This window comes from Elephas maximus, chromosome 10 (assembly GCF_024166365.1).
Source record: "Elephas maximus indicus isolate mEleMax1 chromosome 10, mEleMax1 primary haplotype, whole genome shotgun sequence".
Taxonomy (NCBI): Eukaryota; Metazoa; Chordata; class Mammalia; order Proboscidea; family Elephantidae; genus Elephas; species Elephas maximus.
In genome coordinates this window covers 24,162,666-24,234,754 of record NC_064828.1, presented here as the reverse complement: position 1 = coordinate 24,234,754, position 72,089 = coordinate 24,162,666, and the positions used below count along the sequence as shown (strand labels likewise).

General features: G+C 38.1%; 3 protein-coding genes and 2 pseudogenes across 4 annotated transcripts; all 5 read right to left on the bottom strand.

Annotated features, from left to right (window-relative positions):
• Positions 1 to 8,625: 8,625 nt before the first annotated feature.
• LOC126084138 (olfactory receptor 4F15-like) lies at positions 8,626 to 9,962 on the bottom strand. 2 transcript variants are annotated; one of them, XM_049898403.1, is made up of 2 exons: positions 9,953 to 9,962; positions 8,626 to 9,554 (listed from the first exon to the last, which is right to left on the bottom strand). In XM_049898403.1, the coding sequence occupies exons 1-2, from the start codon at positions 9,960 to 9,962 to the stop codon at positions 8,626 to 8,628; spliced, it is 939 nt and encodes a 312-aa protein (XP_049754360.1). The 2 variants fall into 2 exon arrangements, with proteins under 2 accessions (XP_049754360.1, XP_049754359.1); XM_049898402.1 differs by lacking the exon at positions 9,953 to 9,962 and having other exon boundaries at positions 8,626 to 9,564.
• Positions 9,963 to 28,096: 18,134 nt separating this feature from the next.
• Positions 28,097 to 29,035, bottom strand: LOC126084291 (olfactory receptor 4F15-like). Its single transcript, XM_049898752.1, has one exon. It carries the CDS (start codon positions 29,033 to 29,035, stop codon positions 28,097 to 28,099), a length of 939 nt encoding a protein of 312 aa, XP_049754709.1.
• Positions 29,036 to 46,242: 17,207 nt separating this feature from the next.
• LOC126084420 (ubiquitin-conjugating enzyme E2 variant 2-like) lies at positions 46,243 to 48,505 on the bottom strand. Its single transcript, XM_049899004.1, is given in 3 exon segments — positions 46,243 to 46,290; positions 46,292 to 46,568; positions 48,435 to 48,505. Coding segments are annotated over 3 exon segments (396 nt in total).
• A 3,386-nt stretch (positions 48,506 to 51,891) lies between these two features.
• LOC126084419 (olfactory receptor 4F3/4F16/4F29-like) lies at positions 51,892 to 52,863 on the bottom strand (annotated as a pseudogene).
• Positions 52,864 to 66,265: 13,402 nt separating this feature from the next.
• On the bottom strand, positions 66,266 to 67,521 carry LOC126084418 (matrix metalloproteinase-21-like; annotated as a pseudogene).
• Positions 67,522 to 72,089: the final 4,568 nt, after the last annotated feature.

Below are 72,089 nucleotides of genomic sequence, written 5' to 3'. Positions count from 1 at the left end.
CATTGACAATGGGATGGAAATGAGAACTCAGATGTAAATCCATCCACTTACAGTCACCTGATCTTCAAATGGGCCCAAAGTCCATCCAATGGGAAAAAGGCAGTCTTTTTAACAAATGGTGCTGGCAAAACTGGATGTTCATCTGCAAAAAAATGAAACAAGACCTATACCTCCCACCATATAACAAAAATTAATTCAAAATGGATCAAAGACCTAAATATAAAACCAAAAACTATAAAGATCATAGAAGAAAAAATAGGACCAACTCTAGAGGCCCTAATACACAGCATTAACAGGATACAGGCCATAAGTAACAGCACACAAACTCCAGAAGATAAACTAGATAACTGGGATCTTCTAAAAATTAGACACTTATGCTCATCAAAAGACTTCAACAAAAGAGTAAAAGAGAATGTACAGACTGGGGAAAAAAAAAATTTTGGCTGTGACAAGTCCAACAAGGGTCTAATCTCTAAAATCTACATGAAAACCCAATACCTCTACAACAAAAAGACAAATAATCCAATTAAAAATGGGCAAAGGAAATGAACAGACATTTCATAAAAGAAGACATTCAAGCAGCTAACAGACACACAATGAAATGTTCGTGATCACTAACCATTAGAGAAATGCAAATCAAACCCGTAATGAGATACCATCTTACCCAGGCATTATTGGCACTAATCAAAAAAACAGAAAATAACAAATGTTGGAGAGGCTGTGGGGAGGTTGGAACTCTTGCGCACTCCTGACGGAAATACAAAATGATATGACTATTTTGTAAAACCATATGGCACTTCCTTAGAAAGCTAGAAATAGAAATATATAATCTAGCAATTCCACTCCTAGGACTATATCCTAGAGAAACAAGAGCCATCACACAAATAGACATATGCACACCATGTTCATTGCAGCATTGTTCACAATTGCAAAAAGATGGAAATGACCCAGATGCCCATCAACAGATGAACGGATAAATAAACTAGGGCACATGCACACAATGGAGTACTATGCAATGATGAATCTGCGAAGCATCTCACAACATGGATGAATCTGGAGGGCATCATACTGAATGAAATAAGTCAGTCACGAAAGGACAAATATTGTACGAAACCACTACTATAAAACCTCATGGAAAGGTTTACGCACAAAAAGAAACAATTTTTGATGGTTACCAGGGAGGGGAGGAGAGACACAGGAAAACACTAAATAGATAACAGATAAGTGGTAACTTTGGTGAAGGATAAGACAGTACACAATAGTGGGGAAGCCGGCAAAACTCATCCAAGGCTAGGTCATGGAAGTTCCATAGACACATCAAAACTCCCTGAAGAATCGAATTACTGGGCTGAGGGTTGTGGGGACCATGGTCCTGGGAAACATCTAGCTGAACTGGCATAACATAGTTTATAAAAAAGTGTTCTCCAGAGACCTACATCATCCTCAGACCAGAAGAACTAGTTGGTGCCTGGCCGCAATCAATGACTGCCCTGACAAGGAGCACAACAGAGAACCCCTGAGGGAGCAGGAGATCAGTGGGATGCAGACCCCAAATTCTCACAAAAAGACCATACTTAATGGTCTGACTGAGACTAGAGGAATCCTAGCGGTCATGGTCCCCAAACCTTCTGTTGGCCCAGGACAGGAACCATTCCTGAAGACAACTCATCAGACATGAAAGGGACTGGACAGTGGGTAGAAGAGAGATGCTGATGAAGAGTGAGCTAATGATATCAGGTGGACACTTGAGACTGTGTTGGCATCTCCTGTCTGGAGGGGGGATGGGAGGGTAGAGAGAGTTGGAAGCTGGCAAAATTGTCATGAAAGGAGAGACTGGAAGGGCTGACTCATTAGGGGGAGAGCAAGTGGGAGTACGGAGTAAGGTGTATATAAACTTATATGTGACAGTCTGACTTGATTTGTAAACATTCACTTGAAGCTCAATAAAAGTTAATTAAAAAAAAAAAAAGTGTTCTCAATCCTACTTTGGTGAGTAGTGTCTTGGATCTTAAAAGCTTGCGAGTAGCCACCTAAGATGTTCCACTGGCCTGATCCCATCTGGAACAAGGGAGAATGAAGAAAACCAAAGACACGAGGGAAAGATTAGTACAAAGGACTAATGGACCACAACTACCACAGCCTCCACCAGACTGAGTCCAGCACAACTAGTGCCCAGCTACTACCACCAACTGCTCTGACAGGGATCACAGCATAGGGTCCCAGACAGAGCTGGAGAAAAATACAGAATAAAATTCTAACTCTCACACACACAAAAAGACCAGACTTACTGGTCTTACGGAGACTGAAGAAACTCCAAGGATATGGCCCACAGGCACCCTTATAACTCAGTGATGAAGTCACTACTGAGGTTCAGCCTTCAGCCAAAGATTAGGCAGGCCCATAAAACAAAATGGGCACACCAGCCCAGGGACAAGGGCAAGAAGTTTGGAGGAGACAGGAAAGCTGGTAGTGGGGAATCTAAAGGGAGAGAAGGGGAGAGTGTTGACATGTCATGGGGTTGGCAACCAATGTCATAAAACAATATGTCTGTTAATTGTTTAATGAGAAACTTGTTTGCGCTGTAAACCATCATCTAAAGTACAATAAAAATAAACAAATAAAGTTGTTAAAAAAACATAAAGGACTAGCATAGGGACCAAAGTTTATTAGTGGTTATCAGTGGCAGGTAGGCAGGAGGGAGCGGAAAGGCCAACTCGTTGCTTGGAAAAATTTGGAAATGGATAATGATGATGGTTGCATATGCATAATTCATGTCACTGAATTGTGAAGAATGTGCAAATGACAAGTTTCTTATATACTTACCACAATAAAATAAATAATTTTTTAATTGATGATAATGCTCATCATCTCCAGAAAGAAGGAAGAGAAACTGAGAGGGAGGGAGAAAGAGAGGGTTTTATGTGGCATCTAGAGTGTGATCCATGACCCATTAGAAAGGACAACTAAATTAGAGGTAATAAACAGTTGGTCAGTCATCTCTTACTTCTTTATGTACGTGTCAAGTGAAGAAATGAATAAGGTATTACAAGAGTAGCATAGAGGATGAATGCCAGTGGAGCAGAGATGAGGCAAATCACCTAATGGTGTTAATCTCTCACGTTGTTGTTGTTCGGTGTCGTCGAGTTGGTTCTGACTCATAGCAACCTTATGCACAACAGAATGAAACACTGCCCGGTCCTGAGCCATCCTTACAATCGTTGTTATGCTTGAGCTCATTGCATCAATCCACCTCGTTGAGGGTCTTCCTCTTTTCTGCTGACCCTGTACTCTGCCAAGCATGATGTCCTTCTCCAGAGACTGATCACTCCTGACAGCATGTCCAAAGTACGGAAGACACAGTCTCACCATCCTTCCTTCTAAGGAGCATTCTGGCTGTACTTCTTCTAAGACAGATTTGTTCATTCTTTTGGCTGTCCATGGTATATTCAATATTCTTTGCCAACACCATAATTCAAAGGCGTCAATTCTTCGCTCTTCCTTATTCATCATCCAGCTTTCACATGCGTATGACACGATTGAAAATACCATGGCTTGGGTGAGGCGCACCTTAGTCTTCAAGGTGACATCTTTGCTCTTCAACACTTTAAAGAGGTACTTTGCAGCAGATTTACCCAATGCAATGCATCTTTTGATTAATCCCTCATAGGTCAGCTTTTTAAAAATAAACAAACACTAATAGAACAGGACATCTCCTCTACTTATGTGCAGAGTGCAAAGAACCAATGAAAGGGTAATTGATGAGCATTTATTCAGAGTGTAAGTACTATATTGGTTATCTATTGCTGTATAACAAAGTGGCTTAAAGTAATAACATTTTACTTTCCCAAACCCATTGCCATAAAGTTTATTCTGACTCATAGCTACCCTATAGGACAGAGAAGAACTGCCCAATAGAGTTTCCAAGGAGCACCTGGTGGATTTGAACAGCTGAACTTTTGGTTAGCAGCCTTAGCACTTAACCACTACGCACTAGGGTTTCCTTTACTTACCCATGAGTATGCATTTTAGGCTAAGTTCAGTGTCTTAGTTATCTAGTGTTGCTATAACAGAAATACCACAAATGAATGGCTTCAGCAAAGAGAAATTTATTCTCTCACAGACTGATAGGTACAAGTCCAAATTCAGGGTGCCTGCCCCAAGGGAAGGCTTTTCCTCTCTGTTAGCTCCTTGTCATCAATCTTTTGCAGTAGGAGTTTCTCCATGCAGGAACCCCAGGTCGAAAGGGCTCACTCTGCTCCTGGCACTGCTTTGTTGGTGGTATGAGGTCCCCCGTCTCTCTGATTGCTTCTCTCTTTTATATCGCTTGTAAGATAAAAGGTGATGCAGGCCACGCTCCAGGGAAACTCTCTTTACATTGGATCAGGGATATGACCTGAGTAAGGGTGTTACAACCCACCCTAATCTTCTTTAACATAATCTAATCTTGCCTCATTAACCACAGGCAACTATAAAGAACAATGATGAATCTGAGAAGCATCTCACATGGATGAATCTGGAGGGCATTATGCTGAGTGAAATAATTCAACCACGAAAGGACAAATATTATATGAGAACACTACCATAAAAACTCATGAAAAGGTTTACACAGAAAAAGAAACAATCTTTGACGGTTAGAAGCGGGGGCGGGGGATGAAGGCAGAGATTAGGATTTACAACACATAGGAAAATTACATCAATCACAAAATGGATGACAACCATACAATACTGGGAATCACAGCCTAACCAAGTTGACACATATTTTTGGTGGACACAATTCAATCCATGACACTCAGCTGGGCAGGTCTTCTGCTGGTCTCACCTGGGCTCACTCATGAGGCTTTAGTCATCTGGCAGCTCAACTGGAGTTGGAGGGTCTAAGATGGCTTCGCTCCTATGTCTGGGGCCTTAGTGCTAGCTGTGGACTAGGCCTCTCTCTCCAAGGGGTTTTTTATCATTCAGTAGTCTGTACTAAGCTGCCATATACATCGTGGGGAACATCCCAAGAGAGCAAAGACATAACCTGCAAAGCATCCTAGGCCTACACTCCAGAACTCATTAAAAATCACCTCTTCCTCATTCCATTTGTCCATGTATGACACAAGTCAAGGTCATAGTAAGGTTGGAGAAATAGACTCCACCTGTTAACAGTGGCCATGTTTTTCAATTCACTAGAGACTCCATAATTACCCATTCTGAATTGTAATGACTAGTAAGTCTCAGAATTAGAAATAACCAAAAAAAAAAAAAAATTTTTTTTTTAATGGAGGAAACAAAGGCATATCCCATGGGGCTCAAATTTGCTTTTTCTCAAACTTCCACTGGTTCAAAAACAGCATCATTTCTCTTCCATTCCTGCCTTTGTTATATATATACACACGCATAGTCAGGAGAAATTGGATCTCTGCCATTATTATTGAAATCATAGGCTCCATAACATACAATGCTGATACAATTGTACCGTGGTCACCCTGGCCAAAATATTCCTCTAAGGTTAGTCTGTCACAGTGGAATACTAAAAGCATCTTCTCTGAACCATTTTATTGTAATAGGCCTCTGTTATTTTAACACCTATGATGCTCTGTCCTATAGGGTCTCTATGAGTAGGAATTGACTCAATGACACTGGGGATATGATGCTAATATGATGCAGAAACCACCTCAGAATAAGTTCCTACTAGTTAAATATATTATCTAAGGAGGAAGGAGTTTGCATTTGCCAGATAGAGTTGTGCTTGAAGCTTAGTGTTCATTTTTTCTGTAAGCTTTTGCTGGAGTACTTTGGAGGAGCTTAATGGTATAGAAACAAGGCATCATTTGTTCAATCATTTTCAGCTATCAATAAAAGAGTATTATTAAAGAGGCTCAAGCTCTTCCTGGAATGAGAGAACCCCATAAGACGTCTGCTCAGGCTTCAATCTTCTGCAATAAGTAGCTTTACCTAGGACTAAAATCTCCAAGGAGTCAATGACATGCTGTTAACCATTAATGCAGACCTCTGCTGAACATGAGAAGGTTGTAAGATTATTTTTTACATACATTTCTTCTGAGTCTTTACCCCTTTGAATGGAAAATAAATGACTATTTTAATGATACACTACAATGACAGAACTGAAATCTTGAACAGCATTATATTTTATTTAATTGATGCATGTTTTGTGCTTATCATTCTATGCTGTTTAATGTAGAGAGAAAAAGATTTTCATACTTTAAAAATACAGGTTACAGGGATCCACTAGATTTCAGATGTCATGGTGTGTGGTGATTAAGAGCAGGGATGCTGGTGCACAGACTGCTTGTAGCCCTATCCCAGCTCATCCATTAACAAGCTTGTGTCACTAGGCTGGATACTTAATCTTTCTGTGCCTCAGTTACCTCATTTATAAAATGAGAGTATTACCTACTTGATTGCTATGAGAATTAAATACATATAAAGTTAATATATGTAAAGAACTTGCATAGTACCTATCAAACCATAATCAATACATCTTCATGGTGGTGGTGGTTGGACAAAAGAATTGAATAGGCTTTTAAAATGCAGTGAGAACCCTGATAGATGAGAAAGGAGCTATATATAGAAGTTGCAACTGGGCTTATAAAGAAAAAGTTTAAGAGTAAGCAGAACCCACTGCCGTCAAGTCAATTCCAATTCATAGTGACCCTACAGGCAGAGTAGAACTGCGCCATAGGGTTTCCAAGAAACAGTTGGTAGATTCAAACTGCCAACCTTTTGGTTACCAGCTGAGCTCTGAACCACTACACCACCAGGGCAACAGAGCAAGCGCAGTGATGATAAATCTGACCTGAACGTGCCAAATTTGATTTGGAATGATTGCGCTTCTAAATTTCCAGTTGTTGAATAGAAAGTCAGAAAAACACAGGATGTTTGTAAGGCTATCCAAAGAGATACTTTCTGGATTCATCAGGAGAAAGAGAGGCATAAATAAAGCTTACCAACAGGGAAAAGGAACAGTTTGATACGTAGGACAATCCTTAGAAAAGTCTGGTTTTGCCAAAAAGAAAATTTTCTGTCTGATTAAGATAATGTAAGGATAACGTATAATTTTTCTAAGAAATATTTACTTTACAAATGATTTAGCAATTTTTAAAGAAGTCTAAATAAAGTAGGGAGAAAAATTAATGTAAAGAAGTAAAATAACTTCATAAAATAAATCTGTCAGTAACTTAAGAATTGATTTCAAAGATCTGTCGAAACCATTAATCTACTAGGATATGAGTATATATATATATAAATGTGAAAATTTTCAATAATTTTTAAAATAAGTAATCATTAGTGTAATTTTATAATGTTTTTTTTTTTATTAGTTTATCAATAGTTTGTCAATAGCTTGTTTATAGAGCAGAATGATTTTTGTCTCTGGCTTATATTATCTTTGAGTTTCCAAAAGTTCTAAAGTGCTCCAGCTACTCAGTCATGGATACCATAAGCCACAAATAGAAGTAAGTAAAATAATATAGAAGTGTTCATGCCGAAACTCTTGAAGTTTACTTAAAATAACTGCCAACCTTGGTATCAATAAAAAAAGTGACCGTGAATGCCATTTACGGTGTTCCTTAAAGCAAAAAGCAATATAAACAGAGAAATATGGTTTAATTGTGGATATTGCAGGAAGTGACATCAATAAAATTCATGAATGAAAAGTTCAGGAAGTGTTTGTATAATCATCTGGTATTAAAATAACCAGGACCTGGTTCAAGAAATTTCTTGTTGGACTGAAACTTGGAAACAGTAAATAAGCATAAGAAATTAATGCCAATAAAATGACACCTCACTGGTGTCACTTCTGCTTTAATGAGTCAGGAATATAAAGGCAATCAAAGATGCAACCTTAGTACAAACTCCAAGAATGCAAATCAACAAGTGAGCCTAGCAATTTTTTTTTTTAATTTATTAATCTAAAAGCAAGGAGACCTGATTCTCATCCTGAATCTATCATTTAATATCTCTATGCCTGAGTATTATCATCTTTAAAATTCCTGGATTGGAACAAGTTGTCTCTCCAATTCCAGTTCTAAAAATTCACACTCCTATTATATTCCGATTGTTCCTCAGTAACCCAAGAATATATAGGGCAATAGGAAACAATGGACACTAAACTAAGAGGAAAAAAATGAGATATTACAGCAGTTTAAAAAATAGTTTGAGAGAAGTAACTTTAACCCATTCAAAGCAAGTTAAGTGTCAACACTGAATTGTTAAATACATTCTCTGTTTGGCACCATTTGAGGAATAAAACAATTAGAAGTGGTGACTAAGATGAAAATCAGCTTTGGTTTCAAGTTTTACGTATTAGCAATAAAGCAGAAAGATTTTCCTAATTTAAGAAAAATATTTATCAACATAAAATACTCATGATTTAAAGTTATTATGAATATTGAACAAAATAATATATGTAAAACCCCCAGAAAAGAGTCTGAAACATAGAAGTTTCCAATGTTAGCTCCCTCTATCCTTACTTATTATACTACTACACAACAACATGGTAGATATCTAAAAGTAAACTAGTACACAAAATTAATAGAACTCTAAAATTTTCATTATTTTTTTCCAACATCATCAAATAGAGTGTAGACCAATTTTTTTTTTTTTTTTTAATCTTTAAAGTATTTAGGACAACTTCCTGTAACTCACAAGCTGATGGCACAGTTTTTTCATTGCTGCCTTCATCTCCTTGTTCCTGAGTGTGTAGATGACTGGATTCAGAAAAGGAGTGAGAACTGCATCAAAGATAGCAAGAAACTTGTCCAAGTGTGATGAGGGGAAGGGCCATGTATAAAAGAAGATCAATGGCCCAAAGAATAAAACCACCACAGTGACATGAGCTGACAAAGTGGAGAGGGCCTTGGATAAACCACTTGAAGAGTGTTTCTGAACAGTGACCAAAATAAAGATGTAAGAAACGATCAGTATAAAGAAGGAACCCACAGAGATGAGTCCACTGTTGGCTGTGACTATGAATTCCAGCCTATTGGTGTCTGTGCAAGCAAGTTTAATGAGCTGAGGCAGGTCACAGTAAAAGCTGTCTAATACATTAGAGCCACAGAAGGGCAAGTCTACAACAAAAGCCAACTGGGCCACTGAGTGGATGAAGCCAAGGATCCAAGAAGTAATCAAAATCAAAATGCACATTCGTGGGCTCATGATGGTCAGGTAGTGGAGAGGCTTACATATAGCAACGTATCTGTCAAAGGCCATGGCTGTGAGCAGCACCATTTCTGTGCCTCCAATGGCATGAATGAAGAAGATTTGGGTTATACAGCCCTCAAAGGAGATCACTTTGGGAGTTCTGAAAAGATCGTAAATCATTTTGGGGGCTGCAATAGAGCAAATTCCCAGATCAAGAAACGAAAGATTGGCCAGCAGGAAGTACATGGGGGAGTGCAGGTGAGGGTCATAGGTCACAGAGAACACAATGAGGAGGTTTCCCATCAGGCTTGCAACGTAGAACATAGAGGAAAAGAAAAAGAGGAGAAGCTGGATCCCCCACGAATTGGAAAGTCCTAGGAACACAAACTCAGACACCACAGAGTGGTTGGCTCCATCCATTGCCTCTGACAGCAAAGCTGAATATAAAAATTACCTGGAAAAGAGAGAAAAGAGGAAAACAAATTTTTTCCAGAGTCACTGGTAGCATAAGTTTAAAGTTTTAAAGAAAAAATATTACCTTACCATACACAGCCAGAAAATCCCTGTATAACCCCTTAACCCATAGTTGTAGAAAACAGGCAATAACTCACTGCCACAAAGCACTGCTTCTGACTAACTCCCAGCCTCTCTAAAATTCTCCAGGTTTTGATAAGAGAAGACTATGCAAAAACAAATCCCGAATCAGAAAAAGGGTTATAGAGGCAGTCTAGAAAAACCCTGGAATAACATGAGAAAAGAAGGAGGAAATTGGAAAGAACTCATTGATTTCTCCTTCACAGCTTGTTACTCCTCCCCATGGAGTTCCACAAACCTCAGGCAATTTCTGGTGACTTTTTATTTTTCTGACTAGTTTATTGCCTCCTAAATGCAACACTATCAATTTCATTAATACTATCATATTTAGCCTCACGCTAGTGCAATTTTATCAAATTGTAGTCACCTTTATCCCAAAAAAAAAAAAAAAAAGAAGAAGATAATGCACAAACTCTAAATATATCCAGCTTTTGCAGCTCAGCCCAGGGAATGGAAGCAATCACAAAACTGGACCTGTGACAGAATTATGGTAGACGAAGGACAAGACCAGAAAAGAGATTTAGGCTGCAGAATCTAAACATGGGTAAGGCTAAAGTCATATAGCAAACAAAATTCTATTTCATTGGTATTTTTAGACCATTAACCATGCCATGTAAACTTTTCATGGTTCCTGGAAAGGTGGAAAGAAAACCGCACTTGGAATCAGAAGAGTTGTGATCAAGTCCTAGCCTTACACCAGTGTGAAATTAAGTCATTTCACCCAATCCTTCCACACACCACTCAGTACTTGAACTCAGTTTCATCATTTGTAAATAAACAGGCTGAGGTAAGAGATAGTAAGTAATCCCTCCAAGTCTAACATTTCTATGATTTTATAACACAGTGATAGCCCAAGATGTAATACAGCTCACCGTAATGATGGTATTCTCTACATTGGGTTCCTGTCATATTCACCTTCTTTTCCCCAATCTGTGGTTGGTTATAAGTTCCATATTCCCATGAAAGCCCTCTCTTTACATTAATCTCTCTCTTCACTAATTCCTTTTGTACTACTTAAGTCATTCAACTAGCATATAAATGTAAATTCATGGTTTCGTTACTTTCCCTTTGCCATAACCATCTTTAATCAATCAACAAACATGTATTCAGTGCCTACCATGCATAGTACATGGTTTCAGGACTTCTCGAAGTATCATTTAGGATCATAGGACTTGTTGAAGTATTCAAATATTTGTTATCTTAAAGCTTTAACATTTTAACACATAAAAAAGCTAATTAATTAAAAACTTGCTATATAAAGAATCTCAAATAAGTTGTATGAACATAGGACTTTTGAAGCAGAAAAAATACCTACGAGCCAGGGTATCAGGGCTGTCTTCAGAAAAAAAGTAGAACTTATGATATACTTTAAAAGATAGATATAATTTACTTGAGGAGACAGCTTCCTGTCTCAGATCAAAGAACTATGGAGACATAATCAGGGAATGTCTTCCAGTCTGGAGCAGCGATTAGTGAGCTATCTCTGGAAACAATTGATAACACCAAAGACAAAACAAAAAATGTGGCTACCATGTGCAGTATAGCATGATAACTCCTTTATGCGTACCATCTTGTCTGATATTTATAAACACACTGAGAAGTTGCTATTATTACCTTCTTTTTACAGTTGACTAAATTGAGACCAAGAGAGAGGAAGTCAATTATGCAAGGTCACAAGCTAGACCAGTAATTTGCTAAGCTATTGGTACTCAGGTCTGCCTCTTAACCAGTTATGTAGGGAAGATTGCTTTTTTCTCATGACTTTCTGATTGTATGATACACACAGACTTAGTTCTTTTATGGATTCCCATGTTCTACTCTCATCACCTTAGACAGATCTAAGTAAGAGAGAAGAAGACAGCTTTGTCCTCAGATGTTTACAAGCTTCTGGGAGTATAAACTACATCAAAAACATCCACAATTTATCCAGAATATTTAAATGACGGTGGTAGAAGAAGGCAAATTCATGTAATACCTGCAGCTCAGACCATCCTGGTTGAGTTCCTGGACTGCCGTTGTCTGGATTCACATGAAATCCTTTAGCTTCCAATAGAAGAGACTCAGCTCTTACCATTCTCTAATGGAGAAACCAAGGTGTTCTCTCTTCACGTCAAGAAGTGAAAGAAAGCCCACAACTAAACCAAGTCAGGTATTATTCCCACATATAAGTCTGATTTCTATCCATTCTAATTCCTTTATCTTAGATACAAACCTCGGATTGCAATGGTTTATTAAAATAAAGTAATTTCAGTTTCTGACTGCAGGCCCTTCTCATTTGTATTGATTCTTGTTCATTATGTTCAGGTAAAGCTGCTGCTATTGTACGGAGTAACATTAATTGATTTCTACCCAGAACAATTCTGTCACCCAAAGTACCTGTTCAATACTGGACCTTAGGAATCTCAGTATCGTATACCAATATCCCTAAACTATTTCTATATTTACCACCTACTCACTTATTCAAAGACCTACAATGTGACTGTTTCCGAAGAGTAAACCTCATTCAACATTTCCCTGGTTAGAACCAACATTACTTCACGCACAAACAGCTCTAAGAATACTAATGTTGTAGGAGATGCAGCTAATTAGGACACAGGAGAGTACTGACCAAACGATGCTGCAGAGGCGTGGGTCGCCAATGTGAGTTCATTTTTCAAGGGAATTGTCACCTGGAATCCTGGCAAACCAACGAATAAAGCTATTAATGAGTCACAAAAGGAGAAAAAAAGGGAACAAAATTTTTCCTAAGGAAGCACCATTTTCTTCCCTTAATTTGAAATATTTATTTATGAATAAGGTTAAAAAGGGGTCTTCAAGGAACTTTCTTATATTTATATTAAATCCACTCTATCAAAGCACCTTGGTAGTTAAAACAGATAACTACATAGAAATCCTCAGGATTTGTGTGGTTGTTTGTATGCTTGTTTTAATTTCTGTAAATCTATTTTTCTGCTCTATAATAAAAAAACTAGCATATTCATGATCCTCATGGAATTATTTAGCTATAGATTCTATAACACGACCCACAACTTAACTAAAAATATACTCAGAAACAAGGATACCCTTTGCTGTTGAGTCAATTCTGACTTGTAACGGCCCTATAGGACAGAGTAAAACTGCTCCGTAGGGTTTCCAAAGAGCACCTGGGGGATTCAAACTGTCAACCTTTTGGTTAGCAGCCGTAGCTCTTAACCACTAAGCAGCTAGGGTTTCCAGGAAACAAGGGTAGTGTGCTAGAGTTGGTAACATTAGGATTCATAAGAAACCTTCAACTCCAGTTCAATCGGTAACTTACTCTGTAGCTTTGGGTAACTCACTTTATATCTCTATGGACTTTTTTTAATCTGTAAAATAAGTAGGCTATTGAAATTATTCTCATAATGCCTTCCAGTTCCAAAATTTCCTATATCATATCAAGCACTAATATTCTTATTAATTTAAGAGAGACAGTGAGTACAAAAAAAACAAATAAACATTAAATAACAGCATTAGATATGACTTACTTTTGCATACATGGCCTAGTAAAAAGAAAAAGACAATTTAGAAAAGTAACCACAATTCAATCATATTATTTCTTACTACTTATCATAGAAGTAGTAATTTGTGTGATCATAGAAGTGGTAAGTATAATTAGATAACCAAGTAATTTGAATGAGAAGAAATAAGATTTTGCGTAAGGACTTTGCAGTCAGAATAAGTGGATCTGGAGATATTATAGAAAGAAATCTCAGGTGATAGCTTGGAAATGCTACTCCACTGCCTGAAATCCTTCACTGGAAAGGTAAAGTTCAACTTTACCATGACCAGCATGGCACAAAAAACAAAAATATGTCTTGACTCCTGGTATTAGCACTTGCTGTTCCTTCCTCCTGGAATGTTCTCTCCCTAATCCGTGTGTTTGTAGTGAAGCCTAAACAGATAGTTTTTGAAGAACATAGAAGACGATTATTAAAAATCAGATTGCACCATGACTTAACTACCTGAATAAAGTCATTCGATGCAACAGTTGTATAGAAAATATTTCCTTCAATTCTCTACTCTACAGATGATTTTTAGCTCAACAAAATGTATTGAAATTCTCCTGTGTGCTGGGTCCCTGCTAGGTTACAGGATATACAGAAATCTGTAAACAGTAGAAACAGAAAGAAATAAAAAAAATCTGTAAACAGTAGAAACAGAAAGAAATTGTAGGAAGAAAATCCATCGCAGATATTAAGGTAAAACTGGAAAGAGAATGGGGAAAACAGACACTGCTGAAAACACATTAAGAGAGATAAAGGTTAGTGATACACATGGGCCTAACCCATGAGGAACTTACAACCTAACTGGGGAGAAAGCCATATAAACAGATGCCTTTAAGGTTTTGAGTTTTTTTTTTTTTTAGGGTAATATAATTAAAAGCAATATGTCAGTAGGTACAGCATGCTATGGGAACACAGAAAAAGGAATCCTTAGCCCAATCTGGGGACTCGGGGAAGGATTATTCAAAGCCATGATACATGAGTTGAGTTTTGAAGGATAAGTAAAAGTTAGATAACTGCATATTATATTGCAGAGAAAGGGAGTAGCAACATCATAAACATGGAAGTGTTAGTGTGATGTATGGAGTGGAGCAGGGGGAAGGAGTGCAGGACACCAAAAAAGTTTGTGGGAAAGCAAGGATGAAGAAGGGGCCCTACAGACAGTCTAGTATTATTAGATTATAAGGGTCAAGAGGGAATCAAAAAGAAGGCAGAAAGGCAGAAAAAAAATGTTATTAATTATTTGTAAATTTATAACATTAAATGTATAAAAGTGGAAAAAGAGTAATGTCTAAATAAATTATTTCAACTTCCACCTTAGAAATCAGATGAAGAAGAACAAATTAAACCCGAGTAAGCAGTTTTTTTTAAGCAGTAGGCAGTGGACAAGTAATAGCATAGAGCAATACAGAATGAAATAGAAAAGAGAAAAACAACACATAAAATCAAAAGCTAGTTCCATGGAATGATCAACAAAACTGATAAACTTCTCAACAGACTAATCAGAAAAAAAAGAAAAGAGAAGAAAAATCGTTATTGTTGTTTGTTGCTGTCTAGTAACCTCTTACTTAGGGCAATGTTATGTATAATAGAATGAAACATTGCCCTGTGCCATCTTCATGACAGTTGGTATGTTGGAGTCCATTGCTGTGATTCCTGTGTTACTCCATCTAACTGAGGGTTTCCCTTATTTTTGCTGACTACCAAACATGATGTCCTTTTCCATTGATTGGCCTTTCAGATGATGTTCCCAAAGAAAGTCAAAGTATCGCCATCCTCATTTCCAAGGTACTTTCTTGTTGTACATTCAGGTTGTTTCAAGAAGGAAGATGAGGAGGCAGAGCCAACATGATGCTATAGACAGACGTACCATGCCATCACTCTGCAGCAAAGACCCAAAAAACTAAGTAATACAGATACGACCATCAATCTTGGAAACCTAAGCATCAAATGAAGGGATAAAGAATTAGGTCAAACACTGAATGAAAGAAGAAATTGATGGAAAACAGAATGAGGAGAGATATGGAGTGGAGGTCCCCTGCCAACTAACATGGCACAGATTTACCATCTCAGAACACAGCCAGTAACTACCCCAGACAGGGAAGGTAACTTCACATAGCTCCCAACAGGAGACAGAGCACCGCCCTGAATGGCACCTCCACCTACCACCACTGAAATCCACAGCACTGCCACAGCTAGAGAGGCACTGGCCCGCCACCTTCCTGGGTCTGCCCTGATCCCTCCCCCAGCCCCACTGGCTTCCACCATGCCACCATTTTTTCTCTCTTTTGTTTCTTTCCCTTCACACCAAGCCCAAGGAGCCATATTCCCTCCCTTCTCACCAGACCCAGGGCCACCTGCCCTCCTTGCTGGCACCCACTGTACCACCTTTTTTTTCTCATTTTCCTTTCTTACTTTTCTTTCACCCTTCCATCTAGCCCCATAGGCCACCTCCCCCATTCCCTCCAGCACCTGCCACACTGCCACAGATAGAGTGTTATCAGTACATCGGCCCACTGCTGCCCAGGGTCTGCCACACACCTATCTACTGGCTACTCTTTTTTTTTTTTTTCTTCATTTTTTATTTCTCTCTGTTTTCTATTCTTTCTCCCCCCAACCCAGCCCCTGACGCCATCCCTCTTCCGAAAAACACGCCACCATGCAGCCACAACAAAATCATCCCCAACACATAGTCCCGCCACTGCATCAAACCTTTACCACCCCTCCCCTACCACCACTCAGCAAACGGCTGAATGATGGGAAACGAGCCCATACTATGCCATGTCTGACAACACTGGTTATCTGATGAAGAGCTGTGAACGCACCCACGCCACTGGACCAACATCAGAAGGCAGAAAATGCCCACCTGGACAGCCCTAAGCCACCTAGCCAAACCAGTGTATGGTGAAGCTGGTTTGCACTGCCTGTTATTGCCCTGCACACGTGGGCAAGGCAGGGAGAGCTATTGCACCCACAGGTGAGCAAGCAGCAAAGCACACCTGGCCTGCCCGCCCTGACAAATCAAAACAAAACAAAAAAGCAGGATGAAATAAATGAACATAGAATCAACAAATAGGAAAAAAAAATAACACCTTAATGTCAGGGAGACAGGATACAATATCAAAACATATAAAAAAGCAGGGTTAGATGGCTGTAGCAGGTGACCAAGATAAAGAATCAGATGATTTTCCAATAGAAGAAAAGGCAGTGGAACTACCTCATAATGGAACTCAGAAGACTAATATTTAGGGCTCACCAAGAGAAAGGGAATGGGATCAGAGCAAACCAACAAAAAAATAGGCAAAATCGTGGAAAACATGGGCAAAATCAATGAAAAATAGTCAAAATGAAGGAAAACAGACAAAGCAATAGAATAATTCAGGAAAATAATATAAGAACAAAATGTAAAAATAAATGAACAACTAGAAATCATATAAAAAGAGCCACTAGAAATCCAAAAGATAAAAATATTTTCAGAAATAGATAATTCAGCAGAGGTTTTAGGAGCAAAGTTGAAACAATGGGAGACAGAATCAGTGAAATTCAAGAGAAATCCATGGGCACCATTTTATTGAGAAAAAATCAGAGAAAAGAGTGAAGAAAACCTAATCATTATATGGGACAAAATCAAAAGTAAAACTTTGCATGTGAATAGAGGGTCCTGGAAAGAGCAGGAAAAAATGGAGAAAATTCAAATTCGCAAACATACACATACACACACACAAACACACACACACAAACAGCAGGCTTGCTGATCTGACAGAGACTAAACAAATCCCAAGAGTATGGCCCCTAGGCACCCTTTTAATTCAGTGCTGAACTCAGTCCTGAAGTTCAGCCTTCATTCAAAGATTAGACAGGCCTATAAGTTCAATAATAACACATGTGAGGAACGTGCTTCGTGGTTCAATCACATATACAAGACTAACTGGCACACCAGCGCAAAAGCAAAGATGAGAAGGCAGGAAGGGTCAGAAAAACTGGACAAATGAAAATAGGAAACCCAGGATGGAGAAGGGGAAACTATTACTCCATCATAGGGTTGGCAACAGAAGTCACATAACAATTTGTGTATTAACTGTTTAATGAGAAACTAATTTGCTCTGTAAACTTTCACCTAAAGTACAATAAAAATAAATAAAGGGAAACAGGTGAAAAAACCGCACATGATCAGAGCTCCAGAAAAAGGGGAGAAAATGGAAAATACAGAGAAGATTGCTGGCAGCCTCCAGGCACCACCGTGTACTGCCCCCCAGGCCTACCCTGTCAGCCCCAGTATGTGCCACTAACTACCCATCCCAAACCTCTGCCTCCACTGGACCTGCCCTGCTGCACCATAGCTGAGTGGCAGGTCTTGCGCTCCTGGACAAAGTGGTGAGAAGTATCAGGCCAACAGAGAAGCAAACAACAAAGAACACCCAGCCAGCCTGCCCAGACATAACCAAATAAATCAACAAAAAAAGCAGAATGAAAAAAGCAAATTTACAATCAATAAACAAACAAAATAATTCCAGAATGTTAAATATCAAAACATATTTAAAAAACAGGATAGGATGGCTCCAGAAAGCATCCAAAATGAAACACCAGATGACCTTCCAGTAAAAGAAAGTTGCTGGAACTACCTGATAGGAAACTCAAAGTTCTAATATTCAGGGCTCTCCAAGAGTTAAAGAAAAACAAACAAAAATAAGGAAACAATAGAAAATATCATGGAAAATACAGACAAAATCATGGAAAAGACAGACAAAACAATGGAAGAATTCAGTAAAATAATACACAAACGAAATGTCAAAATAAACAAACAACTAGAAATCGTACAAAAACAGCAGTTAGAAACCCAAAGATAAACAAGATTTCAGAAATGGACAGTGCCATACAAGGTTTTAGATCAAATTTGAAACAATGGAAGAAAGGATCAGCAGAATTGAAGACAAATCCTTAGGTACCACTTTCTGAGGAAAAATCAGAGAAAAGAATGATGAAAAATGAAGAAACTTGAGAATGATGTGGGATACAATCAAAGCAAAAATTTGCATGTGATTGGAGTTTCAGAACGGGGGAGAAAATGGAAAACACAGAGAGGATCATTGAAGATGTACTGATAGAAAACTTCCCCAATATCATGAAAGATGAAAAGCTGACCATCCAAGAAGTTCAACAAGCCCCATATAGGATAGACCCCAAAAGAAAACAACAAGACATATCATAATCACATTCGCTAAAACTAAAGACAAAGAAAAACCTTAAAACAGCTCAAGAAAACGAAAAGTTGCATACAGAGGGGAAACAATAAGACTAAGCTCTAATTACTTGGCAGAAACCATGGAGGGAGGAAGGCAATGGGATGACATATAACCTTGACAGAAAAAGATTTTTCACACAAGAATAATACACCCTGCAAAACTCCTGCTCAACTATTAGAGTTTGAAATAAGGACATTTCCAGATGAACAGAAATTAAGGGAATAAGTAAAAACAAAACCAAACTTAAAATAATTATTAAAGTGAGTCCTTCAGTTATAGAATCAACAACATCAGACAACAGCCTGAATCTAGGATGCAAGACCACGTCAGCCGGATACAAACCTAGGTAACGAACTCTCATAGACATAACAAAACTAAAAAATTTATAGCAGAGAACCAGAGAGGTCAATCTGCAAATCACAAGAATGTTAGAACAATAAAAGAGGGAATAAACAGTATAGGTATAAAACTTTCAAATGGAGAGGAAGTCAAGGTGAAATCAAGCAATAAAAGACTGGTTCAAACTTAGGAAGAGAGGGGTAAATTTCAAGGTAACCACAAAGAAAGTTAACAAATCTACTCATCAAAATAAAGAAGGAAAACATAAAGTCTCAGTAAACACAAAATCTACGGAACCAAAAGAAACAGAAAAAAATTAACAAACAAAAGGAATTCAGCACAGGAGAGTAGAGGAACAAAGAATAGGTCAGCAACACACACACACGCACACAAAAGCTACTACAAAATGACAGCAATAAACTAACACCTATCAATAATCACACTTAACATAAATGGCTTAAAGCCACCCATGCATTCATAAAGAGACAGAGGGTAATGGAATGAACAGAAAAACAGATTCATCAGTGTGCTGTCTACAAGGGTCACACCTTAGAAACAAAGACATAAATATCTTAAAAATCAAAGGATGAAAAAATATATATATCAAGCAAATACCAATCAAAAAAGATCAGGAATAGCAATACTGATCTCAGATAAAATAGACTTTAAAACAAAATTCACTTTAAAAGACAAAGACATTATATAATGATTAAGGAGACAACCCACCATGAACACATAAAAAAAAGAGAAAAAAAGTTGCTATAGAGTCGATTCCAACTCATAGCTACCCTATAAGGCAGAGGAGAACTGCACTGTAGGGTTTCCAAGGAGTGGATGATGGATTCAAACTGTTAACCTTTTGGTTAGCAGCCAAGCTCTTATCTGCTGTGCCAGTAGGGATACACATATCCATATTAAATATCTACACACCCAATGACAGTGCTCCAAAGCACGGAAATAAAACTCCAACAGGACTGAAAAGAGAAGATGACAGTTCCACAATAATAGTAGGAGACATCAACACACCACTCTCAGCAAAGGACAGAACACCTGGAAAGAAACTCAGCAAAGATACAGAAGATCTAAAGGCCACAACCAATCAACTTAACGTTATGGACATACATAAAACACTCCACCCAACAGCAGCAAAGTACATATTCTTTTCCAATGCACATGGAACATTTTCCAGAATAGACCACATATTAAACCACAATGCAACCCTCAATAAAATCCAGTACATTGAGATAATACAAATCATCTTCTCTGATCAGAATGCCATCAAAGTAGAAATTAGCAACAGGAAGAACAAGGAAAAAAAAAAAATCAAATACACGGAAACTGAACAACACCCTGCTTAAAAACCACTGAGTTATAGAGGAACTCAAAGATGGAATCAAAAAATTCCAAGAATGAAAACACGTCATAACAAAACCTTTGGGACACAGGAAAGGCAGTGCTCAGAGATCAATTCATAGCAATAGATGCACACATCAAAAAATAAGAAAGGGACAAAATCAGAACATTAGCTACGCAACTCAAACAAACAGAAACAAAACAGCAAGAGAAGCCCACAACCACCAGGAGAAAGGAAATAATAAAGACCAGAGCAGAGATAAATGAAATAGAGACTAGAAAAACAATAGAAAGAAACAACAAAACCAAAAGTTGCTTCTTTCAAAGGACCAACAAAATCAACAAACCAGTGGCCAAACTGACAAAAGAAAAACAGAAGAGGACAGAAATAACCAAATAAGAAATGAAATGGGGGACGTCACAACAGACCCAACTGAAATAAAAAGGATCACTACACAGTACTATGAAAAACTATACTCCAACAAATATGAAAACCTAGAGGAAAGGGGGAAATTTCTAGAAACACACTACCTAACCAAATTAATACACACTGAGGTTGACCATCTGAACAAACCTATAATAAGAGAAGAGACAGAAAAGGTAATAAAAGTGAATACAAATTTTAAAAATCCAACCAAAAAAAGCCCTGGCCCAGATGGCTTCACTGGAGAATTCTACAAAACATTCAGACAAAACCTTACACCAATACTACTCAAACTATTTCAGAGCATAGAAAAACAAGGGATGCTTCTGAATTCATTCTATAGAGCCAGCATAACGCAGATATGAAAACCAGGCAAAGACACCACAAAAAAACAAAATTACAGACCAATATCTCTCATGAATATAGATGCAAAAACTCTCAACAGAACTCTAGCAAATAGAATTCAGCATCATATCATAAAAAGAACACACCGTGACCAAGTAGGATTCATACCAGGTATGCACGGATGGCTCAGCATTAGAAAATCAATCAACATAATCTACCACGTAAGAAAAAGAATCGCAGGATCATCTCAATCAGTGCAGAAAAGGTATCCAACAAAGTTCAACACCTATTCCTGATAAAAACTCTCAATAAAACAGGTATAAAAGAGAAGTTCTTCAACATAATAAAGGGCATCTACACAAAGCCAACAGCCAACATCTCTCCTAATGGGGAGAGGCTGAAAACATTCCCCCTGAGAACAGGAGCAACACAAGGCTGCCGTTTATCACCACTCCTATTCAACATTGTGCTGGTAGGCCTAGCTAGAGCAATAAGACAAGAAAAAGAAAAAAAGGGCATCCAAATTGTAAGGAAGAAGTAAAACTGTTCCTATTTGTGGATGATATGATACTATACATAGAAAACCCGAAAGATTGCACAAGAAAACTACTGGAACTGATAGAAAGATACATAGAAAACCCGAAAGATTGCACAAGAAAACTACTGGAACTGATAGAAAGATTCAGCAGAATAGCAGGATATAAAATGAACATGCCAAAAGCAGTTGCATTCCTATACTACAAAAAAAGAACGACAAAAAGGCAATCAGGAAAACAATACTATTTACAATAATAGCCACTAAAAACATAAAATACTTAGGAATAAACCTAACCAGGGATGTAAAAGATCTATACAGGGAACACGGCAAAACACTACTGCAAGAAACCAAAAAAGATTTGCATAAATGGAGTAACATACCATGCTCAAGGATGGGTGGACTCAATATTGTGAAAATGTCAATTCTACCCAAAACAATCTACAAAAGCAATGCAATCCCAGTCCAAAAGCCAACAGCATTCTATAAAGAGGTGGAAAAACTAATCATTAACTTTATATGGAAAGTTCCAGATAAGTAAAGCACTAATAAAGAAGAAAATAGGAGGACTCACACTACATGACCTCAGAACCTACTATACAGCCGCAGTAGTCAAAACAGCCTGGTAGTGGTATGACAGACACATTGACCAATGGTTAGTAGAGCATCTGGGGGTCATAGTTTCGAGGGTTCCTCCAGCCTCTGTCAGACCATTAAGTCTGGTCTTTTAATGGAAATTTGAATTCTGTTCTATCTACCTTTATCTCCTGCTGTGTCTGGAACTCTCTGTTTTCTTTTCAGGGCAGCCTTTGGTGGTAGCTGGGCACCATCTAGCTCTTCTGGCCTCAGGTTGGTGGAGTCTCTGGTTCATGTGGTCCTTTAGTCCTTTGGGCTAGTATTTTCCTGTGGTTTTGGTTTTCTTCATTCTCCTTTGCTCCAGGTGGGATGAAACAGGTAGATGTGTCTTAGATGGCTGAAGACAAGATTTTAAGACCCCAGATGCTACTCACCAAAGTGGGATGTAGAACAATTTCTTTCTAAACTATGTTATGCCAGTTGGCCTAGATGACCCCCAAAACTATGATCTCCAGGCCACAGCCCCAGCTACTTGGTCCCTCAAAGTGTTCGCATGCGTCTAGTAAAATTCTGTGCTTTTGCTTTGGTCCAAATATGCTGACTTCCCCTGTATTGTGTGTTGTCCTTCCCTTCACAGAATTTGACACTTGTCTACTATCTAGTTATGTATTTTCTCTCTTCCTCCCTCCCCACCCTCATAACCATCAAAGAATGCTTTTTTCTGTATGTAAACCTTTCCCTGAGTTGTTATAATACTGGTCTCATACAATATTTGTCCTTTTGTGACTGACTTATTTCACTCAGCATAACGCCCTCCAGATTCATCCACGTTGTGAGATGTTTCCAGAACTCATCATTGTTCTTTATCATTGCATAGTATCCCATTGGGTGTATGTATCATAATTTGTTTCTCCTTTCATCCATTGACGGACATTTAGGTTGTTTCCATATTATTTTTAATGCCAATAGTACTGCAATGAACACGGGTGTGCATATGTCTATTTGCATGATGACTCTTATTTCTCTAGAGTATATTCCTAGGAGTGGGATTGCTGGATCATATGTTATTTCTAATCCTAGCTGTTTAAAGGAGTGACATAACATTTTCCAAAGTGGTCGTACCAATTTACATTCCCATCAGCAGTGTATCAGAGCTCTAACCTCCCAACAACCTTTCCAACGTTTGTTATTTTGTGTTTTTTCGATCAGGGCCAGCATTGTGAGAAACCCTGGTGGCATAGTCGTTAAGTGCTACGGCTGCTAACCAAAAGGTTGGCAGCTTAAATCCACCTGGCACTCCTTGGAAACTCTATGGGCAGTTCTACTCTGTACTATAGGGTCGCTAGGAGTAGGAATCAACTCGAAGGCAGCGGGTTTGGTTTTGGTTTTTTGGTGGCCAGCATTGTAAGGATGAGATGGTATTTCAATGAAGTTTTGATTCGTATTTCTATAATAGCTAAGGATCATGAGCATTTCATCATGTGTCTATTAGCTGCCTGAATGCCTTCTTTGGTGAAGTGTCTGTTGATATCTTTTGCCTATTTTTTAATTGGATTGTTTGTCTTTTTATTGTTGAGGTGTTGCAGTATCTTGTAGTCTTCAGAGATTAGAACCTTATCAGATATGTCGCAACCAAAAATTTTTTCCCAGTCTGTGGGTCCTCTTTTTACTCTTTTGGAGAAACCTTGATTAGCAAAAGTGCTTGATTTTTAGGAGCTCCCAGTTTTTTTTTATACTAACTACAGAGAAACTCGTTAGGAAACAGTTGCAATTGTTTAATATTGGTGCCTGAAAATGGCTTAATAATGGTTTGTGTTGCGACTGTACTATATAAAAAAAAAAAATTATACACAGGTAGATATTGTCACTACTGAACTATCAATATAGATATAGATAGGTACATACATACAGATATTAGTTTCCATGTTCCTCTTTCTTCTACCAGACAGAAATCTGGTATTATATGTTGTTCATCTTTGTATCTCCATCCCTAACTGACATATATCAGGTGATTTTGCATACTGCTTAATGCCTTTAGTTATTGAGATTATCAAACTAAACCCAGCCTTCTGATTATAATGTTTCTACATCACTGTTCCAAGAATGAGAGAAAGAACTAGCCAGAGGCCTTCAGCATAGGATCCCCTTTGGCATTGTTTTCTTATTACAAATAAATAAAAATAAATAATGGGCTATACATTAGTACCCAATGAGTTTGGTTATCAGAAGTTATTCTCTCCAAGAAAGGCTGCTTCTGGACATGCTGAGAAAATTAAGCTTCTAGGCAAGCAAGTAGAGATTGTCTTCTTAGGTTGTAATGAACCAAAAAAGTCCATGTAGAATTTCTAGATAACTGTTCTGTCTTCCAATACTGTAATGTCAGCTCTAGTTAATTATTAATTAGAAATTTCTCAAGTTTCCTCTTACGTCTTTCTATTCATACTTATTTCAGGATTCACAAAACAAATAAAAGCAATAATAGATATTACTCTGTCTCAATGTTTTTTGTTCGTTTCTCTTTTTTTTTTTTTTTGGCTGTGTCCTATGTATTTTTTTTTTTTTTTACTATGTAATGGGGCAGTTCTAGTCTGTCCTATATGATCAGTAAGAGTCAGAATCAAACCGGTGGCAATGGATTTGTTTTATTGAAATCATGAGTTTCATATCATACAAAGTTGATACAATTGTACCATTGTCATGTTGGCCAAAACATTTCTCTAAGGTTAATTTGTCCCAGTGGAATACTAAAAGCATCTTCTCTAGAACCATTCGGTTCTCAGCCGTACTCTTGAAAAGTCAACAGATGCACAAAGTTAAAGAAATAAATTCCTGTCCATAAGATATTGGAATAAAAAAAAAAATTACACCCTTTGGCATCTAGTCAATTCTGACTCACAGTGACCCTATAGGGCGGAGTAGAACTGCGCCATAGAGTTTCTAAGGAACCGCTGGTGAATTCGAACTGCCAATGTTTTGGTTAGCAATCACTTAGCCACTGTGCCACCAAGACTCCACCATCTATTATTTCAACACCTATTACTGGGTTAAGATGATGCTAATATGATGCAGAAACCACCTCAGGAAAAGCTCCTACTAGTTAAATATATTTTCTAAGGAGGAAGGGTTTTGCATATGCCACATAGAGCTGTGCTTGGAGCTTAGTGTTCATTTTCTGTAAGCTTTCGTTGGAGTACCTTGGAGGAGCTGAACAGTATAGAATCAACAAGCAGTGCATCATTTGTTCAATCATTGCCAGCTGTCAATAAAAGAGTACTATTAAAGGTGGTTCATCCTCTTCCTGGAATGACAGAACCCCGTAAGATGTCTGCTCAGGCGTCCATCTTTTCCAATAGATAGCTCTATCTGCGACTAAAATCTCCAAAGAGCAGATGACACACTGTTCACCATTAATGCAAAATTGTGCTTGAACATGAAAAGGTTGTAAGATTATTTTATTATATGAATTTCTTCTTTGAATGGCAAATAGAGGAATATTTTAATGATATACTGGTGGCGTAGTAGTTAAGCGCTATGGCTGCTAAACAAAGGGTCGGCAGTTCAAATCTGCCAGATGCTCCCTGGAAACTCTATGGGGCAGTTCTACTCTGTCCTCTAGGGTCGCTATGAGTTGGAATCGACTCGATGGCACTGAGTTTTAAGTTTTGGTTTCTTTTTTAATACAATGACAGAATTCAAATCTTGAATAGCATTATATTTTGTTTAATTGATGCATGCTTTGTGTTTCTTGTACTATGGTGTTTAATGTACAGAGAAGAACATTTTCATACTTTAAAAGTACAGGTCACAGGGATCCAATAGGTTTTGGACGTAGTGGTGTACAGTGGTTAAGAGCAGGATGCTGGTGCACAGACTACTTGGATTCCTATCCCAGCTTTCCCATTAACCAGCTTGTGTCACTAGGATAGATACTTAATCTTCCTGTACCTCAGTTACCTCATCTATGAAATGAGAATATTACCTACCTGATTGTTATGAGAATTAAAGTTAATATATGTAAAGAACTTGGATAGTACCTATCAAACCATTATGAATAAATACTCATGGTGGTGCTGGTGGTGGTGGTTGGACAAAAGCACTGAATAGGTTTTTAAAATGCTGTGAGAACACTGATAGATGAGAAACAAGCTATATATAGAAGTTGAAACTGGGCTTATACATGAAAAGGTTAAGAGCAAGCAGAGTGATGATAAATCTGACCTGAATGTGCCAAATTTGATTTGGAATGATTGTGCTTTTAAATTTCCATTTGTCAAAGAGAAAATCAGGAATCCACAGAATGCTTGTAAGGCTATTCAAAGCAGTACTTCCTGGGTTCATCAGGAGAAAGAGAAGAATAAATAAAGCTTACCAATTGGGAAAAGGAACAGTTTGATACATAGGACAATCCTTAGAAAAAGTCTGATTTTGCCAGAAAGAAAATTTTCTCTCTGATTAAGTTAATGTAAAGATACTATAAAATTTTTCTAATAAATATTTACTTTAAAAATTATTAAACAATTTTCAAAAAAGTCAAAATAGGAAGAAAAATTAATATAAAAAGTAAAATAACTTCATAAAAGAAGTCTGAAATCTGTCCGTAGTTTAAGAAAAAGATTTTATTTCAAAGATCTATCAAAACAATTAATCTACCAGGATATGGTATACATGTGAAAAATTTTAATGACTTTTTAAAATAAATAAGCATTAGTGTAATTTTATAATGTTTTTTAATTAGTTTATCAATAGTTTGTCAATAGCTTAATTTGTTTATAAATCAGAATGATTTTACCTCTGACTTATATTATCTTTGAGTTTCCCAAAGTTTTAAAGTACTCCAGCTCTTCAGTCATGGATACCATAATCCACTAATAGAAGTACATAAAGGGATACAGAAATGTTCATGCTGAAACTCTTGAAGCTTGCTTAAAAAACTGCCTTTATTGGTTATTAATAAAAGTGACGATGAATGCCCTTTACGTTCATTAAAGCAGAAAGCAATAAAAACAGAGGAATATGGTTTAATTATGGATATTGCAGGAAGTGACATCAATAAAAGCCAGGAATGAAAAGTTCAGGGTTTGATGGTATAATCATCTAATATTAAAATAACCAGGACCTGGCTCAAGAAATTTCTCATTGGGCTGAAAATAAAGAAAGAACTTGGGAAGAGCAAATAAGCATAAGAAATTAATACCAACAAAAAGGGCACCTCTCTGGTGTCACTTCTTAGTGGAAACTTCAAGAATCCAAATCAACAAGGGAGCCTAGCAATTTTTTCAAAAATGTATTAACCTAAAAGTAAGGAGACTTGATTCCCATGCTGAGTCTATCGTTTAATATCTCTGTGCCCAAATATTATTATCTAAAAAAATGAATGGATTGGAACAAACTGTCTCCCAAATTCCAATTCTAAAATTTCTTGATTCTATTATATCATCAATTGTTCCCTAGGTAACCCAAGAATGTAGGAAAATAGGAAACAGACACTAAGCTAAGAGAAAAAAAATGAGATATTATGGCAGTTTGGTAAATAGTTTGAGAGAAATCTGATTAATCCATTCAAAGCAAGTGTTAAAGGGCATAATATGCTAACATACAACACTGAGTTGTTGAATACATTCTCTGTTTGGCACCACTTGAGGAATAAGACAATGAGAAGTACTGACTAAGGTGAAAATCAGCTTTAGTTTGAAATTTTACATAATTATTAGGAAAATAAGTACAAAGCATTTCCTAATTTAAGAAAAATATTTATCAAGATAAAATACTCATAATACAGAGTTCTATTGAATACTAAATAATGTACACAAAACACACAACAAAGTGTCTGAAACATAGAACGTTCCTGTGGTAGCTCCCTCTGTCCTTAATTATTACAGTACTACACAACATGGTGGAAGCCTAAACGTAACCTCACACATGAAATTAATAGGGCTCTAAAATTTTCATGATTTTTTTTTATCATCATCAAATACAGTATATACATATATATCTTCAGAGTATATACATATATTTAGACTATTTAGGACAATTTCCTGTAATTCACAAACTGATGACAAAGTTTTCTCATTGCTGCCTTCATCTCCTTGTTCCTGAATGTGTAGATGACTGGATTCAGAAAAGGAGTGAGAACTGCATCAAAGATAGCAAGAAACTTGTCCAAGTGTGATGAGGGGAAGGGCCATGTATAAAAGAAGATCAATGGCCCAAAGAATAAAACCACCACAGTGACATGAGCTGACAAAGTGGAGAGGGCCTTGGATAAACCACTTGAAGAGTGTTTCTGAACAGTGACCAAAATAAAGATATAAGAAATGACCAGTATAAAGAAGGAACCCACAGAGATGAGTCCACTGTTGGCTGTGACTATGAATTCCAGTCTATTGGTGTCTGTGCAAGCAAGTTTAATGAGCTGAGGCAGGTCACAGTAAAAGCTGTCCAATATATTAGGGCCACAGAAGGGCAAGTCTACAACAAAAGCCAACTGGGCCACTGAGTGGATGAAGCCAAGGATCCAATAAGTAATCAAAATCAAAATGCACATTCGTGGGCTCATGATGGTCAGGTAGTGGAGAGGCTTACATATAGCAATGTATCTGTCAAAGGCCATGGCTGTGAGCAGCACCATTTCTGTGCCTCCAATGGCATGAATGAAGAAGATTTGGGTTATACAGCCCTCAAAGGAGATTGCTTTGTGTTTTCTGAAAAGGTCATAAATCATTCTGGGGGTTGCAACAGAGCAAAGTCCCAGATGAAGAAAGGAAAGATTGGCCAGCAGGAAGTACATGGGGGAGTGCAGGTGAGGGTCATAGGTCACAGAGAACACAATGAGGAGGTTTTCCGTCAGGCTTGCAACATAGAACATGGTGGAAAAGAAAATGAGGAGAAGCTGGATCCCCCAGGAATTGGTAAGTCCTAGGAACACAAACTCGGGCACCACAGAGTGATTGGCCCCATCCATTGCCTCTGACAGCAGAATTGAATTTAAAGTTACCTGAAAAAGAGAGAAAGGAGGAAATCAAACTTTGTGGAGAGTCACTGACAGCTTAAGTTCAGATTTTTAGAAAAAAAATATTACCTTACCACACACAGCCAAAAAACACCTCTATACAACCCCATAATCTGTAGTAGTAGAAAACAGGCAATAACTCATTGCCACAAAGCACTACTTCTGACTGATTCTCAGCCTCTCTAAAATTCTCCAGGTTTTGATAAGAGAAGATTATGCAAAAACAAATGCCAAATCAGAAGAAGGATTATAGAGGCAGGCTAGGAAAACTCTAGAATAACATGAGAAAAGAAGGAGGAAATAGGAAAGAACTCGTTGATTTCTCCTTCACAGCTTGTTACTCCTGCCCATGGAGTTCCCCAAACCTCAGGCAATTTCTGGTGACTTTCTATTTTCCTTACTAGTTTATTGCCTCCTAAATGCAATGCTATCAATTTCATTAACTCTCATGTTTCGCCTCATGCTGGTGCAGTTTTATCAAATTATAGTCATCTTTACTTCAAAAAAGAAGAAGATAATGCAGAAACTCGAAATATATCCAGCTTTTGCAGCTCAGCCCAGGGGGTAGAAGCAATGACAAAGCTGGATAGGATTATGGTAGAATAAGGCCAAGACCAGAAAAGAGATATAGGCTGCAGACTCTAAACACAGATAGAGCTAATGTAATATAGCAAACAAAATTCTATTTTGTTGGTATTGGTAGATCATTGGCCATGCCATGTTAACTTTTCAGGGTTCATGGAGTGGTGGAAAGAAAACTGCACTTCGAATCAGAAGAGTTGTGATCAGGTCCTAGCCCTAAGCCAGTGCAAACTTAATTCCTTTCTCCCATTTCCCTCCAAACACCACTCACTACTTGAACTCAGTTTCATCATTTGTACATAAACAGGCTAAGGTAAGTGATAGTAAGTAACCCCTCCAAGTCTAACATTTCTGTGACTTTTTAACACAGTGATAGCCCAGTACGTAAGGCAGCTCACCATAATGACGGTATTCTCTACATTGGGTTCCTATCACATTCACCTTCTTTTCCCTAATCTGTCATTGGTTATAAATTCCGTATCCCTATGAAAGCCCTCCTTTACATTAATCTCTCTCTTCACTAATTCCTTTTGTACTACTTAAATCATTCAATTAGCGTATAAATGTAAATTCGTTGTTTCATTTCTTTTGCCCTTTGCCATAACCATCTTTAATCAATCAACAAACATTTATTGAGTGCTTACCATGCACAATGCATTGTTTCAGGACTTGCTGAAGTATCAACTAGGATCATAGGACTTGTTGAAATATTATACTATTTACTACCATTACGTCTCTTACATTTTAATATGAAAAAAGCTAAATAATTAAAAAGGTACTATATAAAGAATGTCAAATAAGTGTAGGATTTTTGAGGCAGAAAAGATACTCATGAGCCAGGGCGATCTGGGCTGTCTTCAGAAAAAAAGTAGGACCTTTGATATAATTTAAAAGATGGATATAATTTATTTGAACAGACAGCTTCATGTCTCAGCTCAAAGAACTACTGAGACATAATCAGTCTGGAGTAGTGGTCAGTGAGCTATGTCTAGAAATATTGATAATACCAAAGATAAAGCAAAAAATGTAGCTACCACGTGCAGTATAGCATGATAGCTCCTTTATCTGTACCATCTTGTTTGATATTTATAAACACACTGAGAAGTTGGTTTTACTACCTTCTTTTTACGGTTGGCTAAATTGAGACTGAGAGAGGAAGTAAATTACTCAAGGTCACAAGCTAGACTAGTAAGTAGTAGAGCTATCGCTACTCAGGTCTACCTCTTAATGTAGGGAAGATTGCTTTTTTCTCATGACTTTCTGACTGCGTGATACACACAAACTTAGCTCTTTTATGGATTCCCATGTTCTACTGTCATCACCATAGACAGATCTAGTAAGAGAGAAGGCAGCTTTGTCCTCAAATGTTCACAGGCATCTGGGTTTCTTAAGCTGCAGCAGATGCATCCATAATTCATCTTGGATGTTTAAACAACCAAGGTAGAAGGAAAATTCATATAATACCTGCAGTGACCATCCTGATTGAGTTCCCAGGCTGCCATTGTCTTGATCACCTGAAATCCTTTAGCTTCGAGTAGAAGAGACTCAGCTCTTACTATTCTCTAACGGAGAAACCAAGGTGCTCTGTCTTCAGGTAAAAAAAATGAAATAAACTCTACAACTAAACCAACTCAGATGTTATCCCCACTTATAACTCTGCCTCTTAACCATTCTAATTCCTTATCTTGGATACAACCTTGGATAGCAATGGTTTAAAAAAAGGGGGGGCAAATTCAGTTTCTGACTGCAGGCCCTTCTTCTCATTTGTATTCTTGCACATTAAATTCAGCTGACATTGCCTCTACCGTAGAGAGCAACATTTAATTGATTTCTACACAGAACTATCCTGCCACCAGAAGCGTCTATTCAATACTGGACCCTAAGGAAAAAAAAAAAACAAACCCATTGCCGTCCAGTCCATTCCGACTCATAGCGATACCCGACCTTAGGGATCTCAATATTGTATATCATTAAACCAAAACAAGTTAAGAGCTATGGCTGTTAACCAAAAGTAGGCAGTTTTAATCTATCAGGTGCTCCTTGGAAACTCTATGGGGCAATTCAGCTCTCTCCTATCAGGTCACTATAAGTAGGAATTAACTCGACGCAGCAGAGTTTTGGTTTATTCCTATATTTACCACCTACTCGCTTATTTAAAGATCTACAGTGTGACTGTTTCCAAAGAGTTAATCACATTCGACCTTCCTTTGGTTAGAACTATCACTACCTCATGCACAGCTGTAAAAATACTAAAGTTGTAGGAGATATGGTTATAGAATTATATAGGTTATAATTAGCACTCAGGAGAGTACTGACCAAATGATACTGCAGAGACTTGGGGTCATCAATGTGAGTTAATTTATCCAAGGGAATTGTAACCTGGAATCTGGCAAACCAACAAAGGAAGCTCATAATGAATCACAAAAAGAGAAAAAAGAGATGAAAATTTTTCCTAAGGAAGCACTATTTGCTTCACTAAAATGAAATATTTATTTATGAAATAGATTAAAAAGGGATCTCGAAAGAACGTATAAACTTTCTTATATTTATATAAAAATCAACTCTATCAAAAGTCCTTGGGAGGTAAAACAAAATTACATAGAAATCCTCAGGATTTGTGTGGGTAGTTGTATGTTTGTTTTAATTTTTATAAAGCTATTTTTCTGCTCTGTAATCAAAACTAGTATATTCATGATCCTTATGGAATTATTCAGCTATAGCTTCTATAACATGATCCACAATTTACCTACTCAGAAACAGGGGTAGTGTGCTGGAATTGGTAACAGATTAGGATTCAGAAGGCAAATTCTACTCCAGGTTAGTCAGTAACTTACTCTATAGCTCTGGGTAACTCACTTTATAGACCTATGGTCTTATTTCTCCATCTGTAAAATGAGTAGGCCATTGAAATGATTCTCATAGTGCCTTCCAGTTCCAAAACTTTTAGGTTATATTTAACTGTAATACTCTCATTGATTTAGGACAGACAGAGAATACCAAAAGAAGAGCAAATAAGCATTTAGGAATAGCATTAGATATAGGACTCATTTTTGCATACATGGCTTAGTAAAAAGAAAAAGACAATTTAGAAAAGTAAATATAATTCAATCATATTATTTTTTACTATTTATTACAGAGGTTTTTTTTATTATAGAGGTGGTAAGAATAATTAGATAACCAAATAATCCAAATGGGAATAAATAAGGTTTTGCATCAGAACTTCACAGTCAGAAATAAGCAGCTTTGGAGATATTGGAGAAAGAAATCTCAGGTGATAGCTTAGAAATTCTACTCTACTGCCTGAAATCCCTCACTGGAAAGGTAAAGTTCAACTTACCATGACCAGCATGACACACACACACACAGGGACACACACACAAAAAAAATGTGTCTTGACTCCTGGTATAAACACTTGCTGTTCCTTCCTCCAGGAATGTTCTCCCTAATCCACGTGTTCGTAGTGAAGCCTAAACAGATAGTTTTTGAAACACATAAAAAAAAAAAAAAAAAAAATTTTTTAAACAGATAGTTTTTGAAACACATAGAAGGTGATTATTAAAAATCAGATTGCTCTATGACTTAATTACCTGAATAAAATCATTCGATGCAACAAAGTTGTATAGAAAACATTTCTTTCAATTCTCCACTATATACATGGTTTTTAGTTCAATAAAAATGTATTGAAATTCTCCTGTGTGCTGGCCCTTGCTAGGTTCTAGGATGCACACAAACCAATAAACAGAAGAAATAAAAAGAAATAGTAGAAAAAATACTCATCACAGATATTAAGTTAAAAACACTGCAACCAAAAAAGGGTAGGAGCGGCAATACTAATCTCAGATAAAATAGACTTTAGGCAAAATCAACCACAAAAGACTAGGAAAGACATTATTTAATGATTAAATGCAAAATTCACCAAGAAGACATGACCTTAATAAATATCTATGCACCCAACAACAGGGCTTCAAAATACCTAAACAAAATCTAACAGCACTGAAGATAGAAATAGCTCCACAATGATAGTAGGAGACTTTAACACACCACTCTCTGTAAAGGACAGAACATCAAGAAAGAAACACAACAAAGATACAGAAGATCTAAAGGCCACAATCAATCAACTTGACCTCGTGGATATATATAGAACACTCCACCCAACAGCAGCAAAGTATACATTCTTTTCCAATGCACATGGAACATTCTCCAGAATAGACCACATTTTAGGCCACAAAGAAACCCGCAATAAAATCCAAAATATCAAAATAATACAAAGAATTTTCTCTGACCACAGCACCATAAAAGTAGAAATCAATAACAGGAAGATTATGGGAAAAAAAATCAAATACATGGAAACTGAATAACATCTTGCTTAAAAACAACTGGCTAATAGAAGAAATCAAAGAGGGAATCAAAAAATTCCTAGAATCAAATGAGAATGAAAACACATAACACCAAAACTTCTGGGACATAGAGAATGTAGTGCTCAGAGGCAAATTTATACCAATGAAAACACACATTAAAAAAAAGAACAAGCCAAAATTCAAAACATTAGCCCTACAATTTGAACATGAAAACAGAAAATGGTACAACCACTATAGAAAACAATATGGCGCCTCCTTAAAAAGCTAGAAATAGAAATACCATAGGACCCAGCAGCAACCCCACTCCTAGGAAAAATCCTAAAAAAATAAGAGCTGTCACACAAATAGACATATGCACACCCATGTTCATTGCAGCATTATTCACAATAGCAAAAAGATGAAACAACCTAAGTGCCCATCAACAAACTATTAGATCAATTACAGTACATACACACGATGGAATACTATGCAAAAATAAAGAACAATGATGAATCTTTGAAACATCTCACAACATGGATGAATTTGGGGGACATTATGCTAAGTAAAATAAGTCAATCCTAAAAAGACAAATATTGTATGAGACACTATTATAAAAACCCAAGAAAAGGTTTACATGCAGAAAAGAAACAATCTTTGATTTTTATGATGGAAGGGAAGGATGCAAAGGGGAAATCCCTAACTAGATAGTAAACAATTGTTGATTTTGGTGAGCGGAAAGACAACACAAAATATAGGGGAAGTCATACAACATGACCAAGACAAAATCATAGAAGCTTCCTAGACATATCCAAACACCTTGAGGGACCTAGTCACTGGGGCTGAGGGCTAGGAACCATGGTCTCAGGGAACGTCTAGGTCAATTGGCACAAACTACTTCAAAAAGAAAGTATTCTCCATCCTACTTTGATGAGTAGCATCTGGGGCCTTAAAAGCTTTTGAGCAGCCATCTAAGATACATCTACTGGTCCCATTCAGTAAGGAGCAAAGGACAATGAAGAAAACCAAAGACACAGAAAAATATTAGCCTGAAGGACTAATGGACCACATGAACCATAGCCTCCACCAGCCTGATCCCAGAAGAACTAGAGTGTGCCCAGCTACTATCACCAACCACTCTAACAGGGATCACAGAAAAGAGTTCCAGACAGAGCAGGAGAAAAATGCAGAACAAAATTCAAATTCACAAAAAAAGACCAGATTACCAGTCTAACAGAGATTGGAGGAACCCCTGAGACTATGGCTCCCGTACACCCTGTTAATTTAGAACTGAAACCAATCCCAAAGTCCATCTTTCAGCCAAAGATTATACAGGCCTAAAAAACAAACTTTAACACACGTGAGAAACATGCTTTTAGCTCCATCAAGTATACGAGACCAATCAAAAACAAAGATGAAAAGGCAGGAAGGGACATACACACAATGGAAAACTGAACGAATGGACACAGAAAACCTGGGGTGAAAAGGGGAAGGGGGAGGGTGCTAACACAGTGTTACAAAACAATCTGTGTATAAATTTTTGAATGAGAAACTAATTTGCGCTGTGAACTTTCACCTAAAACACAATAATTATAAAAAGTAAAAAGAAAGGAAGACAAAATCCCAGAGACTGCCTCGTTTAACATGCTCAGTGCTACAAAGCACAAGATCTGGCTTTTGTTTTTGTTGTTGTTAGGTGCTCTCGAGTCGGTTTGGACTCATAGCGACCCTATGCACAACGGAACGAAACACTGCCTGTTCCTGCGCCATCCTTACAATCGTTGTTATGCTTGAGCTCATTGTTGCAGTCACTGTGTCAATCCACCTTGTTGAGGGCCTTCCTGTATTCCGCTGACCCTGTACTCTACCAAGCATGATGTCCTTCTCCAGGGACTCATCCCTCCTGACAACATGTCCAAAGCATGTAAGACGCAGTCTCGCCATCCCTGCCTCTAAGCAGCATTCTGGCCGCACTTCTTCCAAGACAGATTTGTTCTTTCTTTTGACAGTCCATGGTATATTCAATATTCATCACCAACACCACAATTTAAAGGCGTCAACTCTTCTTCGGTCTTCCTTATTCATTATCCAGCTCTCTCATGCATATGATGGGATTGAAAATACCATGGCTTGGGTCAGGCACACCTTAGTCTTCAGGGTGACATGTTTGCTCTTCAACACTTTGAAGAGGTCCTTTGCAGCAGATTTGCCCTATGCACTGTGTCTTTTGATTTCTTGACTGCTGCTTCCATGGTTGTTCATTGTGGATCCAAGTAAAATGAAATCCTTGACAACTTCAATCTTTTCTCCATTTATCATGATGTTGCTCATTGGCCCAGTTTTGAGGATTTTTGTTTTCTTTATGTCGAGGTGTAATCCATAATGAAGGCTGCGGTCTTTGATCTTCATTAGTAAGTGCTTCAAGTCCTCTTCACTTTCAGCAAGCAAGGTTGTGTCATCTGCATAATGCAGGTTGTTAATAAGTCTTCCTGCAATCCTGATGCCCCATTCTTCTTCATATAGTCCAGCTTCTCATACTATTTGTTCAGCATACAGATTAAATAGGTATGGTGAAAGAATACAACCCGGATGCACACCTTTCCTGACTTTAAACCAATCAGTATCCTCTTGTTCTGTCTGAACAACTGCCTCTTGATCCATGTAAAGGTTCCTCATGGGCACAATTAAGTGTTCTGGAATTCCCATTCTTTGCAGTGTTATCCGTAGTTTGTTATGATCCACACAGTCGAATGTCTGTATAGTCAATAAAACACAGGTAAACATCCTTCTGATATTCTCTGCTTTCAGCCAGAATCCATCTGACATCAGCAATGATAGCCCTGGTTCCACATCCTCTTCTGAATCCAGCCTGAATTTCTGGCAGTTCCCTGTTAATATACTGCTGCAACCATTTTTGAATGATCTTCAGCAAAATTTTGCTTGCCTGTGATATTAACGATATTGTTCTATAATTTCCACATTGTTTGGATCGCCTTTCTTGGGAATAGGCATAAATATGGATCTCTCCCAGTCAGTTGGCCAGGAAGCTGTCTTCCATATTTCTTGGCATAGACGAGTGAGCACCTCCAGCGCTGCATCTGTTCGTTGAAACATCTCAATTGATATTCCATCAGTTCCTGGAGCCTGGTTTTCCGCCAATGCCTTCAGAGCAGCTTGGACTTCTTCCTTCAGTACCATCGGTTCCTGATCAAATGCCACCTCTTGAAATGGTCAAATATCAACTAATCCTTTTTGGTATAATGACTCTGTGTATTCCTTCCATCTTCTTTTGATGCTTCCTGCGTCATTTAATATTTTCCCCATGGAATCCTTCACTATTGCAACTCGTGGCTTGAATTTTTTCCTTCAGTTCTTTCAGCTTGAGAAACACTGAGCATGTTCTTGCCTTTTGGTTTTCCATCTCCAGGTCTTTGCACATGTCATCATAATACTTTACTTCATCTTCTCCAGAGGCCCTTTGAAATCTTCTGTTCAGTTCTTTTACTTCATCAATTCTTCCTTTTGCTTTAGCTGCTTGACACTTAAGAGCAAGTTTCAGAGTCTCCTCTGACATACACCTTGGTCTTTTCTTTCTTTCCTCTCTTTTCAGTGACCTCTTCCTTTCTTCATAGATGATGTCCTTGATGTCATTCCACAACTCATCTGGTCTGCGGTCACTAGTGTTCAATGCATCAAATCTATTCTTGAGATGGTCTCTAAATTCAGGGGGGATATACTCAAGGTCATATTTTGGCTCTCATGGACTTGCTCTGATTTTCTTCAGTTTCATCTTGGACTTGCATATGAGCAATTGATGGTCTCTTCCACAGTCAGCCCCTGGCCTTGTTCTAATTGATGCTATTGAGATTTTCCATCATCTCTTTCCACAGATGTAGTCAATTTGTTTTTTGCGTGTTCCATCTGGCCAGGTCCATGTGTATAGTCACCATTTATGCTGGTGAAAGAAGGTATTTGCAATGAAGAAGTCGTTTGTCTTGTGAAATTCTATCATTCGCTCCCCGGCATTGTTTCTATCACCAAGGCCATATTTTCCAAATACTGTTCCTTCTTTGTTTCTATCTTTCACATTCCAATCACTAGTAATTATCAATACATCTTGATTGCATGTTCAATCAATTTCAGACTGTAGCAGCTGATAAAAATCTTCTATTTCTTCTTCTTTGGCCCTAGTGGTTGGTGTGTAAATTTGAACAATAGTCGTATTAACTGGTCTTCCTTGTAGGTGTATGGATATTATCCTATCACTGACAGCGTTGTACTTTAGGATAGATTTTGAAATGTTCTTTTTGACGATGAATGCAACACCATTCCTCTTCATGTTGTCACTCCCAGCATAGTAAACGATATGATTGTCAGATTCAAAATGGCCAATACCAGTCCATTTCAGCTCACTGATGCCTAGGGTATTGATGTTTATTCATTCCATTTCATTTTTGACCATTTCCAATTTTCCTAGATTCATAGTTTGTACATTCCAGGTTCCGATTATTAATGGACGCTTGAAGCTGTTTGTTCTCATTTTGAGTCACTCCACATCAGCAAATGAAGGTCCTGGAAGCTTTACTCCATCCACATCATTAAGGTCAGCTCTACTTTGAGGAGGCAGCTCCTCCGCAGTCATCTTTTGAGTGCCTTCCAACCTGGGGGGCTTATGTTCCAGCACTATATCAGACAATGTTCCGCTGCTATTCATAAGGTTTTCACTGGCTAATGCTTTTCAGAAGTAGACTGCTGGGTCCTTCTTCCTAGTCTGTCTTAGTCTGGAAGCTCAGCTGAAACCTGTCCTCCATGGGTGACTCTGCTGGTGTCTGAATACTGGTGGCATAGCTTCCAGCATCACAGCAACACACAAGCTCCCACAGTACGACAAACTGAGAGATACATGGGGGAGATCTGGCTGAATATGAGCTATATAATGATCGCCCTGACAGTGGCAAGATGGATCTTTATGGTTATTGAAAGTAAGAAGGCAGTCAAAAAAAAAAAAAAATTTAACAAGACTGAACTTAGAAAAGAAAGTTCATCTGAGAAAGGAGGCAGCTATGAAGGCCAAAACAATATAGCAGCAGTATCCATGCTGGCTGGATTTTGAAAATCCAGGAGTGATATGGTAGCAACAAACTTGTATTGAAAAGAATGTGGTATGAGGATTCATTTCATAAAAGTATTGTTTGCACAAATGTACCCCATTTACCTATTTCTGCTCCAGAGGTGCAAATAAATTTTCTTAAAGAATGATTTGTCTATGTTCATCTTTGACATGATGTTATACGTGTAGTCTGGCCAGCTCTCAGTATAATGGGGTTCTAGCTGCCCTGATCTAGCTACCTTGTTCTGTTTACAAAGATAATAGCTAAGATGCTCTTAATTTCTCAAGTTGCTATATGGTTTGGATTACAATGTAATTTTAATAAAAATCAATTTCAGTTTTAAAACAATATAAATATTTACACTAACCATTATTTTATGATTTATATAATAATCTGAGCAATTTTTTAAATCGTTAAAAATAACTAGTATTTAATGTTCATCCAGAATCAACTTGAGGGCACTGGGTGGGTAACATAAAAGTAAAATGCTAAGTCTAATAAAGCCAGCAGTATTTTCATCTTCCAAAAAAAAACTATTTTAGCTGTTAATAACAGTGTCCACTACATCACAAAGTGGATGAAATATATTTGCTCTAAAACTTTTCTTTAGCTTTTGGTCTTGCTAGAGCTGTTAACCATCTTTAAAGAGGAAATGTGTATTTCTGATTTTATTCTTCCTCAAGTTGAGAGCTTTGCACATTCCTTTTTGCCGCTGGTCCTTGATAAAAATATTGTTCAGATATACCCCAATTTTTCTGTATATTTTTCTAATTTTTGTCAATATATTTGTCTTGTTTCATAATCAGAAAAAAATGCCACAAAAAAATAAAAATCCTCCAAAAAAAAAAGCAAAATCCCTCTGAGATACACCAGTGGGTCTCTACTGAATTTTATTATCCAATTTGCAGTTTACAGCCTTGTCTATATAAATATCTTGAGAAATTTTGTCATAAAACCATAAACTCAGGCTCTTAGGATTGAAAAGTGTTAGCAATCTTGAAATTCCTTTTCCTCCAAGAATCATGATGTTCCTCAAGTCACAGAGCAAAGTAGCAAAAACAGAATTTTACAGATTCTTAGATGACATAATTGACCTCATGATGTCTGCCAGTGGCATCAATGTGGATGTTAGCTCAAGCTCAGCCCAAAGTAACAGGTTTACCCAAACCCTTCTCCACTAAGAAGCATACCAAACACCCTCCTAGATTAGCAGCCCACTCACCCAACATCCACGGTGTTGCAATATTGCACAGTAAGCAGTAAAGCTAGTTTTCTTTGTTAGTCTTCCAGAGTCAGTGGTAGTGTAAATATTTATGATGTTTTAAAAATGATCCCTGCTTTGCTATAACATGTACCGGAAGCCTATAAGATTCACATTTGTGCCAGAGATATCAGTTTACATGTTTCACCAAAATACAATACCAAGTTATGACAAACACCAAGATTTTATCAACCCTACAAAAGAAATGTGAGGATTCCAACTCTATATGGTAGATACTCTTATTATATTCACTTTACAGATGTGTACAGTAAGACAAAGAAAGTTTAAACATTTTTCCCAAAACCTCACAGCTAAGTTCTAAACTCAGGCAGACTAATTCCAGAGAGTGCACACTCTTCACCCACAAAAGGAAGACACCAACAGTCACAGAAATAGTTTTTGGCAAAGCAAGGGTAAAATCTAGGTTCCTTGCCGATATATCTGCTATCATGCCACCAAGTGTATAATAACCAAATGAGGCACCCTAGAGAAGCAGAATTCTCATAGGAATGCAAATCTGGTGGCCACCTGAGGAATTCTAAAACCCCTAAAATGGCTGTCGAGGACAGACAACATTGACATCATGCAGGAATTTCAGTCATTTTCTCAAAGGATAGCCAAAAATAGAGAAAATGAACATAGAGATCATAGTACTAGTTAGCATTTATTAAGCACTTAGTAGGAGTCTCTGTAATCATATTTAAATTTTTTCAGCAAAAATTTACTTGTGTGTGATTTTAATGATATTGTTTGATAATTTCCACATTCCATTTGATTACTTTTCTTTGGAATGGACACATATATGGATATCTTCCAGTCAGTTGGTCAGGTTTTTTTTTTTAGGAGTCTCTGTAATCATATTTAAATTTTTTCAGCAAAAATTTACTTGTGTGTGATTTTAATGATATTGTTTGATAATTTCCACATTCCATTTGATTACTTTTCTTTGGAATGGACACATATATGGATATCTTCCAGTCAGTTGGTCAGGTAGGTTTCTTCCAAATTTCTTGGCATAGACAAGTGAGCACTTCTGACGTTGCATCCATCTGTTGAAACATCTCAACTGGTATTCTGTCAATTTCTGGAGACTTGTTTTTCACCAATGCCTTCAGTGTAGCTTGGACTTCTTCCTTCCGCACCATGGGGTCTTGATCATATGCTGCCTCATGAAATGGTTGAACACCCACCAGTTCTTTTTGGTACACTGACCTGTATTCATTCTATCTTCTTTTGATGCTTTGTGTGTTATTCAATACTTTGCCCAGGGAATCTTTCAGTACTGGAAGCTGAGGATTCAATTTTGTCTTCAGTTCTTTCTGCTTGAGAAATACAAAGTATTTCTTCCCTTTTGGATCTCTAATTCCAAGTGTTTCCATATTTCATTATAACACTTTACTTTGTTTTCTAGAGCAGCCCTTTGATATTTTCTGCTCAGTTCATTTACTTCATCATTTCTTCCACTCTCTTTAGCTATTCTACAGTTAAGACGAAGGACATCTCGTTTGGTATACTAGAGGGTCAGTGAAAAAGAGGAAGGCCCTCAACAAGATGGATTGACACAGTTGCTGCAATAATGGGCTTAAGCATAGCAATAATTGTGAAAACAGCATAGGATCAGGCAGCATTTACTTCTGTTGTACACAGCATCGCTATGAGTCAGGACTGACTAGATGACACCTAACAACAACAACAAAGGAGTCTCTGGGAGCACAAATGGTTAAGTGTTCAACTACTAGCTGGTTCAAACCCACCCAGAAGCACCTCAGAAGACTGGCATGGCAACCTACTTCTGAAAGGTCACAGCCTTGAGAACCCTGTGGAGCTGGTCTACTCTGCACATGTGGGGTCGTCATGAGTTGGAATCAGCCCCACCACAACTAACACAATAAAAATTTCAGAAAACGTACTTGGCATTGATGGCAAAGATGAAAGATATGGTCATTACCCTCAGAGATAGGAAGGAAGTTGTTGTTGTTAGGTGCCATTGAGTTCATTCTGAGTCACAATGACACTATGTACAACAGAATGAAACACTGCCAGGTTCTAGACCATTCTTACAATACTTGCTATGTCTGAGCCCATCGTTGCAGCCACTGTGTCAATCCATCTCATTGAGGGTCTTCCTCCTTCGCTTATCCTCTACTTTAACAAGCACGATGTCCTTCTCCAGGGACGTCTACTACAGGGAATGGTCTTTCCTGGCAACATGTCCAAAGTACACGAAATGAAGTCTCACCATGGTTGCTTCTTAGGAACATTCTAATTGTACTTCTTCCAAGACAGATTTGTTCATTCTTTTGGCAGTCCGTGGTATATTCAATATTGCTTGCCAACACCACAATTCAAAGGCGTCAATTCTTCTTCGGTCTTCTTTATTCATTGTCCAGCTTTTGTGTGCATATGATGTAATTGGAAATACCATGGCTTGGGTCAGACGCACCTTAGTCTTCAAGGTGACATCGTTGCTTTTCAATACTTTAAAGAGGTCCTTTGCAGCAGATTTGCCCAATGCAATACATCTTTTGATTTCTTGACTGCAGCTTCCATGGGTGTTGATTATAGATCTAAGTAAAATGAAATCCTTGACAACTTCAATCTTTTCTCCATTTATCATGATGTTGCTTATTGGTTCAGGTGTGAGGATTTTTGTTTTCTTCATGTATAGGTGTAATCCATATTGAAGGGTGTAGTCTTTGATCTTCATCAGTAAGTGCCTCAAGTCCTCATCACTTTCTGAAAACAAGGTTGTATCATCTGCATATCACAGGTTTTAATGTGTCTTCCTCCAATCCTGATGCCCTGTTCTTCATATAGTCCAGCTTCTCGAATTATTTGCTCAGCATACAAATTGAATAAGTATGGTGAAAAGATACAACCCTGACACAAATCTTTCCTGATTTTAAACCATGAAGTATCCTCTTGTTCTGTCTGAATGACTGTCTCTTGGTCTATGTACAGGTTCCTCATGATCACAATTAAGTGTTCTGGAATTCCCATTCTTCACAATGTTATCCATAATCCATTATGATTTACATAGTTGAATGCCTTTGCATAGTCAATAAAACACAGGTAAACATCTTTCTGCTATTATTTGCTTTCAGCCAAGATCCATTTGATGTCCACAATTACATCCTTCGTTCCACGTTCTCTTCTGAATCTGGCTTGAATTTCTGGCAGATCCCTGTCAATGTACTGCTGCAACCGCTTTTGAATGATCTCCATCAAAATTTTACTTGTGTGTGATGTTAACGATATAGTTTGATAACTTCTGCATTTTGTTGGATCACCTTTCTTTAGAATGGGCAAATATATGGATCTCTTCCAGTACTTTGGCCAGGTAGCTGTCTTCCAAATTTTTGGGAATAGATGAGTGAGTGCTTCCAGTGCTGCATTCATTGGTTGAAACATCTCAATTGGTATTCCATCAGTTCCTGGAGCCTTTTCTTTTGCCAGTACCCTCAGTGAAGCTTGGATTTCTTCCTTCAATACCATCAGTTCTTGACCATATGCTACCTCCTGAAACGGTTGAAAGTTGACAAATTCTTTTTGGTATGGTGACTATGTATTCTTTCCATCTTCTTTTGTTGCTTTCTGCAGCATGTAAATAGTGACAATTCAGGACAAAACATGCAATAATACAGGTAAGAGAATATTACAGCAGGGTGACACCAAGCAAGGGCTTGGGAGTCAATTGAGCCCAGTTTGAATTCCAGCTCCACCCTTATTAGCTGTGTGGTCTTGGAAAATTTACTCAACCTCCCTGAGCCTGTTTTTCTCATCTGTAATGTCAAAATGATAATACCTATTTGACAAGATTTTTCTGAGGATAATCTGAAACATAAGTATTTAATACAGTGCCAACCCATAGCAAGTTCTCAGTAAATTTTAGCATTATAATAATAAAATATTTTGACTATTTGTTAGGTTTAACTAAGCAAAGATGAAGACTCTGTCTTCAGGAAGGAAAAGGCAATCACACCTAACAGTGTTGAGATTAATGTCCTTAAAAATTCTTTGTCAGCCAAGTAAAGCTCATCTGCAGACTGGTATCAGCCTACAAGAATGCCAGTTCATGGCCACTGACCAAGAGATAAATTAGGTTAAATTGGAACATGGAGCATGAAGTTCAAAGGAGTAGAAGTAGAAGAGACAAGCAAGTGCCAGATCACAGACACAGATACAAATTAGTTCAGACTTGATGCTTTCCAGGCACCTAGGACCCAGTCAAGGGATTTACTAAGGGCAGCCACATTATCAGACTCACATTATATGAAATATCTTTGGTGACTCCATGCGGGAAGCACTGGAGTGGGAGGAAGGCTCAATGCCAAGAAATCAGTTAGGAGGTGAGGAATGAAAGCGTGGAATAAAGAAATGATACTGAAAGGAAAAAAAAAAAGAAAGGGAAAGCGGGGGACAAATATATATAATATTAAAACATAAAATAGACAAGATTCTACTGGATGACAAAAGAATCTAAACATCTCCCAGGAGTCTAGCTTAAATGACAATGGCATTGCCAATTTAGGAAGAAATACAGCAGAGCCAGATTTCTAGAGGAAGTAGACAAGTCTAATAAAAGGTACCCACGGAATTTTTCTTTCAAGTGTTAGTTGTTTAGAACTTAAGAAATAAGTCAGGAGTGGGGAAAGGTGGAGCAAGATGGCAAAGTGAGTGGACACCTTCATCTACTCCCCCAGCAACCAATTCACTAAACAACGGAAAAAAAAAAAAAAAAAAAGCATATACAGAGATTGGAACTCCAGACTGCAGCTGAGGAAGTGGAGAATTGGGGTGAGACCAGGGCAAAGGAGAGGAGGGATGGGGTCAGAGCAGAAACTAAGAGATCCTACTAGCTAACATAGGTACCACTTGCCCAGAGCAGACGTGATGGACTGGGTAACACCCCAAACAGGGAACACAGAATCCTTGATTTTTTTTTCCTGTGTGTAAACATTTTCTTCAGTTTTTATAGTAGTGGTTTCATACAATATTTGTCCTTTTGTGCTAGATTTACTTCACTCAGCACAATGCCTTGCAGATTTATCCATGACATGAGATGTTTTACAGATTCATCATTGTTCTTTATCATTGCATCGTATTACATCGTGTGTATGTACCATAATTTGTTTATCCATTCGTTGCCTACATATCTTCAGTTTGTCGTACTGTGGGGGCTTGCATGTTGCTGCAATGCTGGAAGCTATGACACCGGTACTCAGATACCAGCAGGGTCACCCATGGCAGACAGGTTTCAGCTGAGCTTCCAGGCTAAGACAGACTAGGAAGAAGGAACCGGTAGTCTACTTCTGAAAAGTATTAACCAGTGAAAACCTTATGAATAGCAGTGGAACATTGTCTGATATAGTGCCAGAAGATGAGCTCCCCAGATTGGAAGGCACTCAAAAGATGACTGAGGAAGAGCTGCCTCCTCGAAGTAGAATCAACTTTAATGAAGTGGATGGAGTCAAGCTTTTGAGACCGCAGATCTTTCATGAAGCAAGATGTGTAAGCATTCTGTTGATGATTTCCTCCTGGAGACTGGTTTTCAGAAACATACACCCTTCCAGAGCAATCTGACACTTCTCCAGGAAGCTTTCATCCTGTATACCTGAATTCTACTTTGAGTACTCAAGATTTATGCTTAAATGACTGTGACTTGATAAGAGAAAAGTGCTGCATTTTTTCCATCTGTGACCTGAAAATGTAATGGATGTACATATATTAAGTGTATTCTTACAAATATCCAGGTCATGTTTACCAGCTGGAATTCCTTGACTTTATTTGTGGGTATTTTGTGATACTTAATCAAGACATTAACATGAGCGGAAGGTTGCTGATTTAAGACAAGTTTGAGATCCACTAAAATTAATTGTTGTACGTTTGTCCTTCTGGTGGCTGTGGAAACTTCGTATTTTTCTTTGGACATCATTAGTTATCTTAGCTCTTGAAGTACAACTTTAATGCTATATGAATTTTGCCATTTTGCTAATGCTGATATGCTCTGTGCATCCACCGTTCCACTGGAATTATTTATTCCATTCACATTAATTTTTGTTATCGTTGTTACAAATCTAACTGATGGAGGAACTCCTGGATATTTAGGTCCACAGTCTACTTTCAGGTTATATATTCTGTTTCTATAATTTGTCTGTGAAGTCTGCCATCTTCTCCTGCAGCCCAATGCAGTCACCCTGCACCAAAAAAGACAGGCTTTTCAACAAATGCTGCTGGGAAAATTGAGTGTCCACATGTAAGAAAATGAAACAGACTCATACCTCACACCATATACAAAAACTAACTCAAAATGGATCAAAGACCTAAATATAAAACCTTAAACAGTAAAGATTATGGAAGTAAAAATAGGGGCAATGCTAGGGGCCCTAATACATGGCATAAATACAATATAAACTATGTTGTTGTTGTTGTTGTTAGGTGCCGTCAAGTCAGTTCCAACTCATAGCGACTCTATGCACAACGGAACAAAACACTGCCTGGTCCGGCGCCATCCTTATAATCGTTGTTATGCTTGAGCTCATTGTTGCAGCCTGTATGTCAATCCACCTCATTGAGGGTCTTCCTCTTTTCCGGTGACCCTGTACTCTGCCAAGCATAATGTCCTTCTCCAGGGACTGATACAAACTATAGCTAACAGGAACACAAACACCAGAAGAAAACTAGATAACTGAGAGCTCCTAAAAATTAAATACGTATGCTCATCAAAAGATTTCATCAAAAGAGTAAAAAGAAAGAATCTACAAACTGGGGGAAAAAAATTGGCTATGACATATGTGAGAAGGGTCTAATCTCTAAAATCTATAAAACACTTCAACATCTCAAAAACAAAAAGACAAATAATCCAATTAAAAAACGGGCCAAGGATATGAACCGACACTTCACCAAAGAAGAATAGGTGGCAAACAGACGCAGGAGGAAATGCTTGTATCATTAGCCATTAGAGAAAAGCAAATCAAAACTACAATAAGATACCATCTGTTATGGATTGAATTGTGTCTCCCAATAGGTGGTCAACTTTCCTAGGCCATGATTCCCAGTATTGTGTGATTGTCCATGGTTTTATCATCTGATGTGATTTTCCTATATGTTGTAAATCCTACCTCTATGATGTTAATGAGGAAGAGCTCATTCTACAAGTTTAGGTTGTATCTTGAGTCAATCTCTTTCGAGATATGAAAGAGGTAAGTCAACAGAGAGACAGGGGGACCTCATGCCACAAAGAAAATAGTGCCAGGAGCAGAGCAAGTTGTTTGGACCTGGGGTCCCTGCACTGAGAAACTCCTAGACAAGGGAAAGATTGATGACAAGGACCTTCCCCCAGGGCTGACAGAAAGAGAAAACCTTCTCCTAGAGCTGGCACCCTGAATTTGGACTTCTAGCCTCCTAGACTGTAAGAGAATAAATTTCTCCTTGTTAAAGCCATCCTTTGTGGTACCTCTATTATAGCAGCACTAGATAACTAAGACACTATCTTACCCTGACGTTACTGGCACTAATAAAAAAATAATAGAAAATAACAAATGTTAAAGAAGTTGCAGGGAGATTGGAACTCTTAAGCATTGATGAATGTAACTTGGTACTGTTACCAAACCCAGGAAGGTGGGTCCTTGTCCAGTGCACTCAGACTTGCCAATTGTCCGGACACCGGTCTTTGAGAAAGAGAACGTAACTTTATTGCAACATGCAGGGCAAAGAGCTCGGAGAAAGCTACTCAGATCCAGCTCCCCAAGCTATGGGTTCCAGACCAAAATACCAAACCTGTTGTCATCAAGCGGATTTTGACTCACAGGAACCCTATGTGACAGGGTAGAACTGCCCCATAGTTTCCAAGGAGCACCTGGTGGATTTGAACTGCTGATCTTTTGGTTACCTCTTAAGGCAGAGCTTATATGTGATTTGGGCAGCAACATGGTAGCCACACAGGTGTACTGGGGAGGGAAAACTCCAGAAGTCAGCCAGGAAATAGGAGGTGGCTGGTTCTTGTCACATTTCTCATTTTTGAATAGGGTCTGAATGATGATTTTCCTCCTGATTCATTCCACCTGTTGCTGCGTCGTCTGTTGAGGTCAATTAATGGTCTCATCTGACCCTCTGCACATGTGAGGTGGGCCATATCTGACTTGGCTACTTTAAGGACTGATGGAAATGTAATGACATTCACAGGGTCAGTTTACAGTGCAACCACTTTAGAAAATGATATGGTGCCTCCTTAAAAACATAGAAATAGAAATGCCATATTATCCAGCAATTCCACTACTAGGAATAAATCCTAGAGAAATAAGGCCCATCACATGAATAGACATATGAACACTCATGTTCACTGCAGCATTATTCATAATAGCAAAAATATGAAAAAACTTAAGAGCCCATCAACATCTGAATTTTTTTTTAGGTGCCGTCAAGTCGGTTCTGACTCATAGCCACCATATGTACCACAGAAAGAAACACTTCGGGATCTCTTTAAAGTGTGGAAAGCAAAGATGTCACCTTAAAGACTAACGTGCGCCTGACCCAAGCCATGGTATTTTCAATCACATCATATAAATAGATTAGGATAGACCTTGAAATGTTCTTTTTGACGATGAATGCAATGCCATTCCTCTTCAAGCTGTTATTCCTGGCATACTCGACCATACGGTTGTCTGATTCAAAATAGCCAATACCAGTCCATTTCAGTTCACTGATGCCTAGGACATAACGCTAAGCGGAATGAGTTAAGCAAGTAAGGACAAATATTGTATAATTCCTCTTTTATGAGAAGACAAGAGTAGATAAATATAGAGAAACCAATGGTCATTGGTAGTTACCAGGGAGAAGAGGAAGGGACAGGAAAGTGTGCTTTAGAATGTAGAGACTTGCTACTTTTAGTGACGGAAAAAATGGCATCAAGGGTGGAGGTAGTGAATAGTACCACCACAGAAAAGACAAGTGTATGAGCACAAACAGAAGGGTACAGGCACAATTAAAGAGGCTGCTGATAAATTGTGATCAATGCAACTAATGTCAATGAACAATTTGTGTGGAAATTGTAAAAAAAATTCATTGGAGGATGTATGATTTCTCAACAACAGTAATAACTAAGAAATACATGTGTAGTTACATAGATAGACGTGTATGCATTTATATGTACAGGAAAGCATATATGAATATATTGAAGTGCATGTATGGGTGTAACTGTAGACATGTATATATGTGTTTATGTGTGCTGAATATAGTTTCAAATATAAAATAAAGCACATAGGGGACACAGTTACAGATACTTACTAGACAAAACCAAACACCTCATGGGATTGATTTACTGGGTTTGAAGGCTTAGGACTACAGTCTTGAGGGGCAGTCAGTTGGTACAATATAGTCATTAAGACAAATGTTCTACATCCTAGTAGCATCTGAGGTCTTAAAAGCTTGAGAGCTGACATTTAAAACAACTATTAGTCTCTACTCATCCGGAGAAAAAGGGAAAAAAAGACTCAAAGAAGAAACTAGTGTGAAAAACTGATAGTCTACACAAACAATGACCTCAATTATCTTGAGAACAGGAAAACTAGATGGTATCTGGCCACCACTACCAACCATTCCAACCAGGGATTCAATAAATGGTCTCGGATAGAAAGGGAGAAAAATTTAGAACAAAACTCAAATTCCTAAAAAAAAAAAAAAAAGGCCAGACTTACTGGATCAGTAGAGACTGGATGAGCCCCTGAGATTATCACCCTGGGATGCCCTTTAAACTTGGAACTTAAACCACTCCCAGAGATCACCTTAAAGCCAGGTTACAGATCAGCCCATAAAATAAATAATATCACCCGTGAGTACTGTGCCTCTCTAAATAATCACCTGGATGAAACCAAGTGGTAAACATTTTCCCTAGGCCACACATGAGAAGGAAAGGGGACACATGGAAGCTAGATTAAGGGAAACAGAGCAACTGCAATGGAAATAATGAGAATGTTAATATATTGTGAAAACTGTAACCAATGCCACTGAATAACATGCATACAAATTGTTAAATGAGAAACTAATTTGCTGTGTAAACGTTCACCAAAAACACAATAAAATAAAATAAAATAAAATAAAATAAAATAAAATAAAATAAAATAAAATAAAATAAAATAAAATAAAATAAAATAAAATAAAATAAAATAAAATAAAATAAAATAAAATAAAATAAAGAAGTCAGGACTGGGGTTAGAAATTTGGGAAGATAGTTCAGAGGCAAGCAACACTTAGCATGAAATTTTTTCATGCAGAAATTCAAGAACTACAAAACTCAAACTTTAGGGCCTCTAATCTTTTAGCTGAGGTTCAGTGGCACATTTTTTTCAGGACAAAGGGTAAAGACTTGTCAAAAGCATAAATTTCAGCCTTGAGCATTATTCTTCCAATCTTTTACTAAGGGTCTATTGTTACCATTACAAGGATCATGCCTGGTCACTTGGGTGCTCATGAATGGTAGGCCAGCTTTGTAATAGGTTGCCTAGCCCACACTTGAATAATGTGATCATGCCATATTTGTTCCTACTTACTTGGTAACCCAGAGAGAACAATGAGATATCCTCTTTGAATAGCTGTTTATACTCTTTCTGAATAGTACATTTTTTAATAAATTTATGTATGTCTTATCACATGGAAAGTTTAATATATTTCATTATAGCTTTATGTCTCTTCTGTAATAAATTTTCTTTTGTAATTTCTACATTTATTTAGTTCTAAGCCTGGTTCACATGAAATAGAAATCTTTTGCATTTTTATTAATTTATTCATAAACCAGTGTTCTTTTTAGCTCTGAAATAGTCAATCCATTTTATAATCTTTTAATTTTCACATATTTTCTCTGCTATATAAAAATAATGATTATTGTTTAGGAAACAATTGGGGTAAAAAATAATTATCATGCACACTGAGCAGTATAAGAATTTAGAACTTCTGGTCTCAAAACATTTGATTAATTAGTAATATTAAAGTTTCTTGAATTGTCTCTCTATGATTTAACCCAAATTTCACCTTCCAGTTCTAACTAAATCTAAAATCTTACTACTAACTAAATTTGAAAGTAGATGGGCAAATCCAGACGTTAAAAGCCTCAGATTCTCAAAGTTACCTAGGTAATTATTTTCATTTTGTTTATTCCTCCAGATGTATACATAAAAAAAAAATGAATATAGGTGCATATGCAGATAATAGGACATATGTCTTTAAGAATCACTGCCTAAGAGAAGGACATCCAACATTTTGTTTTAGTGAAAAATGTGCCAAGTATGTGAGATTCTGGCCGTCTCTAAAGTCTTCAATAATAAACAAGGAAGACACTACACTACAAGACTTGATTCACTCCTCCTCAATATTTTCAGGGTTCTTACAGCAAGTGTTTCCCATGAAGAACTGACCAGGTCAGAACAGGGTCCTTGAGGAAAGATTTCACAGTGGATCTTGAAAACATGAGTTAAACTGAAAAGATTTGGGAAAAGTTTAATTAAAGAGGTTAATATCCAAGAATAGTCAAGAAGAACTTGAATTTCCTAGTCTGTGCATGAAAGAACTCTTCCTGAGACTTAAAACTTTACCAAACAGTCTCCTCATTGCCACCTTCATCTCCTTATTTCTAAATGTGTAGATGATAGAATTCATAAAAGAAGTGATAAGGGCATCAAAGATGGCTAAATATTTATCTATAGGCAGGGTAGGGAATGGCCACACATAGACAATAATGCAAGGACCAAAGAAAAAGACCACCACTGTGATGTGAGCTGAGAGAGTGGAGAGAGCCTTGGATGAACCACCTGAAGAATGTTTACGAACAGTGGCCAGTACGAAGATGTAGGACACAATCAAGATGAAGAAAGTGCCCATGGAGATGAAACCACTGTTGGCAGTGACCAAAAATTCTAGTCTATATGCATCTGTACAAGCAAGTTTGATGAACCGATGAAAATCACAATAAAAGCTGTCCATTTTGTTGGAGCCACAAATGGGTAAGTTTACAACAAAAGCCAGTTGGGCCACAGAGTGAGTGAGGCCGATGGTCCAAGCAACAGCCAAAAGGAAAATGCACATTCTCAGGCTCATAACGGTCAGGTAGTGGAGGGGCTTACAGATGGCAATGTATCGATCGTAGGCCATCACTGTGAGAAGCGCCATCTCTGTACCCCAAACTGTGTGAATGAAGAACATCTGGGTAATGCAACCTTTCAAGGAGATAACCTTACATTTTCAGAAAAGGTCATAAATCATTTTTGGGGTTGCAATACTGGAAACACCTGTATCAGTGAAGGAGAGATTTGCCAGTAAAAAGTACATGGGGGAATGTAAGTGATGATCTGAGATGATTGTGAGCACAATGAGAAGGTTCTCTAGCATACCTGCTACATAAAATATCGTGAAAAACAGAAAAAGAAAAATCTGCATCTTCCAAGAACTGGTAAGTCCCAGCAACAAAAACTCAGACACCACCGAACGATTTCCTCCATCCATCAACTTCATGTGCCCGGCTGAACCTGGAGTTACCTGAAGAGCGTGAGGAAGAAAAATATAATTTTTGAGTTGAAAGGGTAGGTCCTGACTACAGAGTGACACAATTGTCAAAAGTTGAGGATCACCTTGCCGTTTTACACAGTTGCTTAGAGTTCACATAGTAGAAGATCCACAGAGCCAGCGCCAGACCTTTCTGCATGCCTAGATCTGTGGTACTATCTCATTATGTAACCTCACGTTTAGTTTAGGCTTGAGAATATAATAAAAAAGGGAAAGTGGAGAAAAAAGCACCTAAAAATTTAAGGAGAGGCTATCAAGAAGTATAGCAATTTATGCTGCCTGATTTCTACGCTGAAAAATGTCACCGAATGGAAACATGGGCAAAAAGGCACAGAGAAGTCTGGAGAGGTACTTGAATTTATTCTTTTTAATGACTGCCTAACATTCACAGTGTGAATAGGTCATTATTTATTAATTCCTGTACTAATAGACATTTTTCTTATTTCTTTTTTTTTTCTTCTACAGATAATGCTATAAATAAATATTCTTACACCTATATCTTCACATATTAATGATTTTCTTTTAATGGCATGACTTTCCAGAAGTGAAATTGCTAGGTCAACATGTATATGTACTGTGCTTTAGATGAAGGTTTACAGAGCAAATTAGTTTGTCATTAAACAATTAGTATACATATTTTTGTGTGTGGCATTTGTTGCCACAACCACGATGTGTCAACACTCTCCCCTTCTCAGCTTTGGGTTTCCTATCTCCATTTGTCCTGCTTTCCTGTCCCCTCCTGCCTTCTCGTCCTTGCCCTTGGGCTGTTGTGCCCATTTAATCTGGTGTATCTGGTTGAGCTACTTGTATTATTGTTTTATGGGCCTATCTAACCTTTGGCTGAAGGGTGAAGCTCAGGAATGACTTCAGTACTGAGTTAAAACAGTGTTTGGGGAAATACTTTCAGGGTTTCTCCAGTCTCTCTCAGACCAGTAAGTCTGGTCTTTTTGTGTGAGTGAATTTTCTTCTATATTTTCTTCCAGCTCTGTCCAGGACCTTTTATTATGATCCTTGTCAGAGCAGTCAGTGGTGGCAGCTGGGCACTGTCTAGTTGTGCTGGACTCAGTCTGCTGGAGACTGTGGTAGGGTGGTCCATTAGTCCTTTGGTCTAATCTTTCCCTGTGTCTTTGGTTTTCTTCATTCTCTCTTGCTCTCGATAGGGTGGGACCAGTGAAGTATCTTAGATGTCCACTCAGAAGCTTTTAAGACCCCAGGCACTGCACACCAAAGTAGGATGTAGAATATTTTCTTTATAAAATATGTTATGCCAATTGAGCTAGGTGTCCCCTGAGACCATGATCCAGCCCTCAGCCCAGTATATCTGTCACCTGGGGAGTCTGGATGTGTCTATGAAGCTTCTATGACCTTGCCTTGGTCAAGTTGTGCTGACTTCCCCAGTATTGTGCACTGCCTTACCCTTCACCAAAGTTACCAATAATGTTAGTTCAACACATATATATATTTTTTAGTAGAATTGCCTGATTGTTTTCCAAATGACAGTAACATATATTTCCACAAGAATAAGTGTTTTCCTGGGTGGCACAAACAGTTAAGCACTCAACTATAGTGGAAAGGTTCAAACCCACCCAGAAGTACATCGGGAAACGTGCCTGACAATCTGCTTCTGTAAGATTACCCTATGGAGCAGTTCTACCCTGCACGCATGGGGCCACTATGAGTCGGAATCCACTCAACAGCAACTAACAACCACTACATAGTGAGTATAAAGTGATATCTTATTGTTACTCTGATTTTCATTTCCCTGACAACCAATACGTTTGAACATCTTTATATGTGTTTGTTTACAATTTGGAATTGCTCTTCTGTGAACTGCCTGTTCATGTTGTTTCCTATTTCCTTCTCTGCTGTCTTTTTCTGGTCAATCTATAAGAGCTTTATTTATATTATAGATATTAATCTATAGATATAGAGATTAAAACTTCATCATAAGTTACATGTATTGTTTCCTATTCAATTGCCTCTTAACCTGTTTAGGGTCCATTTTGCTATACCCAAGCTTTCAACTGTGACATAATTAAACACAGCTATTATTTCTTTTATAGCTACTGAGTTTTAATCTTAGTTCAGATCTCCCCTGCCTCAGGAATGTACATGTACACTCTCAGATTTTCTTTCAATATTTTATTTTTTCATTTAGGTCTGTGAGCCATTGTTTTTGTATATGTTATAAAAGAGAAGTCCAGTTTTAATTTCTTCCTGGTAAATAGAATCATGACATCACCACATATTAACTGACCCATTCTTTCCCTATTGAACTTAACCACTACCTTTGTCATATGTTAAATTCTCAAACATTTTGGGTTCTGCATATGGATTCTCTATTCTGTTTCCATTGATCTATTTGTCCATTTCTGTGCAAATGTTATAGTGATTTGATAACAGTGACTTTTCTTACCGTATCTGGCAAGGCAAATTCCTCCTTCACTTTTCATTTTCATACTTTCTTAAATATTCTTGAACAGGTATTGCTCCATATAAACATTATGATCATTTTACTCAATTCCCCCCAAAAAATCCCATTAGGATTCTGATTTGAATTGCTTGAAAATTATATATTAACCATTGAAGAAAAAGCATGGTTATGACTTAAGTCTTCCCATCCAATAATATAGTGCATCCATATGTTTGTTCAAACCTTTTGCTTGTCCTTCAATAAAATTTTATCATTTCTTTTTCATGTATTCTATGCTTTCTTTGTTAAAATTATTGTCATGTAGTTCATAGCATTTTTCTTGGCATTATAAATAGAATACCTTTTCATATTACCATTTTTAGATTCTTCTTGCTAGAATGTAGAAAAGTTTTTGTTTTATGTGTATTTGTTTGTTTTCTTTTGTATATAGCCACCTTACTGCATTCTGTTATTGGGCCTAATCCTTTTTTTTAACTGAAGTTGCTTGTGTTTTCTAGGTTTACAATCATGACATCAGCACAGAGATAATTTGGTTTATTTTTTTAATTTTTGCTGGTTTGATTAAGATACTATTCATTTCACCACACACACAAACATGATTATTAATTTGGAGGTCCTATTATACTTTTCTATTCCTTTCAGGGCTACCTACTCTTAATTTAAAATAAGATGCCAAGTATTTGCCTTAGGAATATGTTCTATTTCCCATCTACTTTTCTAAACATTACTGAAATCCTACAATATACGACATCAGACCTCACTCCATCTAGTCTGAACATGGCTAACAGATTGCTCTTCCTAAGAAGCGTCTTGATTATATAACTAGCCTGACCAAACATGTTCAGGGATTCCCATTGCCTCTGAAAGTGCAAAGTTCTTGTCTAGAATGTACTTCTATAACTTGTCTCCATACTATCTTTCCAGTTGTATCTCCCTCCATGCCCTTACCGTCAAGAAATATTCATTCCCCTTTAATATCTGCTCTACTGTCCACCAGTGACCCCCTCCTGAACTCCTTGCTTTCCTGAAACTGGTCCAGTGAAGATCACCAGATACCTCAGTGTAGCTACATCTTCATTCTGATGGTTTCTGCATCATTTCAAACTCTTCACCATTTCTTACCTCTTAAGAAATAATGTGGATAGTAAGATGTGAAAAGACTTTGTCATCTTTCCCTATTAGCAATTTCTCTTCTATGAGCTGAACCTAAAGAGATACTTCTTCAGATAAGAATTCTGACTAGACTCATTAACCTAGGGAAGGAAATAAATCATTGTAACTTAGAAGTCAAACGGCAGATCATGCCCTAAATTCAGAACGCACAACTTAACTTTAAATATATCCAAATGTATAAATTCTACAACCTGTTTTGGACATTCTCCTCAGCATAATTTACTTAGGATAACTATTTAGGACCATTTACTTCTGATGAATCTTCAGTGGAATTGGATATTGATCTTCTACACGTGTGAAGAGATGCCAAAAGAGCCATTAACTAAATCCCCTTAATCTTATGGTATCCAGAGTAAATAACGTTTTATTATTATTAATGGTGTTTATTTTCTCATCCTTTTTTAACATGTTAGTAGTTCTCGCCTGATCCTCTTCACTATCTACACATCATTTCCTAATGTGCCAACTAATCTTGATTATAAATTTTTAATAAGAACCTGTCTAAATTAAATATTTTACAGTTATTTCCTGAATCTTGCAGGTCATCCTTCTATTAATTCTGATATCTTATTTGCTTTAAGAAAGAAGCATATTATAATATAGTTGTCCTATATCATATTACTACTACTACTATGCCACTACGCTAGTGGCTAAGTGTTACGGCTGCTAACCAAAGGGTCAGCAGTTCGAATCTGCCAGGCGCTCCTTGGAAACTCTTCTACTCTGCCCTATAGGGTCACTATAGGGTCACTATGAGTCAGAATTGACTCGACAGTGATGGTTTTTTTGGGGGGTTTATATTATATAAAGTTATAAAGTTGACTGAAATAAAGTTATCATAAGTTAGAATGATCAATCCTGATGATATTGCTCGCAGTCATATGGATTACATACTCATCTGAATTGATAATTTTCTTATTCTCTCACATAATTGTAACTAAGACTGTTTCTTCAAGTTCTGTCTTACCATAAATGTTGCTCTTTATTTTTATCTTTTTTTGTTAATAATCACTTCTAGGATAGAAACACTGAAATTAATACCATTACGTAGCTTTTCAATTAGCTTTTTTCCTCTAAAAACCTTTCACAAGCTTTCCTATAGTGGCACAAAAGCCAGCAAAGTATGTAGTAAAGATAATATGATCCATATTATACATATTTAAAAACAAAACCTCAAAGAGGTTAAATGAATTCACTAATTGTGCACAGCTAAGTATCAAATGCAAGCCTAATTCTTGCAATTGTTTAGAAAGATACAAATAAATAGAAAAGAGTACCTGAAGAAAATGTCAAAAATGTTAACAGTGGCTGCTTTTTTATAGGCTGTGGGAGTTTTTTCTTCTTCTTCTTTCTACCTTTAATTTATAAATTTTCTATTATGTACACGTATTACTCTTTAAAGAAAAAAAAATTAATTTTAAAAAACAAGGTAAGTCCAGATTCTTGGTTTTCTTCACTACATTGTCACTGACAATCTAAAGTCAAAGATAATTTTCCGAGCCATGAGGAAGTAGCGTTTAATTTACCAGATACTCAATAGAATTTCATAGAAAGCAAAGTGGGTCTTCCATGTTCAACCACCTCATCTCCAGATCCATCTATCACCTCCAGTCATACCGCCATCTACTGTGGCTCAGGTACCTACTACCTTCATACTGTCCTCTGGCTGTTCAGAGACTTCCACTATTCATTCTGACCAACATCTAGTCTTCTCTAAGTTCCTAGCCTCCAGAATTATCCTTCCAGACCTCTTCAATTAAACCATTTAAATGTTGAGCCAGCACTACATAACATATTGGTAGGAAAGCATATTATTGAATAAATATCTGACAAATATAAGCCTCATGGTATTTTTATATTAATTATATATGTACTTGACTGTGCTTATCTTCCTGTCTATTCTTGGCTGCTGCAATTCTCCCATCCTTAGCTTGTCTTCCTTGCACACCAGAAATAGAAGCATCAATAACTTGGAACACATGAAATGTTGCCTCTACCTGATCTTAGCTCTCTATGGCGAAGTTTTCATATGAGAAGTGACGTTTACTGCATCCCACTGTGTGTTCCTGTGTCACTGCAGCAAGAACAACACAGAGGAATCTTCTCTGAGCCTGAGAAACGACTCATGCTCAATGATGAAAATGTCATTAATCTCGTAGATTCACAGATTGTAATTTAAAAAAAAAAGACAGTGGGAACCAGAAATCCCCCTTACTTGAGTTAGACCAAAGAATCTATCCTCTTCAGATGGTAGAGCAATTCTCTTCAAGTGTTCTGAGAATAAAAGCTTTAACTGTATGAGACCTATAATTCCTAAAAGAGAAAAATAAGAATTAGTTTGAATGATGCTGAGAAACAAATGGCGAAACTGGGAGTTTAAAAAACACATAAACTGAAAATGTCACTTAGGAATTTATCTACCATGAAAAGCTAAGAGAAGATGTGAAAAAGGAAATGCTGTGTGTGAGAAAGGATACAAATAGGCCATGTCCTCCTCCTGGAACACACTGCTCCCCAGATTTTCAACATAATACAAATATGTTGAATAAGAGTTAAATTGTAGATGATGAGGGGAAATAATTACTAAGCATTAGGTGAAGAGAGACCCAAGGACAAGTTGAGTTAATATTTAGTCAGTTACAAATGTTTTACATGCCTATTAAGTATGAAATAGGAGCATTTTTCTAGGTTCAGGGGAATGCAATTTCACATTCTGACTGAGAGTGTAACAATTCCCAAACAGAGAGCTTTATGTTGTTTTTTCGCAAGTAAAAAAGATCTTAATTAGCAACCTTGATTATCAGTGACCAAATGATGGTGCTGAGTCTTGGGAATAGCCAACCCTTCCTTGATTGGTTTTTCTTGGAATTTATACCTCAGAGTCCACACTGGTTTTCACCCAGGGAATAAAAGGGACAAAAGAACAGATGAAAGAAAAGTAGCTTCTGAACACTAGATTTAATGGTGTCTTAGATGGATTTTTTTTTTTTTTTTTTAGATGGATGTAAGGTCCCTGGGTGGCACAGTTTGCACTTGACAATTAACCTAAGCGTTGGCAGTTCAAACTCACCCAGCACCTTTGTAGAAGAAAGTCTTGGTGATCTGCTTCTATAAAAATTACAGATGAGAAAATCCTATGCAGTAATACTATTTTATAACAGACAGGGTCACCATGAGTTGGAATGAACTCCAAAACAACAGGTTTTTTTTTTAATTTACATAAATGTACGGAAATATTTTTGTTTTAAAATGAGTCAGTAGAAGTAGCTGACTGAAAAACCTGACATTTTAGAATTCTTGAAAAGCAGAACTAAAAAAAAAAAAAAATTGCGTATATATATAGTAACTACCCTACTGCTAACTAGATATTTTGTGGCAAAAATAACCTCCTCACTGAGAAAAAGAAGGTAACAAGAAATGAGAAACTACAGAATATGAAGCTGTTGTTGGCTGTTAGGTGCCATTGAATCATTACTGACTCATAGTGACAGAAGGAAACACTGCCAGATCCTGGGCCATCCTCACAATCTTTATGCTTGAGCCCATTGATGCAACCACTGCATCAATACATTTCATTGAGGGTCCCCTCTTTTTCGCTGGCCCTCTACTCTACCAAGCATGATGTCCTTCTCCAGGGACTGGTCCCTCCTGATAACATGTCCAAAGTAGGTGAAACGAAGTCTCACCATCCTCACTTCCAGTGAGCATTCTGGTTGTATTTCTTCCAAGACAGACTTGTTCATTCTTCTGGCAGTCCACGGTATATTCAATATTCTTTGTCAACACCATAATTCAAAGGCATCAATTCTTCTTCAGTCTTCCTTATTTACTGTCCAGCTTTCACATGCAAATGAGACAATTGAAAACACCATGGCTTGGGCCAGGTACACCTTAGTCCTTAAAGTGATAGCTTTGCTTTGTAACACTTTAAAGAGATCTTGTGCAGCAGATTTGTCCAATGCAATGAGTCATTTGATTTCTTGACTGCTACTTCCTTGGGTGTTGATTGTGGATCCAAGTAAAATGAAATCCTTGACAATTTCAGTCTCTTCTCCATTTATTGTGATGTTGCTTATTGGTCCAGTTTGAGGGTTTTTGTTTTCTTTATGTTAAGGGGCAACCCATACTGAAGGCTGCGGTCATTGATCTTCATCAGTAAGTGCTTCAAGTCCTCTTCACTTTCAGCAAGCAAGATTGTGTCATCTGCATTTTGCAGGTTGTTAATGAGTCTTCCTCCAATCCTGATGCCACATTCTTCTCCACATAGTCCAGCTTCTCTGATTATTTGCTCAGCATACAGATTGAATAAGTATTGTGAAAGGATACAGTCCAGACATACACCTTTCCTGACTTTAAACCATGAAGTATTCCCTTATTCAGTTCAAACGACTGCCTTTTGGTCTAAGGCTTTTTAGATGCTTTTCGGTCCCCAAAGGTCAGAAACTCAAGACCTTAGACTACTGGAATGTTTCATCAGAGAGCTCTGTCAAATTATAAAATGTTAATTATTGCAGCATAAGAGGAATTGTTATAACAGAATGTCTTAAAATAGATATATCTTTCCCAGAAAAACCTTCACCGATCACATTTAATAAAAGTGTTTCTTATGATTTTCTTTCACAGGCTTATGTTATTTTCCTATGTTTATATTACCATCATTCTTCTGGATTATTGTCTCATATTAACTCTTAAAAAGCATTATTAGAAATAGAGTGTTGTTACACAATGATAAAAGGTTCAATTCACCAGAAACATTCTAAATTTATATGCAACTAATGTAATGGTTTCAAAATATATGAAGCAAAAATTGATAAAATACAGAGATTTTCTTCCAACATAATAGAATAAGTTGGTATATTTATTACACCACTGTTACAGATTGAATTACGTCCCCCAAAATGCATGTCAACTTGGCTAAGTCGTGATTCCCAGTATTATGTGATTGTCCTCCATTTTGTGATCAGATGTGATTATCCTGTGTGTTGTAAATCCTAACCTCTATGATGTTAATGAGGCAAGATTAGAGGTAGTTATGTTAATGAAGAAGGACACAATCTACAAGGTTAGGTTGTCTCTTGAGTTAATCACATTTGAGATATAAAAGACAGAAGTGAGCAAAGAGGAAAGAAATCTCATTACCACCAAGCAAGCAAGAAGTGCCAGAAGCAGATTGCATTCTTTGCACTCAGGGTCCCTGCGCTAGGAAGCTCCTAGACCAAGAGAAGACTGATGACAAGGACTTTCCCCCAGAGCTGACAAAGATAGAAAGCCCTCCCCTGGAGCTCGCACCCTGAATTTGGACTTCTAGCCTCCTAGACTGTGAAAAAATAAATTTCTCTTTGCCAAACCATCTACTTGTGGTATCTCTGTTACAGCAGCACTAGATAACTAAAACAACCACTTATGTAGGTCAAACAGAAAAAAGAAAAATAGCTATGCTATAGAAGATTTGAACAACACAGTGATCATGTTCTAATTGAAATAAATGGAACACTGAACCCAACAATTAGAGAATATTCTTTTTTTCACAAACACACAGCAATACAGAAACTGACCAAGAACAGAGCATATGGTAAGTCCTAACATATTTCTTAGAATCAGTATAATGTAGACCTCAATTTCTGATCACAGTGTATGGACTTGGATTTCTGACCACAGTACTAACACGTTAAAACTTTATAAAAGAGATAAATTTTTTAAATTCCCATATATTTGTAAATTTTAAGTCTTCTAAATAATTCCTATTTCAATAAATAATTTGTGAAAATTTTTAAAAATACTTAGAACTGAGCTTCTGGGTTATGAAAACCTACGAGTACTTCAATAGAAATACATATATGAGAAAAGAAGGAAACCAAAAAAAAACCTATGTTTCAAATTTAAGGAGTTAGAAAAAGAACAGAATAAATTCAAAGAAAGCAAAATAGATAAGAGCAGAAATCAAAGACGCAGAAAAAATACAAAATAGAGAAGACCAACAAAACCAGATATTGGTCCTTTGAAAAAACTGATTAACCAGACAATTCTCTGGTTAAATTGATCAAGCAAAACAAAATTATACAGCCACATGAGAGACAGACAGAGGAAGAGTGAGGAAAAAAAGGGGGGGGGACTATATCTACATGATATAGCAGGTGTTTTAAAAAAGAAATGAAGAAAATGCTATTTTTTAAAAACTTCATTTCAATGCATTTTAATACTAAGGTGAAATTCCTAGAGATATTCTTAAAAATATATGGCTTATCAAAATTCACTCAAGAAAAAAAAAAAGTAGAAATTCTGGCAAAACCTATAACATTAAAGAAACTGAATGAACAATTAGAAATATTTCCACCAAGAGAAAACCAGGCTCAGGTAGTTTTACTAAACAGTTCTAGGAAACATTCAAGAAACAGATAATTCTAATCTTATGTAAACTCTTTCCAGTAACAAAAAATACATATATGTTTCTCAATTTTTTCTATGAGGCCACTGTAAATTCGATTCCAAAATTAGCCAAAGATAGTATGGGAAAGGAAAAGTATAGGCCAGTCTCAATCATGAAAATATATAAAAATCCCAACTAAAATATTACCAAACTTTATGCAGTAGTGTGTGTTATGTGTGTATTCACATGTGTACAACAGGTTTTGAGTTTATTCTAGTTTAAGATTGATTTAAAATTTGAAGATGTATTAATGTAAGTAAATATATGTTATGGATTGAATTATGTCCCCCTAAAGATATGCCGAGGTCAAAATTCCCTGGTACCCATGAACATGACTGGCTTGGAAATAGAGTCTTTGAAGATGTTAGCAGTTAACATGAGGTCATACTAGAGTATAATGGGTACTAATTCAATCTGAGTCATGTCTTATAAAATAAGAAAAGATACACACAGAAACAGACGAAGGGAGTACAGTATAGCCATGTGAAAATGCATCTACAGGCCAAGGGACAACTGTGGCTACCAGAAACTGGAAAAAAAGGAGAAAAGATCTTTCCTTAGCGGGGAAGCATGAACTCTCAGAGGGAAGGAAGATGGCCTAGCTTACATGTTGATTTGGACTTCCAACCTCCAGAATTGTGAGGTATAACCACCTGCTTTGGGATATATTGTTATGGCAGTCCTTAGGAAACTGATTAAAGAAAGAAATATGATCATCCCAGAAATGCAAACCAAAATCATTTGATAAAATCCAGCACCCATTCATGATTTAAAAGAAAAATAAAATAGCCCATACATTTATCTTAGTAATCTGGTGCTGCTATAACAGAAATACCACAAGTGGATGGCTTTAACAAACAAGTTTATTCTCTCACAGACTAGTAGGCTAGAAGTCTGAGTTCAGGGCACCAGCTCCAGAGGAAGGCTTTCTCTCTCTGTCAGCTCTGGGGGAAGGTCCTTGTCATTAATCGTCCCTTGATGGAAGTGAAGGAGCTTCTCAGCATAGTGACCTCAGGTCCAAAGAACTCACTCTGCTCCTGGCACTACTGTCTTGGTGGCATGAGGTCCTCCTGTCTCTCTGCTCGCTTTGCTCTTTTATATCTCAAAAGAGATGGACTGAAAATACAACCTAATCCTGTAAATTGAGTCCTGCCTCATTAACATAACTGTCTCTAATCCTACCTCATTAACATGTTGGAGGTAGGATTTATAACACATAGGAAAATCACATCAGATGACAAAATGGACAATCACACAATACTGGGAATCATGACCTAGCCAAACTGACACACACTTTGAGGGGACACAATTCAATCCATGACATAAGGTATACAAGGGAATTTCCTTAGCCCAAAAAAGGTATCTACCAAAAATCTACGGCAACATCATTCTTAATAATGAAAAAAAATTATGAATAATGAGGGAAATAAAATGTCTGCCTTGAGCCTTATGCTTTTTTAAGATCTATATGGGACCAGTTTCACAACACCAACTTGAAAGATTAGATAAAAAATTTAGGGGCAGTGAATTTATGTTAATGGAGGAGGAACAACTCGGAAAGGGAGGGTGAGAACGGTTACACAACTCAAAGAATGTAATCAATGTCACTAAATGGTACATGTAGAAACTGTTGGATTAGTGTATGTTTTGCTGTGTATATTCTCAACAACAACAAAAAATAAAATTAAGTTTAAAAAAATGAGGGAAATGCAAATTAGAACTACAATGAGATACCATTTTATATTCAGTAGTTTGGCAAAATTAATAAATCTGATACTGGAGAGCATTGGCAAGAATGGAGAAATCACTAGAAATATAAATCAATGCAAATACAACCACGCTGGAAAATAATTTAACATTATTATGTAAAGTGGAAAGTTGTCATTCCCTGTGTCCCAGCAATGTTACTCTCGGGAATATCATCTAGGAAAAACTCTAGACCGTGAACATCAGGAGACACGTACAAGAATGTATACTGACATGTTAGGCGGAAAATCTGCAAAATAGCCATCTCAAGAGAATTAATAAATTGTGGTATATTCTCACAATGGAATATTAAACAGAAGTACAATGAATAAAGTACATGTACAACAATCTGAACAAATGTTAGAAACACAATGTTGAGGAAAAGAAGCAAATACCAAAAGTGATCATACAGAATGAAACTATGTATATAATCTTTACAAATGAGTGAAATTATAGAACATATTATTTATGGACTTATATTAAATAATAAAACTCGTTTTCAAAAATGCAAAAAAAAAGGTATAAACACAAAATCCAAGATAGTGGTTACTTCTGGGTGGAAGGCAAAGTAAAGGAATAGCAGATGGGAGAATACCTTCAATGATGGATTGGCTCAGCAGTGTTTGTTATGCTTTTTAATTCAAATATATGTTACATATTTTGAAGTATCAAATATTTCATAACAAAAAGGAAAGTTTTTTTAAGTTAGATCAGTGAGATAACATTTTACTTTCACATTTGCAAATATTAAAATAAGTTATATACCCATTATTCAAAAGGTGGAGGCAACTAATGCTCTAATTCACTGTTGGTTCTTGCCTCGGGCTGGGTACTCTCTAGGAGCAAAACCAGTGAAGCATGTACATACATAAATATATACAGACAGAGATTATTTCAAAGAAATGGCTCACAGTTTTAAAGGCTGACAAGTCCCAAATTCGTCGGTCAGGCATCAGGCTGGAGGCTTCTCCTGACTCACGTGGTTGCAGGGGCTGATGAACCCAAAATTGGCAGGTCAGGCTGCAGGCTCACAGGGTTGAGGGAGCTGGTGAATCCCAAAATCTGCAGGTCAGATGGCAGGCTGCTGGCTCATATCCCAAGAACTGGAGGTCAGAGGATGTCAAGTAAGATGCAGGATGGAGAGAAGGCGAGCTTAACGACAATATCCATACATATTGAATGCAGGCTACATTCCCAAGGAAACTCCCCTTTCAAATGATTGGCTGCTCACATCGGATCACAAAATGGAGGATGATTACATAATATCTGCCAAACCACTGAGAAATATGATCTAGCCAAGTTGACACATACCCTTAACCATCACAGTCCATCCCTTGTCATCTTGGCACCTGCACACATCTCCTTAAACCACACATACTCTCTACACAAAGACGATTAAAAAAAAACATACTGGCACCTAACATCATACAACTAACATGCATGCAACCAAAACCGCACTAGCCCCGTTTACACTTATTTCTTTTTTTTTTAGGGGCTCCAAACATTTATTCCGAGTGCATTTGCTGAAAACAGAAATCGGGCCCCCCACAGACTCTTTACCTTTAAAAAAAATAGCGTTCATCTCTTCTCCACGTCCAAATGTGGACAAAAGCATCGATGTTCTGTGCTGGGATCCCGTGCCAGCCCATGGGGATGTGGATAGGATCCCCAGAGCGTGTCCTGTTGTTTCGATTTTCATAAAGCCAGTACCAGCTGTTGCGGAAAAAATACGTGCTAAAACTCACCATCAGTTCTCCATATTGGTCTCTCTCTTTGAGAATCCAGTCAAATGCAGTATCCAATGAGCCTTCACAGGTACCATATAGCTTTTGAATGGCTTTTCTGTCTGACCAGTCCAGCTCAAATGCAGGCTCCTGGGGAATATAATTCAGCTGCATTACTGATCCTGTCCTGTAGGTGTGAGGCAAGCCCAGGACATGGCCAATTTCATGGACGGCCACTTTGAGAAGGCTGATGCCGGTGTCACTGGCGGGAGGGGTGAAGTGCTCATCGTCGTCAAAGTGAACATCGCCTAGGCGCCAGGCGTGGGCAAACTCCTGGCCGCTCCCATCGAAAACCCGCGGACACCCCAGGTGGCGGCCTCTTCCAAAGCCCAGCTTGATGTCAACCTGGACAGCGGGGCCGGTCAGGTCCTCCTGGAAGGCCAGCGGCGTCACCTCACTCCACATCCGGAAGGCCAGTCTGAAGATGTACCTCTGTTTGTCTGTGGACAGCTGGCTGCTGTAGCCCTCCCCACAAGCCTCCACTTGAGGATCCTTTTGGAGAAGGCCCTGGTGGCACCGCTGTCCCCGGAGGCCTCCTCCCAGCAAAGCAGGGGGCGGAGCAGCTGCAGGAAGCGCTTTGCTGGGGCCCGGGCCGGCGGAGTCTGTGGGCTGCAGAGATGGGGCTCAGTCACTTCGGGGGCCGGGGGCGCCGCGGAGATCGAGGGCTCCACGGGGGTCGAAGGCACCTTGGGGATCACGACCACTGCGGGGCTTGTACACTTATGTTTTATAATAAGTAATGGAATAAGGGAAGGAAGAAAACAAAGATATTTGCTATATGCATAAATTTTTATATATATATATATATTTATACACACACACACAACAAAACAAGGAAGAAATACTAAAAGCAATTACATCCCTCTTTTCTGCGACTGATCACATGGTCGTAGCTGATGTTTAGAACTACCTTTTCCCACCACCCATTCCAAGTTCCCTTTGTCCTCAGCAAGCACCTCAGCTGGTTGTGGTTCTTTGCCTGGTGGAATGACCCAAACCTTCACTGCTGAAGGGTTTGCGCCATTAGTAGTCATGTCGAAATTGAGTTCTGTAGTTTTCCATTGACTTTAATCACAGGGCTAGTCTAAGAGGTGTCCTAAGGAATCTCCTGTATTCCAGGCATACTCTCCTTTACCTCCATTATGTAATATCAAACAAAATTCTCCTTGGTAATCAAGATCAATTACACCAGTCTCTACAGTGACTCTATTCTTTGCCTGTTGATCCAGAGGCATGAGGAGTTCGAAGTGGTCAGATGGCATTCTTAACTTCCAGTTCAATGGAATCAGTGTTGTCGCTCCTGGTGGGAGCATTCCTCACTTTGGACCTGAGACTTCTAGACCCTCAAAGCATATGGTTGCAAGGACAGGAAGCAAAAATTTTTGAAAGCAGTTCACTATGGGTAATAGTGAGTGGTGCCACTTCCATTTCCACCCTTTGATTCCTGGACCCATGAATCCTGGCTGTGGGAGAAACAGCAATATAGATTGGATGTGAGCTTAGGGCATATGCAGCCTCCAGGAGAACATTGCCCCAACCATTCAAAATGTTACCACCTAGTTAGCACTGCAATTATGTCTTTGTGAGGCCATTCCACCATTCTAACAAGCCAGCTGCTTCAGGTTGATGGGGAACATGATAAGACCAGTGAATTCCATGAGCACAGGCCCATTTCCACACTTCATTTGCTGTGAAGTGAGTCCCTTGATCTGAGGTGATGCTGTGTGGGATACCCTGGTGGTAGGTAAGATATTCCGTAAGTCCATGGATGGTAGTTATGGAAGATGCATTGAATAAGTGGAAGGCAAATCCGTATCCAGAGTAAGTGTCTATTCTAGTAAGAACAAAATGCTGCCCTTTCCATGATGGATGTGCTCCAATGTAATCAACCGGCAACCAGGTTTCTGACTCATCACCTCGAGGAGTGGTGCCACATCGGGAACTCAGTGTTAGTCTCTGCTGTTGGCAGATTGGGCACTCAGCAGTGGCTGTAGCCAAGTCAGCCTTGGTGAGTGGGAGTCCATATTGCTGAACCCATGCATTATCTCCAGCCCTGCCACCATGGTAACTTTGTTCATGAGCCCACTGGGCAATGACAGGAGTGGCTAAGGAAAGAGAATGATTGGTTTCCACAGAAATAGTCACCCTATCCACTTAATTGTTAAAATTCTTTTCTGCTGAGATTGCCCTTTGGTAACCATTCAGATAGGACACAAATTTCTTCACTTCTTTGGCCCGTTTAGAAAGGCCTATCCACAAACCTCTTCCCCATACATGCTTGTCACCTATTTTCCAATCATGTTCCTTCTAAGCCCCTGACCATCTAGCCAAACCATTGGCCACAGCCCATGAATCAGTATACATTTGCACATCTGGCCGTTTCTCCTTCCAAGCGAACTGAGCAACCAGGTGCACTGCTGGAAATTCTCCCTACTTGGAGGATTTCTCTTCACCACTGTCCTTCAGGAAGGTCCCAGAAATGAGCTATAGTGCCGCCACTGTCCACTTCCGAGTGTGCCTACATATCGCACAGAATCATCTATAAACCAGACACAAGTTTTCTCTTCCTCAGCCAGCTGATCATAAGGAACTCCCCATGAATTCATAGTTACAGTCTGGGAGAAGGAAGGTAATGGGACAAAAGTGGGACCATGGGCATTTGGGCTACTTCCTCATGTAACTTGTGCATTCAGGTCCTGCTTAAACCCGATCTTGTACATACCACTTCCATTTAATGATGGAGTGCTGCTGTGTGTATCCGATTTCATGACTCTGTGGGTCAAGCAACACCCACTTCATGATGGGCAGCTCAGGCAGCATAGTTACTTGGTAGCCCATGGTTAAATGTTAAGTCTTTACTAAGACAGAATAATATGCAAAAAGCTGTTTTTCAAAAGAGAGTAGTTATCTGCAGAGGATGGCAGAACTTTGCTCCAAAATTCTAATAATCTGTGCCATGATTCACCAATAGAGTCCTGCCAAAGATTCCAAACAGCATCTCTATTTGCCACTGACACTTCAAGAACCTCTGGATCAGCTGGATCATCTGGCCCAAGAGACAGAGCACCTTGCACAGCAGCCTAAACCTGTTGCAGAGCCTTCTCTTGTTTGGGACCACACTCAAAACTAGCAGATTTTCAAGTCACTTGATAAATAGTCCAGAGTAGCACACTCAAACGAAGGATATACTGCCTCCAAAATCCAAAGAAGTCCACCAGGCATTGTGCCTCCTTTTTAGTTGTAGGAGGAGCCAGATGTTAACAACTTATCCATCACTTTAGAAGAAATATCTCAACATGTCCCACACCACAGGACCTGTAGAAATTTCACTTAGGTGGAAGGTGTCTGAATTTTTGTCAGATTAATTTCCAACCCTCTAGCATGCAAATGTTTAACCAATAAGTCTAGAGTCGTTGATACTTCTTCCTTACTTGGACCAATCAGTATAATGTCATTAATGTAATAGATCAGTGTGCTGTCTTGTGGAAGGGAAATGTGATCAAGATCCCTGCTGACTATATTATGATATAGGCCTGGAGAGTTTTTATACCTCTGAAGTAGGTAGGACACTGAAGGTGTATTGCTGGCCTTGCCAGCTGAGAGCAAACTACTTATTGTGTTCCTTCAAAACCAGAATGGAGAAAAAAGGCATTGGCCAGATCAATAGCTACATACCCAGTACTAGGATACATATCAATTTGCTGAAGCAATGAAATCACGTCTGGAACAGCAGTTGTAGTTGGAGTCACCACCTGCTTAAGTTTACCATAATCCACCTTCATTCTCCCAGATCCATCTGTTTCTTGCACAGGCCAAATAAGTGGCTTGAATGGGGATGTAGTAGGACTCAACACCCCTGCATCCTTCAGGCCCTTGACAGTGACGATAATCTCTACAATCCCTGCAGGAATGCGGTATTGGTTTACTATTTTCCTAGGTGGGGCAGACCTAAGGCTTCCACTTGGCTTTTCCTACTGTAATAGCCCTTACTCCACGTGTCAGAGATCCAGTGTGGGGATTCTGCCAGTTGCTAAGTATGTCTATTCCAATTATGTATTCCAGAACTGAGTAAATCACTACAGGATTGGTTCAAGTACCTACCAGACCCACTGTGAGATGGACCTGTGACTCCATTAATAAGCTGATCTCTATATGCCCCTACTCTGGTTGGCCACCGTGACATTTTGGATCTCTTGGAATAAGTGTCAGTTCAGAGCCAGTGTCCAGTAATCCCAAAAAAGTCTGATCATTTCCTTTTCCCCAATGAGCAGCCCCTCTCATAAAAGGCTGTAGATCACTTTGGGGAAGGCTGGTAGAAAGATTAACAGTATAAAATTTTGGCAGTGTACTGAGGTCCTTCCTCGAGGGGACTTGGCCTCCCTTTCATTCAAGGGGTTGTGTGTTTGTAAATGCACTCATATTTGGGAACTGATGAGGGCTTTACTCTCTATTCTGGCAATTTGAGTTAGATTGCCATTCACTTGACCTAGAATTCTCCCACTTGTACAGAGGAAGTAAATATTTAGTAGATTTCCCATCTACTTCACTTCTAGGAACACCTTGACTAAGTAGCCAATGCCATAAGTCCATATGAGTCAGAGTATTCCGATTACTGCTTTGCTTCTGATGTTCATTACAGTAACCACACCCACCTTGTCTTTCTCAAGTAAGTGCCATCGATTCCCTCCCCCCTCCCCACCATGGGGTTCAGTAAGTCTCATTGTACTTAGGTGTCTTAATCAGTCAGGGTATTTCCCATTGTCAAATCTGACTTCCACAAAATAGCAATCACAGCAGGGAGCTGGGGCTCCCTTCACAAATGTGTTCCTTACAATTGTGGTAAAAGGTGTGTCCTCTGGGCACACCATGGGTGTGTCTGTGTCTCGAAACTGATAAATTCACTCTAACATGCCAATTTCCTTAAATTTTTGGACACCTTCTTATACAGTATACCAAGGCAGATCTGGCATTTCAACCTGATTAAAAAAAAAAAAAAAAACCACTTAATCCATACTTCAGTGAGGCAACGAAATAAACTATTAGATCTTTTTCTAACCTCTTAAGGTGAAAGACTGAATGCAGAATCTGTGCTTAATGGGCCCATATCAATAAAATCAGACAGATCCAACTTTATGTTCCTTGCATCATTATCCCACACCATTAATAGCCATTCCAACATATATTCCACCAGGCTTCAGATTGTATATATTAGAAAAATCAAGCCATTCTTTTGAAGTGTAGTGTATCTCCTCCTGAGTCACACTTAGGATTTTACCTCTTGAGGCTCCTTGGGACTTAAGTCTAGTTATAAGTCTAGAAGCAAAATTGGGTGGCGGGGATAAGTTCTTGGGACATTCAGCACTGCCTTCTAAGGTATCTGCCTCGGTGATGCTCCAGGCAACTCCTCAGGTGCCACACCAGGCAATGACTCAGACAAAGACTCTTCAGGCACAGATGGGTTAATCTCTTCAGTTGGGGATGGAAGGGATAATGATTTTACTGAGGAGGGTGGTTTAGCATACAAAACCAAAAAACCAAACCCAGTGCCATTGAGTTGACTCTGACTCATAGCGACCCTAAAGGACAGAGTAGAACTGCCCCA

Bases quoted from the DNA above. Each gene is read 5' to 3' on its own strand.
- LOC126084291 (XM_049898752.1), bottom strand. From the start codon at position 29,035: ATGGATGGGGCCAATCACTCTGTGGTGCCCGAGTTTGTGTTCCTAGGA.